This window comes from Pipistrellus kuhlii, unplaced genomic scaffold (assembly GCF_014108245.1).
Source record: "Pipistrellus kuhlii isolate mPipKuh1 unplaced genomic scaffold, mPipKuh1.p scaffold_m20_p_19, whole genome shotgun sequence".
NCBI classification, from domain to species: Eukaryota; Metazoa; Chordata; class Mammalia; order Chiroptera; family Vespertilionidae; genus Pipistrellus; species Pipistrellus kuhlii.
Window position 1 is genome coordinate 21,687,601 of NW_023425504.1, and position 72,089 is coordinate 21,759,689.

At 40.7% G+C, this 72,089-nt stretch overlaps 2 protein-coding genes across 2 annotated transcripts; one reads left to right on the forward strand and one right to left on the reverse strand.

Moving 5' to 3' along the window:
* The first annotated feature begins 22,627 nt into the window (after nt 1–22,627).
* On the forward strand, nt 22,628–54,972 carry AKAP17A (A-kinase anchoring protein 17A). Its single transcript, XM_036443224.2, is given in 12 exon segments — nt 22,628–22,779; nt 45,226–45,450; nt 45,495–45,612; nt 45,846–46,114; nt 46,116–46,180; nt 47,215–47,332; nt 48,874–49,031; nt 49,034–49,087; nt 50,514–50,551; nt 51,216–51,340; nt 51,342–52,575; nt 54,931–54,972. Coding segments are annotated over 12 exon segments (2,598 nt in total).
* A 3,663-nt stretch (nt 54,973–58,635) lies between these two features.
* Nucleotides 58,636–66,347, reverse strand: PGRMC1 (progesterone receptor membrane component 1). Its single transcript, XM_036443374.2, has 3 exons — nt 65,924–66,347; nt 62,465–62,620; nt 58,636–59,891 (listed from the first exon to the last, which is right to left on the reverse strand). Exons 1-3 carry the CDS (start codon nt 66,246–66,248, stop codon nt 59,788–59,790), a joined length of 585 nt encoding a protein of 194 aa, XP_036299267.1. The 5' UTR covers nt 66,249–66,347; the 3' UTR covers nt 58,636–59,787.
* Nucleotides 66,348–72,089: the final 5,742 nt, after the last annotated feature.

Sequence of the window (72,089 nt, forward strand, 5' to 3'; positions counted from 1 at the left end):
TATTCTTTATTTTTAGTTGATCCCTTTTCATATTCTTATAGGTCTCATTTATTTTATCGGCCCTTTCTAGGAAATTCTTGAAAAACCTTATAAGCATGGTTTTGAACTCTATATCCGGTTGCTTTTTGTCCTCCATTTCTTTCGTTTGTGATTTGTTTCCTTATCTCGGCATTTTAGCTGCTTCCCTGAGTTGGTAGAGTGGCTTTGTGTGTTGAGGTGTCCTATATGGTTCAGTGGGTTAGCCTCCCAGTTACCTGAGGTGGACACTCTTGGTGCACCCCTTTGTGGACTGTGTGTACAGCCTTATTGTACAATAGTTAAGTCTTGATTGTTGCTGGTATCACTGGGAAGAACTGACCTCCAGGCCAATTGGCTATAATGATCAGCTGTGTCTATGCCAGGAGACAGCAGCCTTATTCGACTAGACTTGGAAAATTGCAAAAGCCTCTGTGCTCAGCTTGGATGGGGCAGAGTTTCAGGGTGGAGCCTACAGCCTTGGATTTCCGTCGGCCCTGCCCGATGAGGTTCCTGAGTCTCAGTGTTCCTCAGTGTCCTTCAGTACTCACTGCAAGCACCTCTGAGAGAAAGGTGCCCTCGAGTTTCACCCACTGCTAGACAGTCTAGTCTCTCCCCCAGTGAGCCCGGAACTGGGGTTCAGTGCAGTTGGAAGTGGGTTAAGAGCAGTCTGGAGCTTTTGTCTCCTTCCCTCTAGGGCAATCCAGCGGCAAAGTCAATAGTCTGTCTACTGAGTGTATTAACGTGCGCACCTCTGGGACTCTGCCTTTCACTGCTCCCCTGAGTTTCCACCTGACAGCCCAGATTCCCTCTGGATGAGCCTGGGACCCCAGGGTCTGGCCTAGAACTGGGGCTCAGCACAGTTCTGAGTTTTTATCTCCTTCCCGCTAGGGAATGCCAGCCAGGCCCTCAGCCATCCCCTCCTCTCTGGCTCCATCCTCTCCCCAAGCGAGCACCATGTCAATGTACCTTAGGCTTTTACAGCTCCTCTGATATTCCTTCTGGTTTTCTCTTTCCTTCTCGTTGTAGAATTTCCAGTCAGTCAACTTTCCTGTAGTTCTGGATAATGTCCAATTTGTATTTTAGTTGTATTTTTTGAAATTGTTGTGTGAGGCTGCAGTTAGGGGTTTACCTATGCTGCCATCTTGGTTTCTACTCCTGTAGGTTTTTTTTTTTTTTTTTTTTTTTTTTGTATTTTATAAATTTTTTACAGCTAGGAAGAGAGAGGGATAGAGAGTTAGAAACATCAATGAGAGAGAAACATCGATCAGCTGCCTCCTGGTGCACAACTCCTACTGGGGATATGCCGGCAACCAAGGTACATGCCCTTGACCAGAATCAAACCTGGGACCTTTCAGTCCACAGGCCGACGCTCTATCCACTGAGCCAAACTGGTTTCGGCTTTTCATTGTAGTTTTAAAGTTGTTATGCAAGGCAGTAAGTTCAGGTGTTTACCTATGTTGAAATCTTGGTTTCTCATAAATTAGATTATCTTTTAAAACATAAAACTTTGCTTATCTTTCTTGGCTGTTGAGCTTTTTCAATATGGTCATTGGAAACTGAGAGAATATGACTCAGAATAGCTTCTTGGGTATTTTCAAACTTTCAGTTAAGGCTTGTCTTATCCTCTTGGTTTTCCTCATATCCTTGAATTTTGCTTTAATTTATTAAATGTATTTTTGTACTGAGATTTCTTTTTTATTTTTTAATTACTAATCTAGCTCTTAAGCATTTTACAGTTCTGGTGTAAAAATAATAAAACTAATAGGATGATATAGAAAAAAGGACACTTTAGTTAAAAAAAAAAATCCAGATATCAGTTGCATTTTTATACACCAAAAGTGAACTCTTAGAAAGGGAACCTATGAAAACAATCCCATGTCCAATTGCATCAGAAAATAAAAAAATACCTAGCTATAAATTTAAACAAGACTGTACTCAGAACATTATAAGATACTGAATTAAAAAATAGAAAAAGATACAAATAGCTGGCTAGCATGGCTCAGTGGTTGGGCTTGAATCTATGAACTGGGAGGTCACATTTGGATTTCAAATCAGGGAACACACCTGGGTTGCAGGCTCTGTCACCAGTGTGAGGCATGTAGGAGGAAGCTGATCCATGGTTCTGTCTCATCTTTGATGTTTCTGTCTCCCTTTCCCTTTCTCTCCGAAATCAATAAAAATACATTTAAAAAAGATACAAATAAATGGAAGTATATACCATGCTAATGGATAGGAAGAAATGACATAGTTAAAATGTCCATACTACCCAAAGCAATAGATAGATGCATTGCAATTCCTATCAAAATACCAATGGTGGCCTTAGCCAATTTGGCTCGGTGGATAGAGCACCAGCCTGCAGACCAAAAAGACCCAGGTTTTATTCCAGTCAAGAGCACATTCCTTGGTTGTGGGCTCCTCCCTGGCCCAGGCCCTGGTCAGGGCTTGTGCAGGAGGCAGCCAATCAATGTATTTCTCTCACATCAATGTTTCTCTCTCTTCCACTCTCTCTAAAAATCAATGAAAAATATCCTTTAGTGAGGTTAAGGAAACAAAACAAACAAACAAACAAACAAACAAACAAACCAAACCAGCCTTTGTGAAGGTTCAATACAAAAAAGAAACAAACAAACAAAAAAACCCAACCCCCCCAAAAAACAAACAAGCAAACAAAAAAACACAAGTGGCGTACTTCACAGAACTAGAACAAATGATCCAAAATTTGATGTAGAACCACAAAAGACCCCAAATATGGCAAGAAATCTTTTTTAAAAAAATATATTTTATTGATTTTTTACAGAGAGGAAGAGAGAGGGATATAGAGTTAGAAACATCGATGAGAGAGAATCATCGATCAGCTGCCTCTTGCACACCCCTTACTGGGGATGTGCCCGCAACCAAGGTACACTTTGTAAAGTATATGATTGTCTAATCACCATGCTGTACACCTGAAACTAATACAAAATAATAATGAATGTAAACTATTTGGACAAAATATTACTAAGACAAATGTCCACGATTTTACTGCCTATGTTTTCTTCCAAAAGTTTTATGGTTTCAAGTTTCCTATCCTATCCTATAAGTCTATAATCCATTTTGAGTTTATTCTTGTATATGATATAAGAAGATGGTTTAGTTTAATTTTTTTGGCTTTTATCTGTCTAATTTTCCCAACACCATTTATTAAATAGACTATTTTTACCACATTGTATGGTCTTGCCTCCTTTGTCAAATATTAATTGACCATATAGGCATGGGTTTATTTCTGGACTCTCTATTCTGTTCCATTGGTCTATATGCCTGTTTTATGACAACACAATGCTGTTTCAATTACTATGACCTTGTAATATAGTTGATATCAGATAACATGATACCTCCAACCTTATTTTTCTTTCTCAAGATTGTTTGCCCTTGCCGAAACCGGTTTGGCTCAGTGGATAGAGCATCATCCTGAGGACTGAAAGGTCCGGGGTTCGATTCTGGTCAGGGGCATGTGCCTTGGTTGCGGGCAAATCCCCAGTAGGGGGTGTGCAGGAGGCAGCTGATCGATGTTTCTAACTATCTCTCTCTCCCTTCCTCTCTGTAAAAAAAATCAATAAAATATATTTTAAAAAATAAAAATTTAAAAACTATATTGTGATATTTTTTCTCATTTTAAATTTTCACATTTGCACCTCATTTTGTATCCTTTTTCTTTTTAAAAAATATTTTTATTGATTTCAGAGAGTAAGAGAGGGAGAGATAGAAACATCAATGATAAGAGAAAACCATTGATCAGCTGCCTCCTGCACGCTCCCTACTAGGGACTAAGCCCAAAACCCAGGCATGTGCCCTGAACTGGAATTGAGCCACGACCTCCTGGTTCATAGGTTAATGTTCAATCATTGAAACACTCAGACCTGGCAGAGCCCTTTTTCTTAACAGAGAACACCCCAAGTTGTATAAGCTTAAGGCCACACAAAGTCCAGATCTACCCCTATTCAAATCCAGTCCCTCAGCAAATGCTATTGTCTCTACTTAAAAGTATGTACAGAGATTGAGCATTTCTCACCATCTTCACTGCCACCACCCTCGTCTCAGCCACCATAATTTTCCACCTGTATTATTACAATAGCCTCCTAATTTTTCTCCCTACTTCCTGCCTTGCCCTCTTTCAGTCTAATCTGAACACAGCAGTCAAAGTGATCATTTTAAACTGAAGTCACATCAGGTTCCTCCTCTGCTTAATACTAAAACTCTAATAATTTTCATCCTTATTCAGAGTAAAGTCCAAAGTCCTTTCTATGGCCTTCAGAGACCTACTTGATCTGTGCTCCTCTATACCTCTCTGATCTTCTTTCTTAAAAAAATGTATTTTTATTGATTACAGAGAGGAAGGGAGAGGGATAGAGAGAAACATCAATGATGACAGAGAGCCATTGATTGGATGCCTCGTGCACACCCTATTGAGGATGGAGCCCAAAACCTGGGCATGTGCCCTGACTGGGAATCGAACTGTGATCTCCTGGTTTATAGGTTGAGGCTCAACCACTGAGTAACACTAGCCTGGCTGACCTTCTTTCTTACTCGACTCCCCTAATTTATTACATTTCAGCAACACTGTTTTGTTGTTGTTGTTGTTGTTTGTTTGTTTGTTTGTTTTTTGTGTGTGTGTGTTTTGTGGTTCCTTGCACATGACAAACTTAATTCTGCATTGGGACTTTAGCCTGATTATTCCTCCTGCATGAAACACTATTCTTTTGGATATATACATGACTCACTCCCTTATTTCTTCCTGGTCAGCCTCTGCTCATATGTCACTATCAGTGAGGCCTTCCTTATATAAAATTATAACCTCCCCATAATCCCTCTTCTCTGCCTTATTTTTCTGCTTTATTTTTCTCTATATGGTTTATCATAATCTGACATAATACAGAGTTGGGGGAAGTAGGTTTATAGTTCTTCATGTGGAAATAATGCAAATAAATAATTCAATAATTAATAAATAATAATATAAAGAATAAACTCTGTTTTGCATACTCACAACTGTAAACCTACTTCTGCTTACTCCTATACATCCTTCCCTGTTCATTTGTTTTTCTTTCTCCCCCATTAGAAGTAATCTCTACAAGGAGGGGGATGTTGTTTTGCTCACAAATGTATTCTTAGCACCCATACATGTGCTTGGCATATAGCAGACATTCAATAACTATCTGTTGAATGAATATATTAATAATGAATTTTATATGCTAACTTAAGCAGTGATATTAGAGAGTAATATCTCCTTTCTTCTTTTTATTTTAAAAATTGTTTATTTTAAAAATTGTGCATAAACTATACATAGCATAAAATGTACCACTTAATCCATTTTTTAAATTATTTATTTATTTTTAAAATATATTTTATTGATTTTTTACAGAGAGGAAGGAAGAGGGATAGAGAGCTAGAAATGTCGATGAGAGAGAAACATTGACCAGCTGCCTCTTGCACACCCCCTACCGGGGATGAGCCTGCAACCAAGGTACATGCCCTTAACCGGGATCGGACCTGGAACCTTTCAGTCTGCAGGCCGACGCTCTATCCACTGAGCCAAACCAGTTTCGGCTTAATCCATTTTTAAATGTAGAATTTAAATTTTTTTTATTTTTATTTGAATTTATTGAGGTGACATTAGTTAATAAAATTGTATAGGTTTCACGAATACAATTCTATAATACATCATCTGTACATTGTATTGTGTGTTCACCAGCCCAAGTCAAGTCTCCTTTCATTACCATATATGCCCCCTTTTTAAGTGTCGAGTTGATTGGCATTAAGTACATTCACATTGCTATCTATCACTCCCATCTATCCAGAACATTTTTCATGTTGCAAACTGAAACTCTTATCATCTTTATATACTAGGTTAATGCCTAAATTTCTTACAATAAACTATTATTATATTATCGATATAATGTTAAAAGACCATTTCCATTTTGGGAGCAGACTAATCAGAAATTTACTAAGTGTACCGGTTAATAATGCAATTTTTTTCCCCACTAGATGGAGTTACTATGTTGATATATATGCAATTTGATATGTATGCTATTTTGTTGTATTGCTCCTTCAGATTACCATTTGTTCTGATTGATGGCACACCCACTTTCTGAGCAGCACTTCAAAACATATGAAGAAATGGAAAATTTGGTCTCTGAATGGTCTGCCTCAAAACAAGGAAAGTTCTATTGGGACAGTATATCCACAAATTACCTGAAAGATGGGGGAAATGTGTAGCTAGAGGTGGACATTATTTTTGATGTTTCTCTTGAAATGTTTTCTGTGATTACAAAATCCACATTATTACACTTAATAATGTGGATTAATTATCAGTTAATAATGTGGATTAGCTATTAACTGGTTAATAATGCAGATTAAGTATTAACCAGTTAATAATGTGGATTAAGCATTAACCAGTAAATAATTAAGATTTTGTAATCCAAAGAAAACACAATAATTTCAAGAGAAACATCAGAAATGCTTTATTCAAAGTAATGCTAAGATTTTGAAACAGCCTAAGTGCCCATCAGCAGATGAGTGGATTAAAAAATTGTGGGACATCTATACAATGGAATACAATGCTGCAATAAAAAAGGAGTTCTTACCATTTGCAACAGCATGGATGGAACTGAAGAGCATTATGCTAAGTGAAATAAGCCAGTCAGAGAAAGATAAATACCACATGACCTCACTCATTTATGGAATATAATGAACAACATAAACTGATGAACAAAAATAGATCCAGAGACAGAGAAACATTGATCAGACCATTAAACCTCAGGGAAGGTAGGGGATGGGAGGGGAAAGGGGGAGAGATCAACCAAAGGACTTGTATGCATGCATATGAGCTTAACAAATGGACACAGACACCGGGGGGGTGAGGGAATGAGTTGGGGTATGGGGAGTAATGGGGAAATAAGGACACATATGTAACACCTTAATTATATTTTTATTGATTTTTTACAGAGAGGAAGAGAGAAGGATAGAGAGTTAGAAACATTGATGAGAGGGAAACATTGATCAGCTGCCTCTTGCACACCCCCTACTGGGGATGTGCCCGCAACCAGGGTACATGTCCTTGACCGGAATCGAACCTGGGACCTTTTAGTCCGCAGGCCGATGCTCCATCCACTGAGCCAAACCTGTTTTGGCTGTAACACCTTAATTAATAAAGAAATTAAAAGAAACAAAGCGTGGTTCATATGGATTATTTGTTTTCGGTAGTGATCAGTATTAGCGGTTTCACCTGGTTTTAGAAGCTCATAATACAACACACCTTCCCGATCCCACCAAACGCAGAGCATTGTCTTCTTTCTGAAGCAATTTGGTCTTGCAGTCGATGTTGATGGTTGACCTGGATCAACCCATGGTTTTGTGCATTTGGAATTCTCAAAATAAATCCACTTTTCATCACCAGCCACAATTCAATGCAAAAAAGACTTTTGTTTGTGCCATTGAAGCAACATTTTACTGATGACTTTTCAGTTTTCCATTTGTCTTTCATTCAGTTGATGTGGCACCCATTTTCCTTCCTTTAAAATCTTTCCAGTTGCTTGTAAATGATCAGAAATTGTTTGCTGAGCAATGTTTAATCTTTCTGCAAGATGATTTTGAGTTTGACATGCATCTTCATCCAATAATGCTTGTAATTGTTGGTCTTCAAACTTTTTCAGTTGACCTGGATGTTCTTTGTCTTTCACATCAAAATCATCACTTTTAAAGCATTTAAACCAGCATTCACAAGTATCTTGAAATGGAGCATGTTCACCATAAGCTTTCCAAAGTATACGATACCTTTTAGCAGCACATTTCTTCAAAATAATAATTAAAACTTCCAGTAAATGCTTTTTTTGGGCACAAAATTTGACATTTTTAAGCATAAAAATATCTATGATGTTAACATCTTCAGAAAATTTGACATATGAAGTTTTGAATCTTGTTGTCAATACAACAAAAAAGCATACATATCAAATCATATACAATATATATCAACATATGTGTAACTCTATCAATTGAAAAAAAATCTGCATTATTAACCGGTACAACTAATATATTCATTTTATAAAGTGATAATTGAGAAATGATTGTGTTCCTCCTATTCTTGGAACAGAATAAGTGTGAAGCTGTCCAGCTTTAAAAATGATTCATTAATGTGTTCCTCTGGGAGCTTGAATATTCAACACCAGCTGCTTTTCTCGCCAATTTTTAAATTTGATGTTTTATTTAATCTGATATCAAATAAATAGTAAATATTTTACTATTTATGGTATTATTTTAATTTCATCTATTTTCTTTACTTAGAGTTCATTTAATCAGTAATACCTTTGCAGTTGTGCAATGTCATTATCACAGGAAAGGAGGGAAGAAAGTGGCATATATTGAGAGCCCGTAAGTGTTTGATGCATGGTAGATATGCAAAGTGGCCTCCACTTCCTCAGATTGCACTCACTTGTCAATGTACTCAGGCTGACTTTCACCATCTTCATTTCTTGGGGATGCTATTGACAAGATCGCTAATTACTTCCCTGTCACTAAATTCCAAAGACATTTTTTAGTTTTTGTTCACTTGACAGTGAGACAAATGACCACATGCTTCTCATTAAAGACCCTCTTCTTTTGGTTCATCATTAGAGCTATCAGATTCTACTTTCTATATATTTTTATTATCTTTCCACTTTATTGTATGTCCATTGCCACCACCCAAATTAGCTTGAGACACCATCACCTCTTGTCTGGACTATCCCAATAACCTCTTTTAAAAAACACATTTTACTGTATGATAATCTTCCCCAGCTTTATTGGAATATAATTAATAAACTTGTGAACTATTAACACTTTACAACATGATGATTTGATATACACATATTTTATGAAAGGATTCCCCCCCCCCCCAGGTTAATGTATCTATTATCTCACATATTAACCTTTTTTTGTAAGAACATTTAAATTCTATTCTTTTAGCAAGTTTTAGTTATAAAATATAATGTTATCAACTATAGTCTAATAGCTTCTTTTTAAAAATTTTAAAAAATATGTTTTTATTGATTTCAGCAAGCAAGGGAGAGGGATAGAGTGCAACATCAATGATGAGAGAGAATCATCAGTGGGTTTCCTCCTGAACACCCCCTCCTGGGATCGAGCCCACAACCCAGGCATGTGCCTTGACCGGGAATTGAACTAGGACCTTCTGATTCATGGGTTGAAGAGCAACAACTGAGCCAAACTTGCTGGACTAGTCCAATAGCTTATTAACTGGTTTCTTTCTTTAGTTTCTCCCATCTTCCTCTACCATACCCCCACAAGTTCATTTCCTATACAACTGCTAATGATCTCTTCCAACTATTATCACACCACTCTCATAGTTATAACTCCTCAATGGATTTTCCTTGCTCTGGAGTTCAGTAGCATTACCCTGTTCTACTGAGCTCTTCCTCCTCTGGTTCCTGTTTGCCTTGCCAGCCTCAATTTGGGCCACTCTCCTTTTTTTTTTTTTTCTTTGTCCTTAAGTCTTTGTGTTGCTTGAATAAGGCATAAACTCATTTATGGATCTTTCTATATTCTCTTTCCCCTACTAAGGCCACTTTTGATTCATTTATTCATTCATTCAATAAATACTAAGTGCCTACTAGGTGCCAGGCAATATTCTAAGTATTGAGAATACAGAGGTGAGTAAAATAAGATTTCTGTGCTTGTGAGCATTCTAGAAGGAGGGGAGAAGTGAAAAATAATTAATATAATTAATAAATAAACTGCCTAGTGTTTTAGAAAGTGATATGTACTATGGGAAAGAGAAAAAGTAGGGAGCAAGGTAAATGGGTTTGAGGGTGCAGAGGAGGATGGGTCAGTGAGTGGGTGAAGGTTTTGATGGGGAGGCCAAGGTAAGGCCCATTGAAACAATGATATTTAAGCAAAGACATGAAGGAGGTGAAATAAAAAGCCATGTGGATATCTGAAGGAAAAACTTTCTAGGTGGAGGCAGAAGCCAGTGTAAACCTGTGAAGGGGAATCTTGTGAAGTGTGTTTGAAGAACAGCAAGGAGGATAGTATGGCTGGTGTGGAATGGTAGGATATGGTGTCAAGAAGCTTGTTTTTTATTTCTTTCTTTGAATGAGATGTGAAGCTATTGGAAAGTTTTGAGAAGCATAGTTACATAATATAATTTATTTTATGAAAAGATTCCCCTGTCTGCTATGTTGGGAATAGACCATAGAAGGGAATATGATGGGAGGAGGTAGAGAGACTAGTAAAGAAATACTGTAGTAATCCAAATGAGAGTGGGTAGGGCCAGAATAGTAGCAGTTGAAGTGGGAGGAAGGGGCTGAATTATGGTTATATTATGACAGTATATCCATCTGGACTTGCTGGTTGAATATAGAGTGTGAGTAGGGCCATACTCTATATGTAGGGCCTGAAGCTTATATAATTTGTGGACCCTTGTTTTAAAAATAACACAAAATTGTCTGGCCAGTGTGGCTTAGTTGTTGAGCGTTGACTCATGAACCAAGAGCTCACTGGCTTAATTCTATGTCAGGGCATGCTGGCCTAGTATAGTGACCCTATTAAAATGTACTTCAGATTATGTCACTCCTCTTCTTATAACACTCCAGTGTCTCACCTCTTGTTCTGAAGATAAGGTAAAATCATGTCCCACAAGCCTCTCCACAGTCTGGCTATATCAGTTTACATGCCTCCCAGCAGTGAATGAGGGTTCCTTTTCTCCACATCCTCTCCAACACTTGCTATTACTTGTCTTGTTGATAATAGTCATTCTAACAGGTGTGAGGTAATATCTCATTGTAGTTTTGATTTGAATTTCCCTAATAGTGAAGTTGAACATCTTTTAATATATCTGTTGGCCATTTGAATGTATTTTGGGGAGAAATGTCTGTGGAAGCTAATGAATAGAATAAATTGATAAACAAAATAGAACCAGAGACATGGAAAGATGCAACATACTGAGGATACTCAGAAGGAGCGGGGGAGGGAAGAGATCTGCCAAAGAATTTATATGCATACTAGTAGCCCTGTGCATGAATCTTTGCACTAGTAGCTCTCTGTGGGACCTGGCCACTTTGCGCCTGTGCTCAGAGTCTCTCCTTGGCCCAGAGGCTCATCTGTGGCCAGCTGCTTGCTGTGGTGATGAGGCAAGCATTCCACCAGGCTGCTCACACTGTCCCCTCTCAGTGGCTGTGCTGAGCCCTAGTTCCGACTGCTCTGAACCCCAGTTCTAGGCCAATCCCTGGGGACCCAGGCTCAAGCAGAGGGAGACGGGGCTGGGAGGCTGAGTCCCAGGGGAGCAGCGAAAGGCAGAGCCCCCGGAGTCGCGCACATGGCGCGCAGAGGATAGTCTGTTGACTCTGATGCTAGACTCCCCTAGCGGGAAGGCGAAAAAAGCTCCAGACTGGGAGGAACATGATGAGGAGCAGGAGCCGCTGCCAGACACTGGCCAGCTGGGCGCCCAGCAAGGAGCTGGGAGACGGGGCCCCCAGGGGGAGTGGTGCCCCTGGGCCCTCGACCACTGGGCCATGGAGCCGAGGCTGGGGGCTGCTTCCTGGGTGGCGCCGACCCGGGCAACAGGCTGAAGCCACGCAGGAGGCTGTGGAGAACAAAGGGGTGCTGCAGGCCAGACTGCTGAGCTTCCAGGACGAGGAGGAAGAAACCGAAGAAGTTTTCAATGTGAAAAAAATCAAGTTATAGCAAAAGATAGTAAAATTACTTAAGAAAGAATACAAAGAAGATCTTGAAAAATCGAAGACTAAGACAGAACTCAACTCAGCAGCCAACATTGCAACATAAATGCTTTAAAAAAAAAAAAAAAAAGGACATAATATTGGAATGGTGGCAGCCAGGCCCAGAGTGGCCAGGCACAAGGCAGGGCAGCCGGGCCCAGAACAGCAGCAGCCAGGTCCCAGAGCAGCAGCAGCCAGAACCAGAGCAGTAGCAGCCAGAACCAGAGCAGCCAGACCTGAGGCAGTGGCAGCCAGGCCTGGGGCGGAGGTGGCCAAGCCCAAGGTGGCCAGGCCAGGAGCACCCAGGCCCGGAGCTGCCAGGCCCGGAGCATCCAGGCTGGGAGCGGCCAGGCCCGGAGCAGCAGCTGTCAGGCTGGGAGCATCCAGGCCCGGAGTGGCCAGGCCCGGAGCAGCTGGGCCCAGGGCAGCCGGGTTGGTAGCAGCCAGGCCCAGAGCAGCAGCAACAAAGCCCGGAGCAGCCAGGTCGGAAGCAGCCAGGCCCGGAGCGACTGGGCCCGGAGCAGCCGGGCCCAGAGCAGCCGGGTCGGGAGCAGCTAGGCCTGGAGCAGCAGCTGCTAGGCTGGAAGTGGCCAGCCCGACCTAGAGCAGCTGGTTGTGGAGTGGATTGACAGTTCTCAGGGAAAGGGGGAGTGGTGGATGCGGGAAGAGACTGAACATCAACTGTGCACCTATGGATGAGGACAATGGGGGTGGGGAGGGGGTTAGGGTGGGGTGGGTACCTGGTGGAGGGGGGAAGAAATGAGGAACCTTTGTAATAATATGAACAATAAAGATTGATAAAAAAAAAGATATATGCATCCCTATATTCATTACAGCATTATTCATGGTGACTAAGACATGGAAACAACTGGTGTCCTTTGATTGGATAAAGAGAACATGGTACATATATACAATGGAATACTACTCAACCATAAGAAAGCTACAACTTGGATGACTCTTGAGAATATCATGTTAAGAAGAATAAGTCCGAGAGAAAAAGTTATGAACCATATGATTTCACTCATATGTGATATATAAAAGTGAAAGTAACAATTGAACAAAGAAGAAAAACAAAACCTCATAGACTCAGACAACAGTGTGGTGATTACCAGAGAGAAAGGGGGTGGGGGAACTGTAAAGGGGAGATACATGGTAATGGAAGGAGATTTGACTTGGGGTGATGAACACACAATACAACATACAGATGATGTATTATAGAATTGTACACTTGAAACCTATATAATTCTATTAACCAATGTCACCCCTACAAATTTGATTTTAAAAATTTGTAACCTAAAATTTTATAATTAAAAAATATTGCCTGTATTCATCTAAAAAAAAAAAAACAAGTCTATTTTTCTTTTGACATATCGTCATGCACTATTTTCTAGCTTAGTTGAGATTATACTGCACATATATTGGGTCGGCAGCTAAGTAATTCCGGATTTTTTAAAGAAAATCAAAGAATTTTTTCATGGAACTAAATAACTTTATTCTGTAATGTATTGCCCATTTTGATCAATGACCTTTTGCCATCTTTCAGGCAGCATCATAATCCCACGTTCAAAAAACTTCTGGTTTTTATTAGCAAAAAACTGAATCGGGTACGATTTGACATCATCATCATTATTGAAATTTTTACCATTCAAGGAGTTTTGTAAAGATCGAAACAAAAAGTAATCAGATGGTGCAAAGTCAGGACTATATGGTGGATGTGGCAAAACATCCCAACCAAGCTCCATTAATTTTTGCCGAGTGACCAAAGATGTGTGTGGCCTTGCATTGTCATGATGGAATACAACACCTTTTCGATTTGTCAATTCGGGCCGCTTTTCTTCAACTGCATTGTTTAATTTTATTAGTTGTTCAATGTAGACATCAGAATTGATCGTTCGGTTGGGTGGTAAGAGTTCAAAGTAGACAATTCCTTTGTAATCCCACCAAACTGATAACAAAACCTTCTTTTGATGAATATCAGCTTTTGATGTTGTTTGAGTTGGTTCACCTGGCCTGCTCCACGATCTTTTCCGCTTGATATTGTTGTAAACAACCCATTTTTCATTGCCAGTTATCAGTCGTTTTAAAAATGGATCATTTTCATTACGTTTCTTTAGCAAATCACAGCTGCTAATGCGTTGCGTTAACTGTGATTCTTTCAGTTCGTGAGGAACCCATGTATCGAGTTTTTGAAAATAGCCAAGTTGTCTTAAATGATTTTCAATGCATGTATGTGATACATGAAGCTTCTCTGCAATCTCACGTGTTGTACTGTGACAGTCCGAATTGATTATTGCTTTGATTAGGGCGTCATCAACTTCAACTGGACGACCAGAGCGTTTTTCATCTTTGAGTGAAAAATCACCAGAACGAAATTTGGCAAACCAATTTTGACACTGCTGTTCTTTTAAGGCTTCGTCACCATAAACAGCACATAACTTTTTATGAGCTTGCGATGCGTTTTTCCCTTTGCGGAAATAAAAAAGCAAAATATGACGAAAATGTTCCTTTTGATTTTCCATTTTTCAACAAACGCCAAACGAAAACTACAAAACAGATCAAAAAACTTTTTTTACTGATTAACAGCTGAATAGCCAACTATCAAAAAACAAAATGTGTTTTACATTTGTACTACGTCTGCAAACCTAAAAATTCAACTGAAGCCATATATGTGTGAAACCCGCAATTACTTAGTTGCCGACCCAATAATTAAAAAAAAAAAAATGTTTTTATTGATTCCAGTGAGGAAGGGAGCGGTAGAAAGAGATAAAAACATCAGTGATGAGAGGATCCAAGATGGCTGCGCCCAGGTGAACACCTAGCCGCAGCCGCACACAACAATTTCAATAAAATACAACTAAAATATAAAACGGACATTGCCCAGAACTACAGGAAGGTTGACTGACTGGAAATTCTACAGCGAGAAGCAAGGAGAAAACCAGAAGGAGGCGCGGAGGAGCTGGAAAAGCCCAAGGTACGGAGACGCGGCGCGCGGAGAGGACGGAGCCAGAGAGGAGGGAGGCCGAGTGCCTGGCGGGCGTTCCCGAGCGGAAAGGAGAGAAAAGCTCCGACTGTGCTGGGCCCCCAACTGCTCTGAACCCGGTTCTGGGCCAGACCCCGGGGACTCAGGCTCTGCCATAGGGAGCCGGGCTGTAAGGCGGAACCCCGGGGAGAGGCGAAAGGAGGTCCCGGAGGCGCGCACACGGCGCGCAGAGAAGGGACGATCGGCTGTGCCGGGAGATTGCCCTGACGGGAAGGAGACTGGGGCTCCAGACTGCTCTGAACGCCACCTCCAACTCCACTTCCAACTGAACTGAACCCCAATACCGGGCTCATTAGGGGAGAGCATAGACTGTTTGGCAGCAGGCGAAAATCAAGGGCACCTTTCTCTCAGAGGAGCCGGCAGCGAGCACTGAAGGACCGGCATAGGGCGGGGCTGACGGAAGCCAAAGCTGCAGGCTCCACCCTGAAACCGCGTCCCATCAGTAACTGCGAAATGCGACAACAAAATAGATCACAAACGAAAGAAATGGAGGACAAAAAGCGTCTGGATATAGAGTTCAAATCTACGCTTATAAGGTTTTTCAAGAATTTCCTAGAAAAGATGGATAAGGCCTATGAGGATATGAAAAGAGATCAACTAGAATTAATAAGGAGTCAACAAGAAATGATAAGGGATCAACAAGAAATAAAGAATACATTGTCTGAAATAAAAAATATTTTACTGAGTCCTAAAAACAGAAGGGAAGATCGCAAGAATCAAGTCAAAGATTTGGAACATAAAGAGCCAGAAGACACTCCTCCACAGAAGCTAGAAGGCAAGAGAATCCAGAAAATTGAAGATAATGTAAGAAACCTCTGGGACAACTTCAAGCGAACCAACATCAGAATTATGGGGGTCCCAGAAGATGAGAGAGAGCAAGATATCAAAAACATACTGAAAGAAATAGTGACAGAAAACTTCCCCTACCTGGTGAAAGAATTAGACTTACAAGTCCAGGAAGCGCACAGAACTCCAAACAAAAGGAATCCAAAGAGGACCACACCGAGACACATCATTATTAAAATTCCAAGAGCAAAAGACAAAGAGAGAATATTAAAAGAAGCAAGAGCAAAGAAGGTAGTAACCTACAAAGGAGCACCTATACGATTGTCAGCTGACTTCTCAACAGAAACCATGCAGGCCAGAAGGGAATGGCAAGAAATATTCAAGGTGATGAATAGCAAGAACCTACAGCCAAAAATAATCTACCCAGCAAAGCTATCACTCAGAATCGAAGGCCAGATAAAGAGCTTCACTAATAAAAAAAAGCTAAAGGAGTTCATCACCACCAAACCAGAATTATATGAATTGCTGAAGGAGGTTCTTTCAGAAGAGAAAGTAAACAAAGATAAAAATTATGAACAACAAATACATAACTATCAACAAGTGAATCTAAAAACCAAGGAAATTAAAAAAATCTGATGAACAATATTAACTGTTGAATATAATAGAATCAGAGGTATGGAAGGGGAGTGAACTGATGATTCTTGGGGTAAAGGGGAGAGGGGGGCGTGGGAAGAGACTGAACATAAACTGTGCACCTATGGATGAGGACAATGGGGAGAGGGGAAAGGGCAGAGGGTGGGGTGGGAACCTGGTGGAGGAGAGCAATGGTGTGTGTGTGTGGGGGGAAAGGAACATTTGTAATAATATGAACAATAAAAACTTATTAAAAAAAAAACAAACAAACAAAAAAACATCAGTGATGAGGGAGAATTTATTGGCTGCCTCCTGCATGGCTACTGAACATCCAGCCCACAATCTGGGCATGTGCAGTGACCAGAAATTGAACCATGACCTGCTGGTTTAGAAGTCGACGCTCAAGGACTAAGCAACACTGGCCAGGCTGTACATATAATTTTTTATTCTACTTTTCTTCCTCTCCATATAATGCCATTTTCCTTTTAAAATATTTTTCTCAACTCCTTTTATTTTTTATTTATTTATTTTTTTAAAAAATATATATTTCATCGATTTTTTTTACAGAGAGGAAGAAAGAGGGATAGAGAGTTAGAAATGCCAATGATCATCGATCAGCTGCCTCTTGCACACCCCCTACTGGAGATGTGCCTGCAACCAAGATACATGGCCTAGACTGGAATCGAACCCAGGACCTTTCAGTCCGCAGGCTGACACTTTATCCACTGAGCCAAACCAGTTTCAGTTCAATTCCTTTTAGAAATAGCCCCATATTTATTTTAGAAAAGAAGCAGAGTAATAAAATCCTTGGAAAAGAAAAGCATGGAAAAGAAAAAGATTGGAAGAGAAAAGTATGGTTCTGCAATTACTAAGAAATGGCTTCCACTTAATTTTTCATGACTTTGAAAATCTAGCATCTACTTTTTTCTTCTTTCTGTATATGTATTATATTTTTCCCTATTTATATTTGGACAGTTTTGTTGGGGGTCAGTATGCCTAAGTGACTGTGTCTGAGGAACATTATGCCATTTTGGAAAAATTTTTAATAATTCAATTTTAGGAAAACCCAAAGTAAATTATTGTTCTTTTAAGCTACCAAAACTGATACAATAATGGCAAATAGAGTATTAAAATGTTAGATCCAAAGTATAGAGATTATCTAGTCCAATTCTCCTTAATTGTACAGATGGAGAAACTGATTTCCAAAGAGTAAAAACAAATCACTATAGGTCACACTGGTTCTAATTCAGTCTGGACTAATTGTAGGTTTCCTGATTCCTAGGCCACCACTTTATAAAACTTCTGAAACCCTTTGAATTAATTAATTCTTGTAAGAACTAAGTGAAGCATGTTAGCTTTATTTATTCTAACTTAGAACCATTTACTGAAAAAAAGTTATTAGATGTCTGTAAGCCAAAATGGTTCTATTGCAATTAAACATACTTTTAATCATTCCAAGGAGAACAGACTATTAAGTGGGCCTGTCATCTTGGGAATTAGCTTTTAGTTTCTTGGCAACCAGTTTAAAGATCACCACTTCTCACCTGGCATCTTAAATTCCTTTTACACTAGGCATTAAAAAAAAATTAAGCAAATACAGGCATGATATTAGCTGCCTTTCAGTGTTTCTCCAGCAAATGAATTAATGGGAATCAGGAATGTGTCATTGCTGGAATTTCATAAAGTATTAAAATGCATCCATTTTCTTTTTTTTTTTTTTTTTTCCCCCCCCCAAATGACTTCCTTAGGCTTCAATTTCTTATCTATCATTTGCTGTATGGAGTAAGCAGGAACGTGCAATATATTTCCTGATGTAATTCATTGTGGTAATTATTGTCTGAACATGATAAAGTAATTTGTCAAAGCAGACTTGAATTAAGGTGTGTATAAAAGATTTTTTAGAGAGAATCCAAGATGGCTGCCCAGGTAAACACCGAGCTGCAGCTGCACACAACAATTTCAATAAAATACAACTAAAATATAAAATGGACATTACCCAGAACTTCAGGAAAGTTGACTGACTGGAAATTCTACAATGAGAAGCAAGGAAAAAACCAGAAAGAAGCGCGGAGGAGCTGTAAAAGCCTAAGGTACGGAGATACGCGGCTTGCGGAGAGGACGGAGCCGGAGAGGAGGGCGGCTGAGAGCCTGGCTGGCATTCCCTAGCAGAAAGGAGATAAAAGCTCTGACTGTGCTGGGCCCCAGTTCCGAATGCTCTGAACCCCAGTTCTAGGCCAGACCCCGGGGACCCAGGCTCATCCATAGGGAGCTGGGCTGTAAGGCAGAACCCCGGGGGAGTGGCAAAAGGAGGTCCCGGAGGCGTGCACATTTCACACAGAGAAGGGACGGTTGGCTGTGCCGAGGGATTGCCCTGGCGGGAAGGAGACAGGGGCTCCAGACTGCTCTGAACGCCACCTCCAACTCCACTTCCAACTGAACTGAACCCCAGTTCCGGGCTCATTGGGGGAGAGCCTACACTGTTTGGTAGCAGGCGAAAATCGAGGGCACCTTTCTCTCAGAGGTGCTTGCAACGAGTACTGAAGGACCCTGAGATCCAGGAGCCGCATAGGTTGGGGCTGAGGGAAGCCAAGCCTGTAGGCTCCACCCTGAAACTCCGCTCCATCTGTAGCTGCGAAATGAGACAACAACATAGATCACAAATGAAAGAAATGGAGGACAAAAAGCGACTAGATATACAATAGAGTTCAAATCTATGCTTATAAGGTTTTTCAAGAATTTCCTAGAAAAGATCGATAAGACCTATGAGGATATGAAAAGAGATCAACTAGAATTGATAAGGAATCAACAAGAAATGATAAGGGATCAACAAGAAATAAAGAATACATTGTCTGAAATAAAAAAATATTATACAGAGTCCTAAAAACAGAATGGAAGATCGCAAGAATCAAGTCAAAGATTTGGAACATAAAGAGCCAGAAGACACCCCTTCGCAGAAGCTAGAAGGCAAGAGAATCCAGAAAATTGCAGATAATGTAAGAAACCTCTGGGACAACTTCAAGTGAACCAACATCAGAATTATGGGGGTCCCAGAAGATGAGAGAGAGCAAGATATCGAAAACATACTGAAAGAAATAGTGACAGAAAACTTCCCCCACCTGGTGAAAGAATTAGACTTACAAGTCCAGGAAGCGCACAGAACTCCAAACAAAAGGAATCCAAAGAGGACCACACCAAGACAAATCATAATTAAAATTCCAAGAGCAAAAGACAAAGACAGAATATTAAAAGCAGCAAGAGCAAAGAAGGTAGTAATCTATAAAGGAGCACCTATACGATTGTCAGCTGACTTCTCAACAGAAACCATGCAGGCCAGATGGGAATGGCAAGAAATATTCAAGGTGATGAATAGTAAGAACCTACAGCCAAAGATAATCTATCCAGCAAAGCTATCACTCAGAATCGAAGGTCAGATAAAGAGCTTCACTAATAAAAAAAAGCTAAAGAAGTTCATCAACACCAAACCAGAATTATATATGAATTGCTGAAGGGGGTTCTTTCAGAAGAGGAAGTAAATAAAGATAAAAATTATGAACAACAAATATGTAACTGTCAAAAAGTTAATCTAAAAACCAAGGAAATTAAAAAAAAATCTGATGAACAATATTAACTGTTGAATATAATAGAATCAGAGGTATGGAAGGGGAGTGAACTGACGATTATTGGGGAAAAGGGGAGAGGGGGATGTGGGAAGAGACTGAACATAAACTGTGCACCTATGGATGAGGACAATGGGGAGTGGGGAAAGGGCAGAGGGTGGGGTGGGAACCTGGTGGAGGAGAACAATGGTGGGGGGGGGGAAGAAACATTTGTAATAATATGAACAATAAAAATTTATTTTATAAAATCCATAAAAATGTATTTTTTAAAAAAGATTTTTAAATAATTAAAGCAAATGAGTTGGAAATTTTAGTTCAAACACCTAGGAAATTGGTAAGTTGGGAGTTCAGGGTTTCTTTCTTTCCTTTCTTGGATTTTCCTCCTTCAAGTATTCACTGTTATCATGTTGTCTGCTTTGACATTCCAAGAGAGCTTGCTCTTTCCAAAAAGTACCTATAGTGCCCAAATTATTTCCTGCCACCATGGAAATGCCCAGGTCCCCAGTGCCTTGATCTCAGTCAGTGAGCAGAGGAATTATAGACAGAGAATCATCTGATTTTATTGCTGGAGAACTGAGGCTCGAGAGGCATGGTCACTTGCCCAAGGTTAATGACAGAGCTGGAATTTGAGTATTCTGAGGACTGGCTTAGCCTATTATAAGTCTTAGCTTCCTTCCCTGGAAAATGGAAATCAATATATGTACTCAGGTTACTGTGAGGATCAAATATGACAAAATTAGTGAAAACACTTTTAAAACTGGAATTTGGTACAGGTACCTTAAAATTTCCCCCATTAAACTAAGCTGCTTTCCTTATGCCAAGTGTTAATAACTAGTAAATGTTAGCATGAGTCTATCCAAGTGATATTTCGAAAATTATTTTTTCAATTACAGTTGACATAGAAAATTATATTACACTGACTGGTCAGATTATTATGATCTCTGAATGCATAATAAAATCTGGCCACTCAGTATATATCCTATATGATATAATAAAAAGCTAAGATGCAAATTGTCCCCTTGACCAGGAGTTCGACCAGCAGGCAGGCTGGCCAACTGCCCATGTCCCCTCCCCCTGGACAGGCTGGCTGAACCCTACCCATGCATGAATTCATGCACTGGGCTTATATATATATATATATATATATATCTTAGAGTGGCCACTCAGTATAGTTTCAGATGTACAACATAGTGATTTGATATTTATATAATTTACAAAGTGATCACCCTGTTAAATCCAGTAACCATCTGGTTCCATACATAGTTATTACAATACTAGAGGCCTGGTGCATGTTGTGCAATTGGGGGAAGGGGGGAGGTGTCCCTCAGCCCAGCCTGCACCCTATCCAATCTGGGATCTATCAAGGGATGTCCTACTGCCTGTTTAGGCCCAATCCCAGTCAGACATCCCTCTCACAATCCAGGACTGCTGGCACCCAACTGCCGGCCTGCCTGCCTGCCTGATTGCCCCTAACTGCTTCCGCCTGTCAGCCTGATCACCCCCTAATCACTCCCCTGCCAGCCTGATGATGTCTAACTGCTCTCCTGCCAGCCCAATTGCTCCTAACTGCCCTCCCCTGCAAGCCTGGTTGCCTCAAACTGCCCTCCCCTGCTGGCCATCTTGTGTGCCCATCTTGTGTCCACATGGAGGTGGCCATCTTTGACCACCTGGGGGCAGCCATCGTGTGTTGGAGTGACGGTCAATTTGCATATTAGGCTTTTATTATATAGGATTATTGACTATATTCCTTGTACTGTATTTTACATCCCCGTGACTATTTATATAACTGGCAATTTGTACTTCTTTTTTTTAAATATATATTTTATTGATTTTTCACAGAGATGAAGAGAGAGGGATAGAAAGTTAGAAACATCGATGAGAGAGAATCATCAATCAGCTGCCTCTTGCACACCCCACACTGGGGATGTGCCCGCAACCAAGGTACATGCCCCTGCCCGGAATCGAACCCGGGACCTTTCAGTCCGCAGGCTGACACTCTATCCACTGAGCCAAACGGGTCCCGGCAATTTGTACTTCTTAATCCCGCCATCTTTTTCACTCACCCTCCAACCCCCCTACATCTGGCAACAATCAACTGTTCTCTGTATCTAAAAGTTTGTTTCTGTTTTGCTTGTTTGTTTATTTTATTTTTCTAGATTCCACATATAAGTGAAATCATATAGTATTTGTCTTTTTTGGTCTGACTTATCTCATTAGCATAGTATCCTCTAGGTCCATCCATATTGTCACAAATGGCAAGATTTCAGTTTTTTCTATGGCTGAGTAAAATTCCATTTTACATATGTATCACTTTTTTTTTTTTTAAGGTGTATCTGAATTTATTGATAAAGTAACTGCAGAGTCTTCAGATAAATGTAAAGATCCAGCTTTGAGTTCTGAATTCACAGTAGATTCCACATGATAAAGGCTCAGTTCTGAGTCACATACAACAAATCTATCAATCTGGTGTGGTGCCCACAATATATCAGGTTTGGTACCCCTCATGTTTATTGATGTGTTCAAAGTGTCCAGTCAGGTCCATTCACTGAATATCAGAATTGGACCACATTGACACCCTGATCTCAGATCTCCAGTCTCCAAAACTGTGAAAAAGTTATTTCTGCTGTTTAAGCCATTCAGTCTATGGTATTTTGTTATGGCAGCCCAAGCAGACTGCATTCTAGTGCTGAAATTATGTTCAGTCTTCTAGTTTAACAAGTCAAGTGCTCACTTCCCATAGGTGGCGTCTGAGCGAAGGAAAGCCATGTTGCTTCTGTGTTCCTCAGCAGAAGATGGACAGCAGCATTGTCCAACAGAAATACAGTGTGAATCATAGTTTTCGACTTAGGAGGCCTCGTGGGCGCCGCCCCGCCCCCTCAAGCCTGGTGGCCACGCTCTCGCGAGAGTCACCTGACCCGGACAAGATGGCGGCGCGGCCCGTGACGTAGGCCCACCGGCTGGGACCCACGACCCCACAGCCGCGCCTCCGGGAAGCACCGCCACGCCTCGGGCTCGGTACTGTACATCTTCTTTATCTAATTGTGTATTAAAAGGCACTTGGGTTGATTCCATATCTTGGCCATTGTAAGTAACTCTGGAATGAACATATATCTTTTTAAATTAGTGTTTTGGATTTCTTCAGATAAATACCTGGAAGTGAATTGTGGGTTCATATAGATGTTCTTTTTTATTGTTATTTTTTTTGTGAAGAACCTCAATACTGTTGTCCTTAGCTGCTGTGTCAATTTACAATCCCACGAACAGTGCGGGAGGGTTTCCTTTTCTCTACATCCTCATCAACACTTGTTTGTTGATTTCTTGATGATAGCCATTCTGTCAGGTGTGAAGTGATACCTTGGTGGTTTTTAAATTTTTAAAAATTCGTTTGGGTGACGTTTATGAAATTATATAGGTTTAAGTGTACAATTTTATGCTAGTAGTACATTATCCATATATTGCATTGTGTGTTTACCATGCAAAACTCTTTTTCCCTCACCGTTTATCCCCCTTTACTCTCTTCTCCCTCCACTAACCCCCTTCTCCCTCTTGTAATCACCATGCTGCCTCTGTGTTTATGAGGTGGTTTTTTTTTTTTTTAATTCCTTCAACCCCTCTCCCCTCTGACAGCTACCAGTCTGTTTGTTTTCTGCATCTATGGGCCTGTTTATATATATTTTTGTTTATTTTATTTGTTAGATTCCACATATAAGTGAAATCATATGGTATTGTCTTTCTATAACCGGTTTATTTCATTTAGCGTAATACTCGTCAGGTCCACGGACACTATCACAAAATGTAAAATATATATATATATATATATATATATATATATATATACATATATATATATATATATATATATATATATATATATAGCCGAGTAGTATTTTATTGTGTAAATGTACCACAGCTTTTTATTCACTCATCTACTGATGGACACTTCGCTGCTTCCAAATATTGGCTATTGTTAATAACGCTGCAACGAACATAGGGATGTCTATATTCATTTATTCAGAGAAAATGGGTCTGTGGAGGTCACTAGATTAGGTATGCTGCAGCCTCCCAGTCATTGTAACTTTTTGCGTGGGGTGGAGATGAGGGAGCTGGAGCAAAGCCTGGCCTTCACCGGGAACAACCGCTCCGCTCCATGAGATAAAGTTTGGCTCTGGCCCGCGCTAGACAGGGGCGGGGCTACTCGAACGGGGTCTCAAGAGGCCGCGATTGGCTTGGGGGGATAAGAGGGGGCGGGGCTAGTTTACCGTTGCCATTGGTCCCGAGGTCTCATTGAGGCTCGAGGGGGCGCCAGGGCGAGCGCAGGTCCGCTGCTCCGCCTAGGGCATCGGAGGCTTGGGTATCAGAGTGCAAGCTTGTGTAGCTCACTTGGTTGCTGCGGGACGCTTGTGCCATTCAACAGCTGGCCTCACGGGCCAGTCTCAGTGAGTGACTGAGAGCGTTGCCGAAGCGACCTCGGTGGCTGGAAAGAGGCGGCGGCGGCAGATCCGCTAGCTCAGCGGTGACCCGAGCGGAGACGCAGTTGCTTCTGAGGCTCCGGGTAAATGTCCCCAGTTCTGGTCCTAGAGAGGGCGGCCACATCCAGGTCTAGCCGGCCGCTCTGGCTAACCGGTGGGATTTAGGGAGGAGATGCTCAGGATATCAGGGCCCCCCTCAACTCCCCCACACCCGGCTTCTGAAGAGTCAGGTTTTCCACGGATGCACTGGGTTCTTCAGTTGGTCCTTTCCCTTCACCCTAGACCTCGCCTCCCTCCTCCGGCTCGGGCGCCACACTAGGGGGCGCTCCTGCCGCTGCTTCACCTGAGGTAACTCCGGCACCCACACCCCCTGAGTGCGCTGGCAACGGTGTACCCCTTCGTGGGAACTAATGGCGCCCTCTCGTATTTGATCCACACGCCAGGGACCCAGACACTCTCCTTGCTACCGGGTCCTTGGCTTCAGGATCCTAAGAGTCTCAGCTTGAGGTTTCCCCAGTAGATGCAAAATGAACTTTTCCAATCTGACTGGGAAAGCAGGTTTCAACCACGGGCTGGTCCTAAATCGGGTCGCGGGGAAGAAGCCGGTTGGAGAGGCGCACACTGCAGCGGAAACCGCCATCGCTGAACGCAGAGTTCTCATGGAGTCCTTGGGACCCATGTCTTCTTTACCTTTGGTCTACTGCTTTTTCAATTTTATTTCAAGCCAACCGCTCCCAGAGAACTTTGTGTGTTGCTAACTCTGAGGAGTGACTTGTATTGAAAGACTGGGTTCGAGCGTGAGGACTGGCTTGGGCCTTGTCATTATCTCAACAGTCGAGGCCCATTTTGAATTGCTTTCCTGCCTACCTCTGATCTAACTTAAAAACTTCATGCTGTTGAAAGTGTGTAAACTTGTGCAGCACAATTGGTAGGACGCAGTCTCCATGCTAAGAAAACCACTCTTTGAGACAATATAGTTGGGACCCCTCAAGTTCTATATTTTTGTTTCTTTTATTTATTTATTTTTAAATATTTTATTGCCAAAACCGGTTTGGCTCAGTGGATAGAGCGTGGCCTGCGGACTGAAGGGTCCCAGGTTCGATTCTGGTCAAGGGCATGTACCTTGGTTGCGGGCACATCCCCAGTAGGGGGCGTGCATGGGAGGCAGCTGATCGATGTCTCTCATCGATGTTTCTAGCTCTCTATCCCTCTCCCTTCCTCTCTGTAAAAAAATTAAGTTAATTAAAAAATTTAAGTTAACAAGATCTAAAATTAAGTTCATTTGTAATGATGATTTCAAACACAAACTTTTCAGGATAAAGATCAATCAAGTCCAAATGAAAGAAGTGGTATATATATATATATATATATATATATATATATATATATATATATATATTTTACATTCTCCTCATCCTAATGCACTGGAATTATATGTGTTCATGATAAAAATTGATAAAGATTTTTTTTATTCTTTAAATATATTTTATGATTTTTTACAGAGGGGAAGGGAGAGGGAGGAACATGGATCACTGCCTCCTGCACGCCCCCTACTGTGCCCGCAACAAGGTACATGCCCTTGACCGGAATCGAACCTGGGACCCTTCAGTCCGTAGCTCTATCCACTGAGCCAAACCGGTTAGGGCTATTTTTTGTTTCTTTTAAAAGAATAGGGCATTTCAGTAGTCACAGTCTGTCTGTGCCATGTTTATTTGTTTGGGAAGGAATCACTCCTTACATGGAGTAACTTGCAGGAAGGTATTTTTACTCTGACTTGTGTTAAGCACAGAGAAAAGTGGCAAGGAGAAAAGACCAGCTGGCACAGCTATGCATCTCAGAATGGGTGGGGCTGATTTGAGGTGGAGTAACATTGTGGGAGGGGGACAGGGTCAGCAGAGACCATCTTAGCTCTGGTGAGTCATGCACTTCCCATGTGGTTCCAGCCAAAGATCATACCTGCATTCGGCCCATTTATCTGGCTTTCCCATCATACACTCATGTGACAAGAGTGGCCTTTGGCTAGTTTCATGTGTCATTTCCAGAATTAGAAGGAAAGGTGAGGCATGGAAGTTTGGGAATGTGGAGATAATGGTTGTAGGTAGTGGTGTGTGTGTGTGTGTGTGTGTGTGTGTGTGTGTGTGTGAGAGAGAGAGAGAGAGAGAGAGAGAGAGAGAGAGAGAGAGAGAGAGAGAGAGATTTCTCTCTGCCCTGCAATTGGCCACATGCTTATCTTCCCAGCATGCATTCTTGCCTTTACTAGGAAGAGGGACTTTTGCTGAGTTGTTTCAGAGGCAGGATGACAGTATGTGTGCAACTCTCTAATTTAGTATTCACTTGGATATATATATATATATATATATATATATATATATATATATATATATATATATATAATGTTATGTTATGTTATACCCAACATGCTTCTAGAAGTATTCTAATTCCTGATTAGCTTCTCGTCTTACTGTGTAATTAGGGAATTGTACATCCTCACCATCATTGGCCACACCAAGGAGTAGCCAGAGCCTCAGCACATGCAAGGCCACATGCGGGTGGCTTGGCTGGCATGTCAGTGCCATGTGAACTTCCCCTCTCTCTTCCTGGGTGCAGCCTGGGACAGAGGAAGTCCCGCTCTGGCCTTCCAGTGTGTACACTGCAGAGACTTCCATTTGGAACCCTCGTGGCTAGCATGGCCCTTCTAGCCCTCCCACCCTGCCAATAGGCATCAAGACTGGGTTTCCATGCCGCCTCATGCCCACTCACTATTGCATGGGTCCTGTCTGCCAATCAACTCCAGGGGGCAACACCGTGTCCCAGGGGAGAGGGATTGAGCCAAGAGATGAGAGTGCATGTCTCCCCTTCTTTCCCAGCTCCTTGCCTGGGATAAAGTAACCCCTTCCCTTCCTCACCTCCACCCTGGAGTGCTGGCCTCTGGGCAAAGAGGATGGAATGTTTCGGGGGAGAAGGTTGCCTTTCTCTCATTCTGCTGTCTTTAAAATCCCAATAAATGGGACCCTCACAAAAGAAAAGGTACATATAACTACATATCCTAGCTCTTCATTCTACATTCTCTCTCTCTCCCCCCCCCCCTTATTGTTTATTGCATTTCATCCACTTTTAACATTATATCTCTTTCTCTCTGGTAGTGTTCCCTGGTCAGGATTTCAAGACACAGTGGTCTACGGTGAAGAATTCATATGAATAGTGGCTTCTCCAGTCTTTTCTCCCTTGATTCCATTTTTGCCTTAAGGTACCAGGTAATATCCTATTCTATAGGAACTGTATTCAAATAAATGTGCCTTGGGATTTTAAAAAGGTTGGGAAATACTGCTGCTCTCAGAATCTACTTAGGAGCCTTGGCCAGAGTGGCTCAGTTGGTTGGGCACCATCCCACTCACTGAAAGGTTGCCAATTCTATTCCTGGTCAGGGCACATGCCTGGGTTTCGGGCTCGATTCCCAGTAGAGGGAGCGCAAGAGACAGCAGATCCGTTGATGTTTCTCTCCCTCTCTCTTCCTCTCTATCTAAAAATCAATTTAAAAATCTTTAAAAGTTAATGAATTTGACAAAAAAGAAAAAAGGAAAAGAAACTACTAAAAAAGGTGAGGCATGGAAGTTTGGGAATGTGGAGATAATGGTTGTGGGTAGTGGTGTGTGTGTGTGTGTGTGTGTGTGTGTGTGTGTGTGTGTGAGAGAGAGAGAGAGAGAGAGAGAGAGAGAGAGAGAGAGAGAGAGAGAGATTTCTCTCTGCCCTGCAATTGGCCACATGCTTATCTTCCCAGCATGCATTCTTGCCTTTACTAGGAAGAGGGACTTTTGCTGAGTTGTTTCAGAGGCAGGATGACAGTATGTGTGCAACTCTCTAATTTAGTATTCACTTGGATATATATATATATATATATATATATATATATATATATATATATATGTTATGTTATACCCAACATGCTCCTAGAAGTATTCTAATTCCTGATTAGAATTCCTTAGTAGTGCCAAGCACAGTTCCATGTAAAGGCTGCTTTTGTCCTGTAGGTGGTGACTCATGGGCAGGAAGTTGGCTGGTACTTTTTCAGACTGTGAAGCTTAAATAGGGAAGTTACACTGATGACTTAATAATATGCATTTCTCACAAATAATATTCTGACTATTCAATGAGTGAGGCCAAAGTATGGGATATATTTAGCCACATTTCTTTAAATACCTGACAGCTTTTGTGTTTTTAATGTGAAAAAGAGAAAGCGATGAGTCTACTTCAGTATCATTATAGTAAACTAATCCAAAGTATAATTCAGTATTCCTGATTTGAAGTGTCTGGAGAGATATATTTTACAACAAAAATGTTCCTGGTGTAAAGAAAAGGCAAAAGATCAAAGACTGGTCATCTGGGCCTGTGATTGTCCTATGCATAATTTAAAAATTGTTCCCTTGACCAGCTGGCGTGGCTCAGTGGATGAGCATCGATCCATGAACCAGGAAATCACGGTTTGATTCCAGGTCAGGGCACATGCCAAGGTTGCAGGCTAGATCCTCAGAGTGGGGGCGTGCAAGAGCCAACTGATCAGTGATTCTCTCTCATCATTGATCTCTCTCTCTTCCTTCCCTCCTTCCCCCCTTCCCTCTCTCTCTCTCTCTCTCTCTCTCTCTCTCTCTCTCTCTCTCTCTCTCTCTCTCCCCTTTCCTCTCTGAAATAAATAAAAAAATATCTTTAAAAAATTACTCCCTCCCTTGCTATCATGGAGTGACTCCCATACTAACTGAGTTATGTAAATGTATTTGCAAAGGCTTACCACAAACCTTTCTTTTTCCCCCATTTTTATTAAGGTATTATATGTGTGCATATCTTACCATTGCCCCCCACAAACATTTCTTTAGGTTAATTTATCTTTATTAGCCTTGGAAACACTTTGCTTTCACAAACATTATCACATAAAGGAAATATTAATATGATCTTTTAAAACAGGGAAGTGGAAAGAAGAAATAAAGAGATAAATTAGCATGAAGCTGGTTTTCTTCATTTCAAGATCAAAATATCCCATACTGAACTCTTCTTTAGAGCAGGTTTTCTTTGAGCAGTGGTAGAAGAGACTTGCTTTCAGTAGGATGCTCATATTTCATGGTCATACAATTTATTATTGCTGAATAGCTGCAGATCTCTAAGAGTCCCTTCCTTTCTGTCCCCAAAACCCTCAGTACCTCAGTAGGACCATCTTAATTTGAGAATTTAGTGGATCCTATTGTGACTATATCCTATTATTGCAACACTGAGGCCACTCATTTTAATGAGGTGATTAAAATTTTTTCAAGGTCAGAGCATATGATCAGCCTCAGTTTAAAAATTGTAGTTCAGATTAATGATGCATCAAAACACATGAATGTTCAACCATGAACTTTTACCGAAGAGTCAGGCAATAGTTTATTTGATCAACACTTACTAGGTTTCTCTACTAGCCAGGAATTTGGCAATTGGCTAGGTTGATTTGACCCAAATACATCTAGGCTTCCTGCTGACAATAAAAATATGTTGATATGATTTTGTGTATCTTAAATGCTTTCAAAATGACTAACTTTAACAAAAGCCTGGAAAAAAAAAGAACTATTTTGAGAGATGATATTGAGTTGTGCAGAGGGTCCTATTTTTTAATTTTTAAAATTTTTTTTAAAAGTGCCTCATTCCAATGTCTTTGCTAGCGCTCTGACAACAAATATTTATGAAAGTGAGAAAAAGTGAGAGAGGATGAATGATGGATACTTTGCTTACAATTCAAGTACTTTTAAAGTTTTAAAGTTATATTTCTAACATAAAAACCCAGAGAATGTAGCAGGAATTTCTCTAGTATCTTCTGAACTAAAAGGAGGTATTGGAGTGACTTTGGACGCAAACCCTAAAGAATGTACTGAATTTAACTGCAGGTTAAAACAACCATTTTAGGCTTGTGAGAACATCTCAGTACTGTTTCCTTTTCTCTCCTCTTATTCTAGTTTTTGTAGTCAGCTTTACTACAAGATATAGAGGCAAGGAAAAGGAAATAGATGACTAGAGAAAGCAGCCATGTTCTCTGACAATATGTTATAATTGTTTTGGCATGGGAAGCATGTTGAGTGAAATGCTTTGGCAAAGATATTGCTGGAATGCACACTGTAAATATTATGCAATAACTAAGATTTTTAAGGTTAGAAGAGCTCTCATTTGTCTCTGAAAAGGCATTAAAGAATAAGTGATTTCAGTAGTGTTGCTTTTTAAAATTTATCTTTTATTGTTGGCAATAAAGTAGTTGCCCTCCATTTCCCCCCTTTTGCTTCCCTCCACCCAGTCCCCCCTCCACCTCGGGCCTTCACCACACTATTGTCTGTGTCCATGGGCTATTCATATTTGCATATAAGTTCTTTGGTTAATCTCTTCCTGTCCCTCCCACCTCACTTCCCTCTGAGAAATGTCAGTCTGATCCATGCACCCATGCCTCTGGAACTATTTGGTTAGTTTATTTTATTCATTAGATTCCACATATAAGTGAGATCATGTAATAGTGTCTTTCTATGATTGGCTTATTTCACTCAGCATAATATTCTCCAGGTCCATCCATGCTGTCTTAAAGGCTTGTCTCAGTTTCGGTTCTTACAAGGATATTTCTTGGATCACATGATCTCACACATCTAGAGGAAATAATGAACAACATAAACTGATGAACAAAAACAGACCCAGAGAAAGAGAAGCAGCGATCAGACTCTCAAACCTCAGAGGGAAAGTAGGGGAAGGTGGGGGTGAGGGGGAGAGATCAACCAAAGGACTTGTGTGCGTCAGTGGCCATGGACAACAGGGGAGTGGGGGCATATGTGGGGAGGGGTTTGGGATGGGAATGGGGGATGAGGACAATTATGTGATACCATAATCAATAAAATAAAAAAAGAGTAAGAGATCCTCTTTTTTTTTTTTTTTTTTTTTTTTTTTTTTTTTTTTTACAGTTCTATAGTATTTCATTGTGTATATGTACCACAGCTTTTTTATCCACTCATCTACTGATGTGCCTTTGGCTGTTTCCAGATCTTAGCTATAACGCTGCTATGAGCATACGTGTACATATATTCTTTTTAATAGGTGTTTCAGGTATCTTAGGATATATTTTCAGAAGTGGGATCTCTGGGTCAAATGGCAATTTCATATTTAATTTTTTGAGGAAACCCCATACTGTTTTTTCATAATGCAGCTACACCAGTCTGCATTCCCACCAGTAGTGTACTAGGGTTCCCTTTTTTCCACATCCTCACCAGCACTTGTCATTTGTTGATTTATTGATGGCAGCCATTCTGGAAGGTATGAGGTGATAACTCATTGTGATTTTAATTTGCACTGATGATTAGTGACATTGAGAATTTTATCCTATTTCTTGTACATCTCTATGTCCTCCTTGAAGTAGTGTTGTTTTTAATCAGGCAAGAAGAAAGATGTGTGTATGCGGTGGTGGAAGAGGATTGAGGAGGTCATGATGGAACATAATAAGACATGGGAATAGTTAAAATATTTTATTAAAATTTAACTTTTTGCTCTAACCAGTTTGGCTCAGTGGATAGAGCATTGGCCTGCATATTGAAAGGTCCCAAGTTAAATTCTGGTCAAGGGCACATGTCTGGGTTGTGGGCTCAATCTCCAGTAGGGGGCATATATGAGGCAGCCAATCAATGGTTCTCTCTCATCATTGATGTTTCAATCCCTCTCTTCCTCTCCTTTCCTCTCTGAAATCAATAAAAAATATTTTTAATTTAACTTTTTGATGATATATGGGGGCTATAACTATGGCATTTGGCATTCTTTGCCACCAGGACTCTTACAACTTTGTTGAATAAAGTAATCAATGCATATGACAGTGAAAATGATGGGAAAATTTTAAATGAATTCTACATTTGGTATAAAATGAAGCATAGACATTATAAAAGGGAATTTAGAGGGAAATCAAGTTGTTCTAAAGAACCAGTTTTAATTCATAGCTTAATAACTTGATCATGGTTACTTCACCTCTTTTGATGTGTGTGTGTGTGTGTGTGTGTGTGTGTGTGTGTGTGTTTATATAGCTACTAAATAATATCTAATTTAAAATAGATTATTTAAAAATAGAGACATTGAAACATGCAACAGACTGATGTATTTCATAAAGGGGCCAAAATGTAAAGAGATTAAACAAAGGACTTTTGTGCATGTTGCATAGCCCATGGGCAAACATTAGTGCAAGGGAAGGCCAGGGGAGGGGCAGGAGCAGGGTGGAGAGGGTCAAATGGGACCAAAAAAAGGAGACATTTGTAATACTTTCAATAATACAGTTATAAAATAAATGTTTATTTAAAAATGTTATTGATTGATTTGAGAGAAACATTGATTTGTTGTTCCACTTATTTTAAAAAAATATATTTTATTGATTTTTTTTGCCCCCCTCCCTCCCTCCCACACATCCCCTCCCTCCCCAGAGTTTTGTGTCCATTGGTTGTACTTATATGCATCTATAAAAGTCCTTCGGTTGATCTATTATCTCCCCCAGATCTTCCTCCCCTCCCCGCTGTAATTTGACAGTCTACTTGTTGATATACTGTCTCTATATCTATCTTTTGGTTCATCAGTTTATAATGCTCTTTATTATCCACAAATGAGTGAGGTCATGTGGTGTTTCTCTTTCATTGATTGGCTTATTTCACTCAGCATGATGTTCTCCAATTCCATCCAGGTTGCTGCAAATGATGAGAATTCCTTCTTTTTTTATGGCAGCATAGTATTCCATTGTGTAGATGTACCATACTTTTTGGATCCATCATCTGCTGACGGACACTTAGGCTGTTTCCAAATTCTGGCTATTGTAGATTGTGCTGCTATGAACATAGGGGTGCATATATCCTTTCTGATTGGTGTTTCTAGTTTCTTGGGATATATTCCTAGAAGTGGGATTACTGGGTCAAATGGGAGTTCCATTTTCAGTTGTTTGAGGAAACTCCACACTGTTCTCCACAGTGGTTGCACCAGTCTGCATTCCCACCAGCAGTGCACGAGGGTTCCTTTTTCTCCACAACCTCACCAACACTTGTCGTTTGTTGATTTGTTGATGTTGGCCATTCTGACAGGTGTGAGATGGTACCGCATTGTTGTTTTGATTTGCATCTCTCGGACAATTAGTGACTTTGAGCATGTTTTCATGTGCCTTTTGGCCTTCCTTCTGTCTTCTTTTGAAAATGTTCTATTTAGGTCCACTGCCCATTTTTTAATTGGATTATTTATCTTCCTTTTATTTAGTTGTATAAGCTGTTTGTAGATGTTGGAGATTAAACCTTTATCAGTGGTATCATTTGCAAATATGTTCTCCCACACTGTGGGCTTTCTTGTTGTTTTGTTGATGGTTTCTTTTGCTGTAAAAAAGCTTTTTATTTTGATGTAGTCCCATTTGTTTATTTTCTCTTTACCTTCCATTGCCCTAGGGGTAGTATCAGTGAAGAAGTTCTTTTGGCATACGTCTGAGATTTTGCTGCCTGTGGATGCTTCTAGTATTTTTATGGTTTCCCATCTGATGTTTAAGTCCTGTATCCATTTTGAGTTTATTTTTGTGAATGGTATAAGTTGGTGATCTAGTTTCATTCTTTTGCATGTGTCTGTCCAATTTTCCCAACACCATTTATTGAAGAAACTGTCTTGACTCCATTGTATATTCGTGCCTCCTTTGTCAAATATTAATTGAGCATAGTGATTTGGGTTGATATCTGGGTTCTCGATTCGATTCCATTGATCTATATGTCTGTTCTTGTGCCAGTACCAGGCTGTTTTGAGAACAGTGGCTTTGTAATATAGTTTGAAGTCTGGTATTGAGATCCCTCCTACTTTACTCTTCTTTCTCAGGATTGCTGTGGCTATTCGGGGTCTTTTATTGTTCCAAATGAACTTTTGGAGAGTTCTTTCTAGGTTGGTGAAATTTTTCGTTGGTATTTTAATGGGGAGTGCATTGAACCTATAGATTGCTTTAGGAAGTATGGACATTTTGATGATGTTGATCCTACCAATCCATGAACATGGTATGTTCTTCCATCTCCTTACATCTTCCTCTATCTCTTTTTTCATTGTTGTGTAGTTTTCCTCATATAGGTCCTTTACTTCCTTACTTAAATTTATTCCTAGGTATCTTAATTTTTTTGGTGCAATGGTAAATGGAATTGCTTTTTTAGTCTCTGTTTCTGCAGTTTCTCTGTTGGTGTATAGAAAAGCCATGGATTTCTTGGCATTAATTTTGTATCCTGCTACATTGCCAAATTCATTTATTAAGTCAATTAGTTTTTTAATGGAGTCTTTTGGTTTTTTTATGTACAATATCATGTCATCTGCAAATAAGGATAACTTTACTTCTTCTTTTCCAATTTGGATGCCTTTTATTTCCTCCTCTTGTCTAATTGCAATGGCTAGTACTTCCAGTACTATGTCAAACAGGAGTGGCGAGAGTGGGCATCCCTGTCTTGTTCCTGTTCTTAGAGGGAATGGTTTTAGTTTTTGCCCATTGAGTATAATGTTGGCTGTGGGTTTATCATATATAGCTTTTATTATGTTGAGGTATGATCCTTGTACTCCCACCTTGTAAAGAGTTTTTATCACAAAAGGGTGTTGGATTTTATCGAATGCTTTTTCTACATCAATTGATATGACTATATGATTTTTATCTTTCAATTTGTTTATGTGATGTATCACGTTTATTGATTTGCGGATATTGTACCATCCTTGCATTCCTGGAATAAATCCTACTTGGTCGTGGTGTATGATCTTTGTGATGTTCTTCTGGAGTCGATTTGCTAGAATTTTGTTGAGGATTTTGGCATCTATGTTCATGAGGGATATTGGCCTGTAATTCTCTTTCATTGAGTTGTCTTTATCTGGTTTTGGTATTAGGGTGATGCTGGCTTCATAGAAGGAATTTGGAAGTGTTCCTTCCTCTTGGATTTTTTGGAATAGTCTGAGGAGGATAGTTTTTAGTTCTTCCTTGAATGTTTGGTAAAACTCTCCTGTGAAGCCATCTGGCCCTGGGCTTTTGTTTGCTGGAAGCTTTTTGATGACTGTTTCAATTTCTTCCCAAGTCACTGGTTTATTGAGATTTTTAGATTCTTCTTGATTGAGTTTTGGAAGATTATATTTTTCTAGGAATATGTCCATTTCCTCCAGGTTGTTCAGTTTGTTGGAGTAGAGTTGTTCATAGTATTTTGTAACAATCCGTTGTATTTCGGTGGGGTCTGTTGTTCCACTTATTTATCATTCATCGATTGAGTCTTATATGTGCCCTGACCAGAGATCAGACCCACAAACTTGGTATATTGGAAGGAGGCTCCCACTAATTGATCTGCCAGGGTAGGGTGTTTATTTTGTTTAAAAACAGGGATTGTGTAGGGGGAAGAGCACAGACTTTTTTACACTATTTTTAAGAGCAATCTAGAACCCTATGCAGCTTTAAGTAGATTTGGGATTGGCACACTAAAGCTTGGAGTTGAAAAAGTATCCTGATTTAGAAGAAAGCATATGTTAAAGTTCAGTGTTGGATATCAGTGTTTTCCATAAGCATCTGTCTGTTTTTACTATAAGATAAATCAATTATGACTTTAACATTTTGCAGCCCATTCAGTGGTTGCTGCGGGTGGTGGAAGGGGCACAAGGGGTGATGGGCATTTTCACTATCTCAACTCTGGTGATAGTTTTACAGGTGAGTATACATATGCCAAAATTCATCAAAATGTACACTTTTGATACATGGGCACCTTATGTTATATATCAATTATGTCTTAAGCAAGTTTATTATTATTTTTTAAAATATATTTTATTGATTTTTTACAGAGAGGAAGGGAGAGGAATAGAGAGTCAGAAACATCGATGAGAGAGAGTCATCCATCAGCTGCCTCTTGCACGTCCCCCACCAGGGATGTGCCCGCAACCAAGGTACATGCCCTTGACCGGAATCGAACCCGGGACCCTTCAGTCCGCAATCCGACGCTCTATCCACTGAGCCAAACTGGTTTCGGTTGTCTTAAGCAATTTTATTTATTTATTTATTTATTTATTTATTTTTTTCATTTTTATTTTTATTTTATAATTATTTTATCTTTTTTATTTTCATTTATTTTCTCTTTTTACATTATTTTTCCCTCATCCTAATTTTTATTTGTTATTTTAATCCCATTTTTAATCAATTTTTTATAAATTTATTATTATTAATATTAGTAGTATTTTCTTCACTTTTGCTTTTTTCTTACCCACTTATCCCCTTGCTACTTCCTCTATACTGAACTGAGGTCCTTCCCATATTCATCCAATTCTTAACCTTAGTTTCTGTATATAGGATTCTGCCGCCACCTTCTTTACTGGGTATTTGCTGTTTGTTCTGGTCTACCTGTTTTGGTTTACCTTTTTGTTCTCTGGTATTTTCTCCGCACATTTTTTCCCCCTTTTTCTTCCTTTTCTTTTCTTTCATTCCATTTTTTCTCTCTTCAAAATCATTTCTGCTCTCTTTTCTCTTCCCTAATTCTCTTTTCTCTGGTGGTCACTATATTGAGGTTACCGATGTCGTGAGTACATTCATGTTTTGTTCCCTTTGTGCAATGTCTTGTTGAGGTGAACTTTATCCTGTATAACCAATGTACTAGAGAGTGAGCCACATAACCAGATACTCAGGACACTCCATCCATGAACTGGACCCAACTACAGAGGAAGGAAGAAGATGGCAGTGAGGGAGAGAGCATGAGTGAGGGAGCAAAGAACGAGTGTGTGGTCATTTGGGTTGTGTGTGTGTGTGTGTGTGTGTGTGTGTGTGTGTATGCGTCACAGTTAGATGCTGCAGGACCTTTGGGGGCAGGCTGACCAGGCTTGCCTAACTAGGCAGCCTCTGCTACTATTGCAAACAGTCCCAGAGAGGTTGGCTCTTCTTCAGAGGCCTTGCCTTTTTGAAGGGGAGAGCTGCTGTGACTGGGAGCCCCAGCCTCACCTCAACCCAGGGTGCTCTCAGATAAAACCTGGGACTCTACAGCCACTTCTGCCAGGAACATGCTACATCAGCTCTGGTCCCACAGACACCAAGACTCCAACCACCCCGGGTGCAGGCTCCTGTGAGTTTCGAAGCATTCTCCCCTCTGAATGGCCCAATAATTTAGCCCAGGGCACTGTGCCCACACGAGCAGCAGCCTGCTCTTATCTGAAGAGCAGCATTCCCACGAGCAGCCTGCCCCAGGCCAAAGAGCAGCATATCCATGCAGCCCACGCTGGCCCAAGGAGCAGCAAGCCCACCTGCCAGAGGAGCCATCAATGCAGTGAACAGCACCCACCAGAGGTACTGCTGACAACTGAGGAGCAGCAGCTGCCATGACACCCTGAGGAGCAACTGCTGCCTGATGAACCACTGCCACCCAAAAAGCAGCCCCTGCACAACTCGAAATCTAGATCCTTTAGTGTAGGGGTGTCGAACTCAATCAGAGAAGGGGCCAAAATCTAAAATCCAGCCTAAATCGTGGGCCGAATGGTTTACTGAACAGTCATAAACTGTCATTGTGATGGAAATGCAGCGGAGTGCAGTGATGACAGCGCGGTGCGGGCCACATTGCAAGGCCTGGCGGGACGGATTTGGCCCGTGGGCCTTGTGTTTGACACATGTGTTAAGCAATTTTAAAAAATACCTTCTACAGCCTATGGTGCATCTAATATTGAATTGGCCAAGTGCTCTTTCATTATTGAAAATCCTATTAGAATCTCCAAGGCTTCAGCCTTGACTCACACAATCTTTGGTTATGGGTTCAGATGCCTCTCAGCATTTACAGTGATGGCAGAGAGAGGGGAATCTCTGAAGGGGGAGGGAGTTGCTACGGTTTTACTCAATTTTGGTCCTTTTCTAGGCAAATTTATACTAGTAGTTGTGAATTGCTTCCTTTTAATAGTATATTGTGTGAGTTAACTGTTTTCAATGGAAAATGTAATACAAATTAACACTTCTATTGTAAACATTCAAAAATTGAAGTAACAAGAAGTGTTCAAGGTAAAATGGGAAAGTCCATTCCTGTCCTATACTCATATTCCTTTTCCCAGGGAAAATATTGTTGACAATTTGATGTACATCTTTCCAGACTTTATATGTAGAAGTATGTGTGTGTGCATACATGTCCATGCATGTGTGTGGGGAGGAGTTCAAAATATAATTTTCCTCCCACCTTCTAAGTTCTAGCTGAGCTAATAATCAAAATAACATGAGAGATTAACAGGAGAAAATGTCCAAATTTTATAACAGATTTACATGTGGGGCTGTCATAAGTTATGGGACCAGAAGACACCTTGGGCAGTTGAGGTTTATATGCTATTTTGAATAAGGAAGAAGGGGCCAAAGGTCTGGAACTTCAAAGTTAAAACAGGCAGTTATAGGTAGACAAAGAACAAATATGTGGTAAACAAATTCTTGCTGGGCCACCCAGAAACAATGGGACACAGAGAGAGTCTAACAAAAGGGCTTTGCTAGATTTCTTACTGCCACACTTAGTTTATGTTACGATACTAAGATGATGCTCTCTTCCTTTAAGCAGTATTTTCTACCTGAAATCATTTAGGCAGATAAAGGGAGAAGGTCCAAGGTTTTTTCCTGAATCTTTTGTTTCTTAACAATCAGCTTAAAATCAATATCCCAAAGGCACATTTTGCGGTGACAAAACTTTCTTATATTAAATATATTGCTTATATTTAATATATTACTTTTACAAAAGCCAGATCGTATTACACATTACTATTATGCAACTTGCCTTTTATTTTTCCCTCTAAAATGTATTATTGGTACCCTTCCTTATCAATAAGCACAGATCTACCTTTTCTTCTTTCCCTCCTTCCTTTTCTTCCTTCTTTTCTTTTTCATTCTTTTCTACCCTTCCAATTACCCTTCCTCCTTCCTCTCCTCCTCCCTCTCCCAGTCCATCGTCTTCATTTTTTTGGTTAGGTTTGGGCTGAGGTCGTTTTTTATTTCTCTAACATACATTTTTATTTTTTACTAGAGGCCCAGTGCACTAAATTCATGCATGGGGGGGTTGGTGTCCCTCAGCCCAGCCTGCACCCTCTCCAATCTGGGATCCCTCAGAGGATGTCCAACTGCCTGTTTAGGCCCGATCCCAGTTGGACATCCCTCTCACAATCCAGGACTGTTGGCTTCCAACTGCTTGCCTGCCTGCCTTTCTGATTGCCCTTAACCGCTTCTGCCTGCCAGCCTGATCACACCCTAACCACTCCCCTGCCAGCCTGATTGATGCCTAACTGCCCCCCTGCCAGCCTGTTTGTCCCTAAGTGCCCTCCCCTTCATGCCAGGTCCCCCCTAACTGTTCTCCCCTGCAGGCCTGGGTCTCCCCCAACTGCCCTTCCCTGCAGGCCTAGTCACTGCAACTTCCTTCCTCTGCTGGCCTGGTCACCCCTAAATGCCCTTCCCTGCAGGCTTGATCACCCCAAACTGCCCTCCTTTGCAGGCCTGATCACCTTCAACTGCCCTCCTTTGCAGTCCTGGTCCCTCTTAACTTCCCTCCCTTCTGGCTATCTTGTGGTGCCCATCTTGTGTCCACATGGGGGCAGGATCTTTGACCACATGGGGGCAGCCATCTTATGTGTTGGAGTGATGGTCAATCTGCATATTACTCTTTTATTAGATAGTATAGAGTCCTGGTGCACGGGTGGGGCCAGCTGGTTTGCCCCGAGGGTATCCTGGATCAAGGTGGGGGCTCCCTTGGGGTGTGGGGCAGCCTGGCCCCTAGAGGTCTGTGGTGGTTTGCAGGCTGGCCACACCCTGAGACCCAAGTGGAGGTCCTAGTATCAGGAACTTATTTATATTCTACAATTGAAACTTTATAGCCTGGAGCAGAGGCCAAGGCAGGCCAGGGCTGCAAACACTTGGCTTCCTCCCTTGCTGGGGCAACCCTAGCCTCCTGCTCTCTGAAGCTCAGTGGCTGCTGCCTTTTCTGTTGGAATTTATTTTCTATAATTGAAACTTTGTACCATTGAGTGGAGACTTAGGCCTGTCAGGGTGTGTGGAAAGCTTGACTTCCTCCATTGCCAGGGAAACCCAAGCCTCCTTCCTGCTTGCTCCATGGCCGCAGCCATCTTGGTTGGGTTTAATTTGCATACTTGCTCCTGATTGGCTGGTGGGATTGATGGTTAATTTGCGTATTACTCTTTTATTAGATAGGATTCTATATGGGACTGAGGTTTTAAGGGAAAAGCTTCACAATGGGAATTATTATTACTGTGTACCTATATGCCAGGCACTGTCTAGTTAATTTTTAGTGATTTGGAAGAAATTGCTGTGTAGTATTGAAGCCATGACATATGTAAAAAGCCTACTTCTTGGTACATACTAGGTCCTCAATAATTTTTAAAAATAAGATTAAAAAATCAGTTCTTTATTCTGGGAGAGTATTTTAAGATGAAATATTAATACACTTTTAAGATCTAAAGCCAGTGAACAACTAGGGAAATACAAGAAGAACAAATTTTTTATTAACTATGGTTGCTGCTGTTGGGAATAAGGAATCTGAATTGAGAATTCTAAGAGAGGCCAGTTTTTTAAAAAATAATTGGGTCTTCTTGGGAAAGTCGGAAAATAACTTCAATGTTTCCTAATGGAGGTATACTAGTAGAGTCCTCTTATTGGAGAAATAACTGTGAAAAGATAAACTACAGAGCAGAGGGCATGGACTGGCAGGCCAATGAAGCCTGAAGAAATATTTATTCACACTTTGAAGTACTTTTAAATTGATGGCCAACAGGCTAGCCCAGATTTGTTCTCATGGCATAGTAGGGTTCCAGGGGAGAAAAGGCTACTTGACACATAGATTTAGGTCTAACTCTCTGTCACTTCTGCTACATTCTATTGAGGGGAAAACACGAACAAATACTGAAAACCGAAATAAAACAAAAACTAGCTCACATTCAAGGGCTGGGAAAATAGGCTATTTTTTTAATAGGTATAACTCAAAGTTACATTACAAAGGCTGTAGCTACAGGGATGGCTGGAAAATCAGAGTCATTTTTGCAACTCTATACCACAATATTCAAATAAATAGTGTCCTTCAAGTTGTCATTTTTCAAAGCTGTATACTTATTCCAATAGTGTACCACTTATTAAAAAATACTAGAGGCCCTGTGCATGAAATTCACCCCAACCTGCACCCTTTCCAATTAGGGAGCCCTAAGGGGATGTCCTACTGACAGCTTAGGGCTGCTCCCGTGGTGGTTCTCTGCTTTCGGTGGACCTGCCTGCTCATCACCGCTGCAAGCCCTGCTATCTGCTCTCTGTGGGGACCTGCTTGCCCCTTGCTGCCATGGCCAGGGGCAAGCAAGCCCTGCTGTTTGCTCTCTGGCTAGACACTGTGGCCAGGGGCAAGCAGGTTCCTACTGTTTGATCTCAGCAAGGGGTAAGCAGGGCCTTGCTATCTGCTCTCTATGGGGTCCTGCTTGTCCCTCACTGCCGTGGCCAGGAGTAGGCAAGGCCCTGCTGTCTGCTTGCTGGGAGTCCTGTTGTCTGCTCTCTGCAAGGGCCTGCTTGTCTTTCACTGTCCTGGCCAGGAGTAAACAGGGCCCTGTTGTCTGTTCTCTGTGGGGGCCTACTTGCCCCTCACTGCAGCGAAAGCTAAAAGGCTGATTCCTGTGGGGCTGAGGGAACTGAGTGCCACCATCTTTGTGATGGAGAGAGGCCAATTTGCATATCCCCTCTTTATTAGATAGGATAATTAGAGTTGTTGTTGTTGTGTTTTTTTTTTTATCAGAATCTCCTTCTAAGGAGAGGTTTATAAGCCAATGAAATGCATTCTTTTTTAAAAAATATATATATTTTATTGATTTTTTTACAGAGAGAAAGGGAGAGAGATAGAGAGCTAGAAACGTTGATGAGAGAGAAACATCGACCAGCTGCCTCTTGCACACCCCCTACCGGGGATGTGCCCGCAACCAAGGTACATGCCCTTGACCAAAATCGAACCCGGGACCTTTCAGTCCGCAGACTGACACTCTACCACTGAGCCAAACCGGTTTCGGCGAAATTCATTCTTTTTTTTTTTTTTTTAAATATATTTTTTATTGATTTTTTACAGAGAGGAATGGTAAGGGATGAAACATTGATGAGAGAGTCAGAAACATCAATGAGAGAGAAACATCGATCAGCTGCCTCCTGCAGACTTCCCACTGAGGCTGTGCCTGCAACCAAGGTACATGCCCTTGGCCACAATTGAACCTGAGACCATTCAGTCCGCAGGTCGATGCTCTATCCACTGAGTCAAATGAGCTAGGGCTGAAATTCATTCTTTTACTGACCCATTTTATTCAACATTCTTGATTCTAGATAATTTTTGATGATTTCTAAATATCAAATCCATGATAAAAGAATTTTGAACCCTGGCCAGTATTGTGCAGTGGTTAGAGCATCTGCCTGAGCACCGAAGGGTCTTGGATTTGATTCCCACTCAAGGGCACTGTGCCTCGGTTGCATGGCTCTGGTCTGGGAGGGAATCAATCGATGTGTCTCTCTCACATCAATGTTTCTGTCTCCCTCTCCCTCCTCCCTCCCTCTCTCTTCCTTCCCTCTCTCCCTCCCTCCCTTCTGCTCTCTAAAAATCAATTAAAAATATCCTTGGGTGTGGATTAATAACAACAAAGAAGAAGGAGAAGGAGAAGGAGAAGGAGAATAATAATAATAATTTTGGAACTGACCTTCATCAAGGTTATTTTTAACGAATGTAACCAGACTTTGAAAACAATTCAAGAGAAGCATTCTAAAATGTTTAAAACAAAGGCAGTATCACTGGAGTAAATGGAGAACATGACAAACCTGATTCCTTTAAAGTGATTATTTTGTGTGTACCTGTACTATAATAATTTTTAAAACATTGATTTAAATTAGGTCATAGAAATAGATATCTATCCACTATAGCTAAATTTGGGGTTCGGCATATCTTAATTGAATGTCAAATAATTTTTTATCCTAAAGAAGCTTAGTGTTGATTCTCATGCTGTAAATTGAACCAAACTTACTGGACTTTTTTTTTTCTTCCAATTGCTATTTAGATAATGTTTTTGGAAAATAATATGTTTATGCTCATATGATCTCAGTTAGGTGTTGCTATCATAAGGATTTCTAGAACCTAATATCTTAGATATTGCTTTTGGTGAACTTTTAAACAAACTTTGTGCAAACTTTGTCTCCTAAATGGAGTAAACTCATATTGTCCTTCAAGGACAGTTGTTAAAGAAATGTGTACCTTTGATGTTAACCAACATTTAGTAGTAAATTTTGTATTAGAATTTCCATCATCTGGCTATATACATTTGAGTCTAACTGTCCCCAAAGTTTACATTAATGAGATGACCAGGTCATATAGATTATGGATATATCTACTTTTAGGGGGGGAAAAAGCTTTTTAAATTGGGAAGTGCTGCTTCAAGTTAGAAAATAGAAGCAGAAATCCCCAATTCCCAGTATTAGTAATATTCACCTTGAGACAGCTTAAAATAATTTGTTAATGTGAAATGACCACAAGCAGTCATGTTTTGGGGGTTTTCTAGTCCCAAAGTAGAGGACAAATTCACTTTGTCACTTATTAGAAGATGTTGTCTCTTCTTCACTTGAACTTAGAGTTCAATTTAGTCAATAGAGTGGAAGATAAGAATTGATATGGGCATATAAGACTTAGAAACCAACCTTAGAATGATTAACTAGCTGCTTGTTCACGAAGGTGCTACATGTATTTTACTTTTGTCCTCTTTCTGTGCCAACTCCAGCAGGTTTTTATGGGACTTATAAAAACTAGTGACCTAGTGCATGAAATTCGTGCACATTAAAAGGGAATTAATTAGAGGAAATATTTTAATATTGCTATTTGCCCTTTCTCTCTAATAGAAGTGTCAGAGATGAAAGAAAATTAGTAAAATGTATATTAAAATCTTCCTCCTGTCAGAGTCTGGGGCACACCATGAGACCCAGAGTCAAGTCCTTGCCTACCCACATGTGCCTCAAAATCGCATGAGACCCAGACCCAGCTGCCCCCCATCCTGCATTGGGCTAGGTCCAAACCCAGTGGCACACCCTTGTCAAGCCCCACTGGGCAGGGGGGCACAGCCTCAGGTCCCCTGGCCCGGTACCAGGTTGGGGGGCATGGCCTGATGTCCCCCAGCCCAAGCCGGGGCAGGGGGTGAGCCCTGAGGCCCCCCGTCAAGCCCTGCTGGGCAGAGAGTGTGGCCTGAGGTCTCCTGGTCTGGCACCAGGGTGGGGGGCGCAGCCTGAGGTACCCGGTCAAGCCCCATGGGGCGGGGGGAGTGCAACCTCAGGTCCCTGCTGATTGCTTATTAAGGCTCGTTATAGGAACTCGGCCTCTGCTGTAGGTATAGCCATCTTGTGTCATGGAAACCCCACCTCTGCTGTTGGCGCTGCCATCTTTGTGGCAGAGTAATGGTCAATTTGCATATTCCCTCTTTATTATATAGGATTGGAGATTTGGAATCTTAGTGTCTTAATGTATGGGCAACTCATTTAATTTTCCCATCTGTAAAACAGGCATTGAAAATACCTATTCACAGGTTGCTTTATGAATCAAATGAGATAAAGTAGTATAAACAATAGCCATAGCTTATGTTTATTGAGAACCTCTTGTGTGCCAGGCACTATTCCAAGTATTTCACATGTACTCTCCTATTTCATCATTCCTGAAGTCTTATTATTTTGATTTCACAGTTAAGGAAGCTGAGACAGTATATGGAAACTCTTTGAAACCTCTAAAGCATATTAAACAAATGAAAGCTATTGTCTTAAATATCCGTATAGTATACTTTCCCCTCTGTTTGACCTAAGTCCAGCAAATGCTAGCACTATTCAAAGTCCAAATTTGTGTTTTGCTCTGTTTGTTTGAAGATGTTCCCTTTCACCATCCAAGGTTGCCTGAGGATACAATGACAGTCACGGTGGTGTATGATAACTCTGAGGCAACAGAGCTCTGTGCAGATCAGCACCTCTACCTCATGCCCACAGCAAAATTATCAATGTATGACTCCCAGAGAGTACAGAACCTATGAGGTCTTTCCTTGAACTGGGAAGTTCTTGACTAGCTGAAGAGTCCGATTTTCCCTGATCAAAACAGCTCTTCTTGACCAGCTGAAGAGCCCAATTTACCCTGAACAGTTCACCATAGTTTGACTCCATGAGTACGAAGGATTTCATCTGATTCCAGGGGGAGCCTTAAACACAAAATTTGGTTCAGATCCTGAAGGCAAAATTACATAAGAAGATCATCAAGCTAAATGGATTGAAAACAGATTTAAAAGTAGTGGCTATAGTCGAAACCAGTTTGGCTCAGTGGATAGAGCGTCGACCTGATGACTGAAGGGTCCCAGGTTTGATTCTGGTCAAGGGCATGTACCTTGGTTGCGGGCACATCCCCAGTAGGGGGTGTGCAGGAGGCAGCTGATCAATGGTTCTCTCTCATCGATTTTTCTAACTCTCTATCCCTCTCTCCTCCTCTCTGTAAAAAAGTCAATAAAATATATTTTTAAAAAGGTAGTGGCTACAGATGCCCAGGGACAGTAGGAGCACTTCCTGAAGGAACAGGAGGCTCCATCAAATGACAGGGCTGATGAGCTGGGCCACAATAAGATCCTGGATTCCACACATTTCAAAGGCTTGCCTGGCAAGGGGTTTGTACCTAAAGGTTCCACTGGGGGGAAGCCATGTGAAAAGATCCTATAGGTGGTCACTGAAAATTTTGAGAAGATCAAGAATGTGGATATTTCTAGGTTTGATCCCTACAGAGAGGTAATGACTGGTGGAAACCCTTTGAGGAATGAAGCTGATGCTCAAAGGGAACAGTGGAAAAGCTCTGGCATGTAACATTAAGATAAGAAGTAGTCAGTTTATTTTATTTCCCACTCTTCAGGTGGTCCTGAGTAAAAGCTAGAAAGAAGCATCTAGAATAAATTTCCTTAGACTCCACTGGGCTCTGATCAATAGCTCATGTAAGCATTTGTGTTGTCATTTATAAATGGATGTTTAGGAAGAAAAATAATCCTGATTTGAACATTATTTTGTTATCAGGCATGCTTCCAGCTGGGGTTTTAAAGTGATTGTTGTTATAATCTGGGGTTCTGCCATAATTTCTTGAAGGCATTAAAAGTGTGTTTCATGGCTCTCATCAAAGCATCTAATGTGCTTATTCTACTTGCCAATCTGCTGAGAGAGAGTTGAAATCACAAGGAGAACAATTTACTCTCTTTATTATTGAGATCACAATTTATATTTTCAAGATGCCTGACAGGTAAATTGCTAAAACATAATCCCAACAAATTTGGGCAAATTAAATTCAGTTTATCTGTCTAGTCATGTCACCTTATTGATATCTGACTGCTTAGTCATCTCTTGAAATCTTAATCCAGCAGAGGAAAAGATGCTGCTAACCCCTTCTTTTTCTCTAAATTAATCTTTAGCATACATTTAAACTTTTAGCTTAAGTAGCTTCCTATGTATTATATGAATGTGTGTGTTATCTGTGAAGATACTTACATTAAAATGTACTTATTTTAAAATTATGAACTATTCAGTCAGACAAAAGATGCAGCAAATACTATAATGATACCCATATACCAGTGCCCAACTGCCCAGTTTGTGCCTATCCAAGTCTGTGCCTGATGGTGGTATTGTGATATCACCTGTGACAATGAAATGCGCTCCTCAAGGTTCTGCCAAAGAAAATCCTGAAGCCCACAGGGCTTTTAGGAAGGCTCAGCCAAAGTAGTAGAAGAGTATGAGTACTAGGATACAGAGATATTTTTAATTAATTTGGTTTTGAATTTCCCATTCCCAAATTAGTTTTATTTCTGTGGCCTGAGACATACTGGCCATTTTATGATGAAACTTTGAAATATTTGGGGGCAGGTTATGTATGATACAACCAAACACTTCCGTGCAGGAGCTGTAAGGAGGTGAGACCAAGAAAAAGAATTGGAGGAAGAAAGCAAGGAAAAGAAGAGAGACCAGGAAGAGTCTATAAGGTAAGGAGACCAACTTTAACAACGAAGGTGTTTTGATTTATGGATTTATCTCTTTGGATGAATGGCTAACTTTATTGAAAGATTACACTGAGGTGGGAGGGGCAGGAATTGGCTCAGATTGGAGAACTGCACATTTCTTTCAGCCTTGCTGTTACAAAGTCAAAGTGACAAAAACAATTGAAAACAAGAGACTTTAAAAGACAACATCCTTGTTAGGAGAACAAGTAATGAGAAATAATGGGACTAGCCTGATTAAACTAAAATGATTTTTTAAAAAGAACCAGGAACTTTTATAGTGAAAATTCTAGCCTACCAAAACTTTAAAAACATACCAATTTACCTAAAATTTACCAACTTTTACCTATTCTGCCAATCTAAAATGCTTTTTAATTAAAAACAAACAAACCTCTTTTCAGGTCTAGAAGAGGTTTTCTTCAACGGGATGGTCAATATTCAAACTAACCCATAGGCAAGAAGGTATGGATTGATTTATTTGGGACTGTATTTCTTGTTGGCCTAAGTTCTTTCTGTGAACCTTTATTTCTTTGAACTTATCATTGTTTCCCTATTTAGGAGATTGAAAATAGAAAGTAGTATTGTATTGTCAAAGATTTTCCAAGCTACAAATGGGCCAGAATTTCTGGACTCTGAAAATCAGTTTTACCTCTTGGCCTCTCCCCTTGCATGTTTATTCTTCCATTTTTTCCCCTGTAAATCACAGCCATTCAAAAAGGGAGATATATTTTCTTGTGTCTCTCAGTTTTTTAGCTGTTGAAGTGATATGAATTACTTGAGGTCATGTCTGTGAAACTTGGCTAGAAGTTGTGGCTAGTCAATGTAACTATTCCCCCCAAATTTCTAGACCAGACATGCAGTGTAGATAATCATCCAGCTTTTGGGCTAAGTTCTCACTCAGATACTTGTCCTTTTTTCTGTTTCTTTCCCCATGTTCCCATAGGGCCTAACCAAAACAGTTTACATTTTCAGAAAACAGCAGTTAAAAAAAAAGTCCCAAATCTACTAAGCCAGTATGTTTTTTTATGATAGTAAACTGTGTTGTAATATATATGAAGGACAGTTCTCACCCTAAAGGTTTTCTGAGTACCTTGACTTACCTTTATTTGCTTATGTAAAACAAGCTCATGGAAGGTTTTGATCTCAAGAAAAAGGAAATCATTATTGTGAAAGCTGATCCAGTAATCCCTGACTGTGGTTTGAGAAAGTGGAGGCTAGAGGCCCCTCCTTCAAATTCTATAGTATATATTTTTTTGTATTCTCAGTGTAAGGTCTCCTGTACTGCTTTTAATCAATCAACTCAATTATGTGTCTTTCTCCTTTGATGAATGCACCACAGTGTCTTTTATCTTCAGTTGTCTCTGCCTGGCCCTGGGATTAGCAGTGAGAGATTCCTGCAAACCTAAATGATTTGTTATTTGTCCATATTGCTCTCTTCTCTCCTCACCTACAGTGGGGAAGGAGTGGGAAGAGAGCAGATGCCAAATAAATACCTTCTGAATGGTTGCCCTTTAATCATTGTCCAGAAAAAGAAAAGAAGAGAGGAAGAGGGGAAGAAGGCCAGGGTCAGGAGGTGACCCCTGAAGGTACAGACACCAGCAAAGGAAGTGGTACAGAGTCAAAGCTGAGTCGCCTGGAGAGCCCAATTCTTCGGAGGGGTGGGAGGAGATGAAGTTCCTACTGTCTCAAGGCAGGTGGAGGCCATTTGATTGTTACTGGTGCTCTTGAGGAAAATTGCAGTAAGGCTCTTTCCCATTCATTCATTGTTCAGATTTGGTAGGAGACACAATTCTTCCAGTTAAGCTATCACTTATTTAAAATTGATTCTATGGAAGGCACATTGTAGTTTTTCAATAGGCTGATCTCTAGTAATAACAATCATGGGTTTCCAAAAGGTGTACCCAAATTTTCTTCAGGAATCGTGCCTTGCTCTTGCCATCTGTAACACACACGTTGTGTTGCTGAACTACAAGACAGTTTTACCCAGGGCAATATAGCCAGTGTATCTACTTTTCTAGGTTCCTAATGGATGTAACAGAAATTGCCAAGGGGAAGAAATGGATGGTGTGGGTTTGTAGTCTTCCGTTAACTTTACATGTCCATTTATCTGCAACAGTTTGAATGAGAAGGAAGAGCCTTGAGCAGTTAGCTTTGTATAACAAGCTCATGTCAATTAGTCTTAAAAGTATTTGCTAAGGAATTTCTCATATCACAGCAATTGTTTTATTTGGAAAGTTCCAATTTTGGAACTTCTTTTCCTTCCAATTACAGAAAGGCTCCCAAACTGTTCATTTAAAAATCCCTATTCAGCCGGGACCGGTTTGGCTCAATGGATAGAGCGTCGGCTTGGGGACTGAGGGGTCCTGGGTTCGATTCCGGTCAAGGGCATGTACCTTGGTTGCGGGCATATCTCCAGTAGGGGGTGTGCAAGAAGCAGCTGATAGATGACTCTCTCTCATCGATGTTTCTAACTCTCTATCTCTCTCCCTTCGTCTCTACAAAATCAATAAAATATATTTAAAAAATAATAAAAAAAATAAAAATCTCTATTCAGTGTTTGTTTTTAAAATATATCTTTATTGATTTCAGAGAGAAAGAGAAAGGGAGAGAAAGATAGGAACATCAACGATAAGAGAGAATCATTAATCAGCTGCCCCACACTGGGGATCAAGCCCGCAACCCAGGCATGTGCCCTGACCAGGAATCAAACTGTGATCTCCTGGTTCATAGGTCGATGCTCAACCACTGAGCCATGCTTGCTGGGCCACATTCAGTGTTTTTAAATACTGTACAAAGGGTAAATGGCATTAGTTTATTTATTTATTTATTTATTTATTTAATATATATATTTTATTGATTTTATACAGAGAGGAAGGGAGAGAGATAGAGAGTTAGAAACATCGATGAGAGAGAGTCATTGATCAGTTGTGAGTTGATTTAATGTATATTTGAAATATCAGTCTTCTCATTAATGTGAACAATCAGTGAAATCAGGATGAGAAAAATATTGCATTTCCACTTATAATAAGGGTAGCTGGATCTTGAAAAATTTACCTAATGACCACTGAAGAATTTTTCTTTAAATATGAACAATGCCTAATTCTTGGCCCCATTGATACCTTATACTGATTATGCAATTCCCATATTCTAATCCTAGTTAATGGGTAAACACTGTGTCATGATTTGTACCAGTTGTCAGTAGCAGCACTGTACAAACTCTCCCAGCAGAATGGGATTGTGGGCAGCACCTTTTACTTGCCCTGCAGTTGTGCAGAGCAGATAGCACCAAAGATAGAACTATTGTCATTGGCCACATTTTCTACTTGCTGTGTTGCTTCTGACCGAGGGCGGGCAGAGACACCCTCACCTGCAATCCATAGGAAAAAACTGGAATGAAAAACAGAAAGATAGGTTACCTTTCAAGTCAGTTGACTGTCTTGTAGACACGTTTCACCCACCAGTTTTTTGTGTGTTTTTTTTGTTCTAGGATTTTCTGGGAGGGCTATAGAGCATTTCTTATTCTTCTTCATATCCCCAGTTTGTGAACAAATAACAAAAAAGGGTCATGTGCTTTGAAAGTATGTAAATTGTGGTGCCTTGTAACATAAAGATGGGCACAAATCTAGTAAAAGCAGCTCATATTAGACTGAGACATTTAATTTTATACCTCCTGTTTCCTAGTACAACAGTGTATTTAATTTGGATTGATCCTAGATGGTATTAGAAACCTGTTACAAAAAATGTCAGAAATCCAAATTTTCTTTGAACATTTTAGTCTGTTTAGTTTTTTATGTCAGACTTTTAACCTTTTTTTTTTTTTTTTTGAAGGAATCCACACAGTTTAACCCATAAGAAGTAAATGTTGCAGCACTCTGAAACTAATCACGGTCTGGGGAATACATTGGAAACTCTAAAGAAAGAAAAGATAAATACCTAATATCTTCAAAATCAGGAGAAAGTGCCAAGATACAGGCTGCCAGTTTAGATAATAAATGAAAAAAAAAATGGAGGGAAGAAATAGGGCTCAGTTATATGAATCTTCCTTCCATTGTAGAAAAAATAGAAAAAATTCAGTCAGAAAAAGGGGAACTGGACAATTATTCACCAATGAATGCGATGACATTTTTGACTTCAGCGAGACTTCCTTGGAAATTGCATTAAATCAAGGTCAACGTCTTGAGAAGAAAGACCACCTCAGTTCTAATAACTATCCTTCCATATTACCTAAGCAATACCGTGGCAAGAAAAACCGTGAAACATGTGACCTTCTTGACTTTCTATTAAACCATTATTATCATATTCCAAAATATTCTTCTATCTGCCTAGAACCAAGTCACCCAACAAGCACACATCGGTGGCAGAGATCTGTCTATGCTACAGGAAATGGATTTCAAATCAAATTGAGAAAGTACAAATGTGACTCAACCAGGTGGAGTCAAATGCAAAACCTGCATACTTGGAATCCTGTGCAACAGCCACAAAATAGAGCAAAATTATATTATGCCAAAGGATGTTCTAAGGAGTTTAAATATCATCTCAAGTACACAGCCAGTGAAGCTAGTGATCAGTTGATCCCAACTGATAGAAAGGGCCATCTGTTGAAAGAGACCCATGCTTACCAGGTCGAAGAATCTGGAAGTCAAAGCCATTTTTCCTCACCCAAAAGGTCAGCAGAGTTGAAGTTGGCAGATTTCCTCGAGGAAATTAGTAGTGATTCTGAATGCTTCAATCAAAACCTCATCATAAACAAAGAGGAGGAAGAGAAATATGTGGCCATATATGAAAATGCACCTGAAAGAGGATCTAACAATCAAGAAATCAGTTTAAGTCAGCTGAGCTTGTATTCAAAGTATAAACATTTTGGGGAGGAGAAATACTTTGAATACCAATTTAGGAAACCAGTCAAAAGGTTCAAGTATGAACCAATAAGTTCATGGCTTGAGGGTGAAAACAATTTCATGAGGGTTGAGAACAGCAACAGCAAACTGAAGAAAAGGCTAGGTCCCAAATACATGCTTGATCAGGGCAACTACCACAAGTCCAGTTTTGGTTACGTACTAGGCAATACTAGAAAAAAGAGGAGGCGGTCCCGTAAGAAAAAACGTCACCAGAGAGCGAACTACAGATCCTTTCATGTTCCAACATCATCAGAATTTACTAATACTTTCTCTTCAAGGCGTTTTCGCCAAAGAAGACAGACTACATGGAAGACAAGATATAACCAGAATGTAAGAAGACTCACAAGACATGAGAATTCTACATATTTCAGGCCAACTTCTGATAATTATATTAGCTGTAACAATCAGCACACTAGCTATTTACAAAACAACTACAATAAGTCTTAATACTTTTAAATGCTTTGAAGGTCTCTTAGATCAGGAACACCCTTATTCACAATAAACAATTTGCAAAAAAAAACCAACCACATTTAAAACTAAGTTTAGCTGTGTAGTTAGCAACAACAAGGGCAAGAGAGAAACATTTAAAAGCTTGAGCAAGGTCAAATGAAAAACCTTGTTTCTCTTGCCAAACTATAAAACATAGGTCAAAATCACTGCAGGTGTGTTGGCAAGCTTTTGAAATACAAAACATTCAGTTTCTGAAAGTTGGTAAAACAATGTGCTTGCAAAACTTCCTGATCTAAGAGCAGACATTTCTTCAGTTCAACTATTATTTTAATTTGGTGCCATTGAAAGAGCAAATTAACATCGAGAAGTATTGAGATAGACTCTTTAACCCTTTAGCTATCATAAGGTCATCATTTAATATCAATTATCTTCAAAGAGGACAACAGTAGATAAGGATCTTTTCACATGTTCTTTGATTTCATCAGTACACCATGTACAACAAACTTTCCTAACTTTTATCTAGAAACAACTATGTATAAAAGAAATGAGACAACAACTAGAACATAGACTTCTTCATATCATTAGAGGTTTTCATGAGCACCCATCAGAAGGAAATTAATCTTAATATGTTCATAGTAGTCAAAGAGTTTTCCTTTTAGAAACAAAGTATTGGAGGAGAAATCTAAAAGGGGCTCAGATTTGTCCTTTAGGTTTAAAGGGACAGTGGACTATTAGCAGAGTTGTTTTTTGAAGAACCTTATGATATTGAGAAGAGAAGACATGACAGTATTTCATTTCAGGTTACAGAATCCTTTCAGGGTTGGATGATATCAACTTATAAAAAGCCACTGGATAGCCCCCAAATGACTTTTAAAAAACAGTGACAAGTGACTCCTCAATCTTCAATAATGCCGAGGAGTTAGGAAGAGTCAATGGCAATGCCTATAGTTTTCTACCTGGGAAAGTAGAAATACGTGTACCAGATTGGTAAACTCTTAAGCAATTTATCTTTTATCGACTGTTTTTGGAGTTCTTGAACATGCTTTTTTTACATTGAGATATTTTACAGATTCGTAAAGACTTACATCTTAATGTGCATGTTCTGTTGAAAGCTTACCTGATTTATTCTGCCTTATGTTGGATATAGAACCTCAGGGCCAGTAGGTGACCTTTTATCTCCAACAAACTATACTTGACTCAGCACCTGAAGACATCGATAGGATCAGACTGCCAGTAGCAGAAAAATGGTGATTTTAATCTGCTGAAGTATTAGAAGGCAACATTTTCATACCATTTGCAATAGTCCTAACTTGATAGAACAGTACCAGCTGGTGCCAAGGTAGGATGCCAATCAATTGGTTGCCCAGAGCCATCAGGCACAATGTGTGTTCATAACCAGCCTCTTGAGCAACCTGATATCTGAAGGGGCTGGAAAATCTCATTTATCTAAAGTGAGAGCCACGTGTTGTTTCATTGATATCTTCTAATCACATTCAATAGAAGTATGGTAGTACATGCAAAAGTTCAGAAGTGAATGTAGCAAAGCAGGTTGTTTACTATTAAGATAACCAACAAATTATTTGTTTTGTCTCTTTTCTTCAATTTCACTTTTAAGCCAGTTATTCTACCATCAAAACTAGGTTTGGCTTGTCAGATCTGAAAAATTGCTCATGGGGAGAATGCCTTTTCTCTTCTGAAGACTGGCATTGACTATTAATGTTCAAAGTACTGTTGTCCAAGCAGCCTTTTAAATCTATTAATGGCTTGTATTTTGCCAGACAACTTTCTGCAACCAGATATTATTCTCTTTCAATGAGACCCTGCCTGCTTATTTTCTCATCTTCCATGCCATTGAAACAAGGTTATGGGTTTATAATGGGAAGCAGATTATGTTCCTGAAAAAAAGCAAAGAAAACACACACCAATTTGTTATTTGATCATTTTTCTTTGTAGAGATTTTAGTCATGAAAATAATTTGCTACTCATAAAGACATAAAACAATAAAAAAAGTTTAAAACAGCATGTGCATTTTTTTTTTTTTGTATAACAGAGCTGGTGCTAAGTTAGATCTGTGTAATAATTTCTGTCTTGTTTTGTTTTGTTTGCTAACTAAATACCATCCTAGGGCCTAGAAGAAAATAAAAATGCTGGTTTTATGTTTACTTTGGAACAACCTTGGGTTTTTATGTCTTGTTATAACATTCTAGATTTGACTAAACCTCTTTTTTTGTGTAGGACTTAAATGTGGAAGATAATTTGTACTTTTCAACTGAATGATTTAGCAGGGAATGGAACAGAACTGAAAATACTATTATTACTTTATACTAATTAACATTGTTATTCTTTATTGTGATATTCTTTAACTGGGACAAAAGTGTTTTCTCATATCTTTTTTCTATGTCCTACGAAGGGCCTGAACTTTAAAACTGTTCTATTTTTCTTTGTATGTACTTCTGATAGTGTTTTAAGAAAACTCAAAATTTGTCAATGTATTTTTGTTAGTTTGTTTGAATTGCTCAGGTAGAGGGCCATGCAAACTGGTAATTTTGAAAATATGAACCAAAATAAATGTATTTGTATTTATTACAATACAGTTTAAATGTTAACCTTTAAATAAATGCTGATAATTCTATGTTAGTTTCTACCTATAGAATGCTGCCTTGCATTAATATCGCTAACCATCTGTAATGTTAAAGAAATAATACACATTCAATTTTCAGATAGATTAAAAATAAAATTGTTATAGTGAATAGAATCTTGGTTCATTTATCATATTATTGGCTGCAATGTTGGACATCTACAATAACATTTTCTTCTTTTCAAATGTTTTTATTGATTTTAGAAAGAGAGGAAGGGAAAGGGAGAGAGAAAAACATTGATTGGCTGCCTCCTGCATGTCCCCTACTGGGGATCAAGTTTGAAACTGAGGAATGTGCTCTGACCAGGAATTGAACAAGTGACCTCGGGGTGCATGGGACAATACCCAACAAATAGAGCCTCACTGGCCAGGACACTATAATAACATTTTCTATGAAAATATACATCTCTAGTTTCAATATTGTTTTTATGCAACTTTTTCCTTTATGATGCTAGTTAATGGAAATTGACTTTCAGAGATCATGAAATCAGTTTTATTTTCATTTTTGGATAAATTGAAATTGGGATATTGGAACTTATGATTCTTCTCTCTTCAACAAAAGTTTTACCAGTGATGGGGAAAGGTAGCAAAAGGACTTCATGAAATCTCATCTCATCCCTTCAGCTATTGGTGGAAGTATTAAAGTTATACAATGTTGAAAAACAAGTGTGGGTGTGGGCTGGGTGTCTAGTTTGGTGCGAAGTCTAGACAGTTATGTGGTATCCCAAAACAGGTGTGGGTGTAAGCTGGGCCCTTAGTAATCAGTCCTTGACCATTCATGAATTAACTGTTCTTTCACATGAAATGTAAAACAAACTGCCTCTAAGTATCCTATATAATAAAAGCATACTATGCAAATTGTCCCCTCCAGCGACCAGGAGTTTGACCGTTTGCTATGATGTGCACTGACCACCAGTAGATGTCAGCAAAATGGTGTTGGCAGTGGGTGGCAGTGGAGGCACTGCCAGCCCGATGGGCCCCAATGAGAGTGGGACCCCGATAGGATGGTGGAGCAGATGGGATAGTGGAGCAGGTGAGCGGGCAGCGCCAGGCCAAGGTGGGTGCAAGCAGGGCCCGATGGTAACCAGCGGTAGTGGCATGGGGTGGGGCTGCTGCCTGGCTCCCAGGCACTGAGGGACCCCGGCAGGGGGGCCCTGGCCCAGATGGATTGCCCTGCAGGTAGGATGGTTGTGCAGGTGAGGGGGTGGCACCATGCCAAGGTGGGGTGCCAGGTGGGGCTGCAGGGCTGCAAGGATGGAGGTGCGAGATGAGGCCCAATTCCCACAGGCCACCCCAAGGGACCCCACCTATGCATGAATTTGTGCACCAGGCCTCTAGTTATTTATATAAGGAAGGCAGAGTGTCCAATCTGGGCACTTGAGAGCTAAAAGGGTTCTTTTTGGGTTCCAAGAGCTCTTTCTGAAACAGCAAGGACTGTATGGATGGTTTTTCTGGATCTCAAATTTGCCCTCTGAGGTAAGGTTAATGTGACACTATGTAGAGAAGTCATAAATTTGTGTAGATACTGAAAACACTTAGAAGATGAGGCTTCAGACCCAGAGATGATGATTGTGAGAACAGTGTTTCTGTAGGAGTTGGACCAAGGCAGGTGAAGAGCAAATATGTTCACCTGACACTTTACCCGCTGGCCCACAGTGGTTCTCTCGAATTGCCTTTTACATAAAATGGCTTATGAATATGTGAACTGGATGTGTAATGTCATTGTTTTTTTTAAATATATTTTATTGATTTTATAGAGAGAGGAAAGGAGAGAGATAGAGTTAGAAACATCGATGAGAGTCATTGATCAGCTGCCTCTTGCACACCCCCTACTGGGGATATGCCCGCAACCAAGGTACGTGCCCTTGACCGGAATCGAACCCGGGACCTTTCAGTCCCCAAGCCGATGCTCTATCCATTGAGCCAAACCGGTTTCGGCTGTGTAATGTCTTTAGATTCAAGTCCTAACTTACAATAATATCCTTTTACATGTAGTCAATACAATGTTGATTTAGTTGTGAATGAAGGGAAATAAGGCTATTTGGGATTGAAGCTTTAACCTGGCATTAGACAAACCCATTTAAATTTGTAAAATGAGTAGCCTAATCTTAACATCTAAATGAGATTTCAGGCTGCAAAGGTGGCCCAAGTTTGTCTCCCACTCACTCCTCCAAAGCATACAGTGGTAAAATAGGTTGCTTGGCACAAAATGGGCAATTTATTTGTTGTATGAATCTAGTTGGGGAAAAGGGCACATTTAAATAAAAAACCAGGTAATAATATGGTTTAATAACAAAAACATGCAAAGCTGTGAATCTTCTTTCATTCAGGGAGTACATCTCTTATAAGAAAACTGCTAACATTAAAAGGCCAAAACACTAATATGCAGAATTAGTTGTGTACGTTAATACAATTGATTTTACACTGAGTGACCAGATTATTATGATCTCTGAACACATAATAATCTGGCCACTCAGTGCATGTGTGTGTGTGTGTGCGTGTGTATGTATTAGAGGCTTGGTGCAAGAATGGGGTCTGACCAGCCTGGCCAGGGGGAGGAGACATGGGCAGTTGGCCAGCCTGCCTGCTGGTCAAATTCCTGGTCGAGGAGACAATTTGAATATTAGCTTTTTATTATATAGGCTATACACTGAGTGGTCAGATTACTATTCGTTCAGAGATCATAATAATCTGGCCACTCAGTGTATATGCAAATCTAATATCCCCTTTTTGACATGAAGTGAATGAACTTTGCTACTCTAAGGATTTTTGATACTTAACTGATCAGATGGTACATTAAAACGAAACTGCCTGGTTGGATAGCTCAGTGGGTTAGAGCATCATCCCAATACCTCAAACTTGCTGGTTTGATCCCTAGTCTGGGCACACACAAGGAGTGACTGATGAATTCATAAATAAGTAGAACAAAAAAATCGATTTAAAAAAACCTCAAAAGTCTGTCTTGGCATTTGATAGCAATCCCTTCAATAAAATTATCCCTTTATATCCTTGCTATACATAGACCTAAGGTAGAGGTCTGCCTTTGAGTTTAGAAAGTTCTTAAAGGCAGAATGTGACAAGTCACAAGAAATCAATTCAATCTACTATTTCTTAACAGCTGATATTTGGTATGTGGTGGGAAGTTTCTATATTTTGCCCCTTTGTTTCTTCTGAAATACAAAACAAAACAAAAATCACTCAAAAGTGAAACTCTTAATATTTAAGCTACAGTAAAGTGATTAATCTCTTTCATTACATTTGTGTTTTGTTTTTTTTAAAATAAAACAACCCACCACACTATATTGGGTAAAACTATTTTATTACCTGACTAAAGCACTTCATTTTTTTTTTTTTTTTTTTTAGGTAAAACCATTAAACATGGTTCACAAGAAAATACAAGGAAAATACTATTCAACTACAATTACAAGAGTTTAAAACTTTACTAGTTGTTCACATAACACTTACAAATCCATACAACTGTACAGACTACTTAGCTAAGTTTACTGTTAACCATAAGACCAAGATCAAAGACCTAGACACTTGACTACTACTCTTGCAGTGGCTCTAGTTTTGTGACAAAACAGTTAACTGTTACCACTTTATGAATATACTTCACTTCAAAAACCACTTGGCTAGAGATGTGCACTGTTTTCTCATCAGGCGCTTAGTAGAGCAAACGTCTGACCTACATGCCCCTCATGTCAAATCATGTAAAATAACCATTGGTCCACTGTGAACATGGAGATTAGAAAGATAGCCCTATAATGTTCTTCATGTATTTATATTTTTAGGCAAGCCAGATTGATTTCCCCCAAAGCTGCTTTCTGAACGTTCAGATCATGTTTTAACCCTCACTGTAGAGAACAGTTAGTGAGGGTGTCCAAGTGTCTGAAGGACAACAATGCTGTCTAGAAACTATGTATTTCTTCCAACTAAGCCCAGCTTTGAGATTTCATTTTCTTACTGGACAACTCTCTTTAACAAATATCAAAGCCTTTGGGACACTGCAAATTTGCCTTAGAGATGGAATCCATGCAGTTAAGCCAATTAAGGAATTTGCTGTCTTTAGAGAACATCATGACTAAAAGTTGATCCTTTGTTCTTAGTGCTTGAAGAACTCTGCACATTTTGCATTTCTACGTGTTTGGGGGCAATACCCAACTCTTACCTATCTTTTAGGAATAACAAATTTAAATTCAGCCTGTACTAACTACAGATAGAAGAAAAACAGTACTAACATCTGTATTACAGCACTGCAGTTCACTCTCTGCAATTATGACACATAAACATGCACTCTAAGAAGTTAATTTTTTCAGTGTCACTAGTGATGTTAAAAAATTTTACAGCAAGTTCAAAACTTTTCTAAATATTGAAATCACCACATTTTAAAGACAGACTGGAATGTTACAAATGATTCTGCAAAATACAAAAATAGATATACATCCAGGAATGCTTTAATCGTTTTTCCGAGCATTCTCATCTTTTGGTTCTTCATCATCTGAGTACACAGTGGGCTCCTCCCCCTCCTTCAGCAGTTTGCCCACGTGATGATACTTGACTGGATAGAAAAAACACAAATCGTCAAATCACTACCACATTTCATGGTAAAGCATTGATTAGAGGCCTACAATCTACTTAGCAATGTGTTGGGCTTCTCAGAGTTTTGTTTAGAAGACAAATATAAAACAGATAGCAACTTCTGACAGAGTGTGCAATGAATATGCAAATGAATGTACGAATGTTTAGAAGGCTCATTATGAATAAGTTAGAATACGCTTTAGAAAATGTGCAGAAGGATTTGGGTAGGGATTTCCAGAAAATGAGAACACCACATACAAAAGCATGCAGGTGAGACTGAACATATCTGGGAAGCAATAAAGAGACCAAGTTGGCAGGAGTAGAGTAGGAGCAAGGTTGTCTAAGCAGTGTGGGGGAATATTATAAAGAATGTGGAAAGCCAGCCTGACGAGTTTGGACTTATCCTATATGTGGCAAAGGGCACTGCAGGTTTATGACAAAAGTCTGACAAGGTAAAATAGTGCCTTGGCAACAGTGGTATCACTGTCATGTTGAGGGGAGATGACAGTAAAGGAGAGACCAGAAACAGGGTGACCAAGAGGCCGGCAAGCATGCGCAGGATCAAGAGTCAGGAGTAGGGGGATGTTGGTGTGGCAGGAGAAAGGGAAGAACATGTGGCAATTTAAAGGATAACTGCAAACATGAATTAATGAATTGAAAATTGGAGATTCCATGGACCGAAATGGGGACTTGGGAGGGGAACATGATGGATTTATTAAAAGGACTGGATAAATTAGTATTGGTAAGTAGGTCCTTTGAAAGCTCTGATAAAGTTCAATCAAATTGTGGAGATAGAAAGCATATTGTAGGGAATAAGGAGGTACATAGAGGAAATGAAGCAGTGCTTAGGAACAACCACTGGTTGACAGTGGAGGGAATGAATGATAATATCTAGTGGATGGAGATGAGAGCAGGAGATGAAAATTTTCCCCAGCATGAAGAAAAAGCTATACAATGTTAAAGCAAGTAGTAAAGGAGGCATAGCGCTGGGGATTTTGGAGAAAACAGATTTAAGAGGATAAACTGGAATGTAAAAGACTTGGGAAGAGATAGAGTCGGCACACCACCACCATAATGGCTGGTTCCTTGTGGCCAAGCTAACACAGGGTTAATCATCTCAATGTCAGAGGGTAAGAGGACAGAGCCTCCTCTTTATGAATATGGGTAGGAATTAAAGGAGTACCAACCTGTCTAACCAGGTAATCCGAGCTGCTTTTGTGTGAAATAATCACCAGGATCAACTGGAACTTCCCTATCTGAACATATAAAGGTTCCTAGGGTGCTTGGGACTGTGCAAGACAAATAAAAGCTGCGGATGCTTGAGAAACATGCCTTAAGGGGAATCCACAGCAACCCCGAGTATAGCTGGTTTCACAACAGCAATTGGGACTAAGCTTAGTTCAAGGGGGGATGGGAACCACACTTTTTATCCTACTGATGAAGGCAAGCCCTACAAAATAGAGCTTTGTAAGTTATAAATTACAGCTCATTGGTTTCATATAGAAGAATCTATTGTTACAAAGGCATCTTGAGGATGCAAAAAATGAAGGACTATGTTAGATAGCTGAATTATGTTTTCTAATGCCTCTAGCCTTGAAAGCTATGCTTAATCTGACTGGGATCCAAACTCTAAAGGTAGAACCTTATCTGACTAATTATTAACTAAGAACTCTCTCTCTGAAGTCAGCATTAGTTTCAAAGAAAATGTTAGATTTAGGGAAAGAAAGCAATGTACAATAATCAGTAATATTTAGCTGAATATAGGGAACAGCAAATAGGAAATCACATTTTAAATGAAAAAAAAATTTTCCTTAAAGGAATGATCATGGTCTTTATATACTCTTTCAAAGCTGGGAAAGATTATTATCAAATTCTTAGCAATGAAATGTTGCTAAAGGTAGCTTTAAACACTTAGGTTTGACAAAAACCAATTTCTCAGTGCTTAAGATTTGAACTTAGCCTCCAAACTTACTTCTTCCCCAAAGACCTCAGCCCATAGCAGAAGCCAGGAAACAAGTGTCTCCTTTTTATTCTTTTTAAAAATGCAGACACCATTGTTGCTGGGCACATTATAAGCATCTTTTATTTGTAGATGAAGCCTATATTTAGGCTGTTAGATTCAAAGAGAAGCTGTTTTATAGAATACAAGTCTCCTATTCTTCAGCAGAAATGTGGGTTGCTTTTAAACAGCAAGTTCTATGAGAGAGGGCTTATGAAAACTCCTTTTTCTGTAGCCATGATGGCCGCTCTCCTTTCCCCTCCTATCAGTCACCAAATCGTAGTGTGGAATCTGTGCAAACCTTTCAAAAACTAAAAAAACCAGAAACCCGAGATTCCATAGAGAACAAGCTAAAAATTGGTATGCAGTCATGGCAAATGACTCAGCACTACTGAATTTACTTCAAGCCATGAACCTGATCTGCCCAAGATTCAGGAGCCTATCAAAATGCTCCCAAGTTTCAGGTTATTTAGTAATAACTATTGGACTGCTGTGAATCCCATTACTGGTCGAAATTTGATCCAGCCACAACTTAAAAAAAAAAAAATGCTTACAAGTGAACTGAGAGTCCCAGTCACTCAGGGTCTCCTGCTGGGCAGGAGTGAGATCAGAAAGGTCATCATACTCATCCTTCAGAGCTTCCTTATCCAGGCAAAATGTGGCGAGGCCCCTGGATGCATCTCTTCCGGCAAAGACCCCATATGGTCCCTCTTTAAAAACAGAACAAAAGATAGAATCTTTATTAGACAGTCAATTTCTCTGTGGTTCATACACAGAAAATGGTTTCCTTACCCATCAACATAGAAAGCACCTTTTGGGAATATCCAATTTCATTTGGAAATGGTAAGTGATGTTGATACTTTGATCATTATGTAGTGGATATTACAAGGCCTGTTGTTATTAAACTTATTTAAATAAAACAATTAAAATATTATACATTATCATCCATTTCCTGTGAATTTCAAATAGCTAATAAAAAAGCCATAAATGATGACCTCCGAGGGGGGGGGGGGCCTGGTAGGGACTAATATAAGATGATACACGGGTCATAATTCAGCTTTAGGATATTGAAAACGGATCCTGGTTCTATTCTAGGCACCAGAGCTACACCAGTGAAAGTTATGGTTTCTTAAGATAATGAACACTAAGGTTTTAGTAAATGAGAACATATCCTTATAAATATCGACAGAGATCTTTGGTTACAAGAATGTATTAAACATTAACATGTGGCATCTGCAGGATAAATTCTTTTATGAGATTATCAGGGGTTCAAAAATCTATCCACATGTTACATAATCTTCACTGTCAATAAAGATGCAATAGAACAGAGATAATTCTCCGTCACTCTGTTTTTGGTGGGTTTGAAGGAAGATTAAAAATCCTAAAATTTTCATGGAAAATAGAGACGGAATCAATACCTCAAAATAATTCCATCTAAGAGAGTAGTGAATCATTGTGTAGGTACTTAAAGTGGATATTTAGACTTGTTTAAATATTGTACAAATAAATGAAAAGAATCCAGTGTACTTTAAACAATATGTTTTCACAAAGTTGATTGAGTAGCAAACCTGACATTAAAGTTTGTAGAAATATGGGTTAAGTTTCAATATGGCCTGGTCAGCTGAAACCTCAATCCACCAGGATTTTTTTTTTTTTTTTACAAATTAGGTGAAATTTATGGTTAACTTTGAAATGCAAATAAGATTCATATTTTAAGTCATGATTATATGCTACTATTTCCACCAGAGAAGGTAAAAAAAAAAACCTTCATAGTTTTCTAATGGGAATAGTAGCACCTAGTGCTTAAAAAGAGGCCAATTGTACTGGTTTGGACCTCACCATTTCAGAAATTCACAGAAAATTTAACCACAGTCTGAGAGAAGCATTAAAGAACTCTGAAGAATGTGTATTAACTAGAATGTAAGCTCCACGAGCAGAAGTTTGTGGGAGTGTTTATGTGTTATGTGTGTGTGTGTGCGCGCGCGCGTGCGTGTTCACTGCCATAGTCCCAGCACCTACAAAAGTGCCATGCATAGACGAGGCGCTAGAATGAATAATTCCTAGGAAACCTTTATAATATGAAGTATCCTTTCCACACAATGTCACATATTCATGGACTTACAGGATGACAGTGCAGGGTAGAGATGTGGAGATCTCACAGGGGCCATCATTTTAAGGAGGGACAACGAAGGCCCAGAGAGAACAATGCTTGACACTGGGTCACACAGCTGACCCAACCAGGACTCAAACCCCGGTTGCTCGACTCCTAGTTTTGTGCTTTCTGTGCAGGCCTACATTCCTCTCAATGATTTTGCAAACTAAAATCGTATGATGATGCCCCACATGCTTGTGTTTTGACTGCTTTATGGTGCAGCTCATTAATAACAGTTATGTACATGATTATGTTTATTGATAATGCCTCTAGGTGTGCCATCGTAAGTGACAAATAATATAGGTGTGGTCTTCAAATTATTTTGATAGTTACATGTCTGCAGAAAGTAGATCTAAAAATTATCCACAAGGGAAAACTGTTAAATGGGAGAGTTCCTTAAGAATTTTAACACATCTGATTTTGATTAGTTGAACTGGGAGAGTAAAACAAAGTGGGACTGGAGATGGCCAGATTGCTGCCTTCTATACTCTTCTCTCTCCTGGGCAGCAAGAAAGAGCGTGTGCTCAGTGTGTATATCAGAGCTCCCTGGTTTGAGAGGAGGCCATATTGGAGGAGCTAAAATCTCTTCTTCCTCCACTGCAAATATGTATTCTATAAAACCAGGCTGAATCTCCAATTGGCCTGGAGAAGTAGCCTGTTAAATGCAGATTCCTGGGGGATCTTTCATTGTTATGGTGATTAGGTCAGAAATCCATATTTTTCCTCAGGCTCATCAGGTGATTCTGATCCAACTGGGCTTGTAAAGCCTCACTTCTAAGGCCCCTTCAAGCCTGCCACTTACAACAGCTCTGCCGTCTTCCACCCTCATTTCTCTTCTGGTTGGCTTTTCCTGGATCCCCACACCCAGTAGCCTTCATAGCACTACCCCCTTTGTTTCCCAGGATCCTCCCACTTCTCCCTCACTCCATTTTTAAATTTTTTTTTTTGGCTTCTAGTCCTTTCTTTCCGGCTATAGATTACGATATTACCTTCTCATCTTACTACGTTCCCATTGTCCACCACATTTGGCCTTTATTCCTCCCTCACCCAGCTTCCTTTTCCCTAACGAACCTCCCTTGTTCATTTCCAGCCTTTTCCTGTCCGCTAAGCACAGCGTGCGCACACATACCAAACACATGCACAAACATACCTGACATATGCATATTCCAAGCGTCCACACGCGCCCACACACACACACACACACACACTCCCGACAAGCCACATACACTGATTACGCACACACACTGCACACTCACATCACACCTCCACGCACGAAGCTTCTACCTGCTGCTAATCCCATCTCCCTTTCAGTCTCCCATACCCTCACATTCCACCATGGCTACTCCTGGCATCAATGGCCTTCACATTCTGTACAAGGCCGGGCCTCCCTCCTCCCACTGCCCCACCCCCCCTGCTACCCTAAGACAACACCGTCCCCTTCTTCCAGGAATCCCCAAATCCAATACCTTCAAAACTCCCTTAACACTATGTTCTGTTCTGTGCCCCCCACACTCTTTCCAGACCCCCCCCCCCCAATTTCGCCGCCCCCCCACCCTGCCAGGTTAAGCGCGTCAGACTTTCCACACACCCCTACCCGGGCGTTGTCAGGGGCGGGGAATCTGGCCCCCACAGGCCCGCAGCCCTGGAGTACCTCTCAACCCCCCCATCCCCCCAGCCAGGGGAAGCCGCTCAGCCACCCCGCCCCCTCACGCCCGCCTCTCCGCCTGCCCGCCCTCACGGACTCGGTCGCCATTCCTCCCCGGGGGCGCCCCGCTTTCCCCTCGCCCCTCCCGGTCCCGGGTTCATCCCCGCGCCAGGCCCCCTTCTTTTGTTTCCAGGCCCAGGGGGCCGACCACCTTACCGGGCCCATAGAACTTGCGGCCTTTGGTCACGTCGAACACCTTGCCGTTGATGGCCATGAGGATGCGCGGGTCCTGGACGCCGTCGAAGCGGCGCAGCTCGGCGGGGGTAAAGTCGCGCCGCTTAAGGCGGGGCAGCGGGGGCGGCTCGTCGTCGTCGCTGTCGCCGCCGGCCGCCGGCTGGTCCCCGCGCACGATCTTGTACAGCAGGAAGATGCAGAGGCCGAGCAGCAGCAGGTTGAGGGGCGACGTGAAAATCTCGTTCAGCAGCCCGCTCTCCAGCTCGCCCGGGTTGGCGCCGGTCGCCACCACTTCCTCGGCAGCCATGATCGCAGGAGCGAATGTCGGGCAGGACTCGGGAAAGCTCCGGAACTTGAGGCTTTCTCCTCCCTCTCTCCGAGAGCTAGTGGCGCGCGGGGCGAGGCGAACTAGGACTAGGCAGGGAGGGGGCGGGGCCGGTAGGGGCGGGGGCGGGGCCAGGAGGGCGGGGCGGGGCCGAAGGGGCGGAGCGTCCCAGCCTTGTCTGTCTCAGAGCTGCGCGCGACTGGGCCGAGTCTGGCTCCGCCTAGCTCAGGCCCCCCATCTTCCTGTGGATCGTGGATCCCCTCCCCCAGTAGTATCCAGCCTCCTCCACTGCTGAGATAGCTGAGCCCACTCCTCACTTCCGCCATCCTCACACCATCCTCTGGCTCACAAGGATGTAGCGTGCATCCTCCCGAGCTCCCTGATAGCTCCTGCCACATCGACCCCCTCGGAGAGATTGGACTCTGTCTGAGGGCGCCCCCTACCCACCCATTCCACCTGATGCACGCCAAACACCGACTCCATTTCCTAGCTTTGGGCTTCTTCCCTGCCTTCTATTCCGAAGCCTGATTTTCCCCCTAGCCATCCTCCTGGACCACGAGGCTTTCTTATATGAGACAGGAACCTCACTCCTTGAGCTCCCTTTTCCACCTTCAAGACCCAGCCTATCCATTTTCACTTTGGGAACCCCCGTTTGCTCTCTTTGACGGCCTTTTCCCAATCCCCCCCCCCCCCCCCCCCCCCGCCATGCTGTGGGACAGATACTCCCAGGAGAGCTGAAGTCAGGGCACAGCCCCCCTCCCTCTGCTGACAACCCTCCCAATATCTGGGAAAACGTATCGATCGCCAGATTTACTCTGAAAACCTAAACCCTTTTACAATCACTAATTGGCTCAGTCCCAAGGCATCATAAATAAACAACATTCTGTCGCTCCTCTTTTGTGTGGTTGGAAGGCGGGGGGGGGGGGGGGGGGGGAGGCGCTTAGAATAATGAGGAAAGTTTCTTTGTCTGGCAGCGTTCTTCTATCCAGCTATCCTTGGCAGTAACAATAACCCTGTATTGAAGCCCAGACGAATGCTGGCGTTTGGAATGATCTTAGGTTTGGTTTTCTTTTTATTTTATTTCATTTTATTTTATTTTATTGTTTGACTACTGCAAATATTAATAGTAGTGGTTCCTTCTTTTTCTAGATATTTCATCTAGCCTTTGATGTGCTAACCGGCTATACCGAAGCAGGCATTATGGAAGCTGCCTATACCCTTTGTCTTTTCTGACCTTCTTTATTGTGGCAGTGGGAGGGGAATGGAAAGGATACAGGGGGGCAAATAATTAAAACCAAGCCATGCAGCCCAGAGCTGTACTTTTCCATCAGGAATTGTGTTCGATTGCTCATTTACTCCCCCTCCCAACACACAAGAACCTGGAGGCAATTGGCTTCTTACCTCAGAATTCCCAAAGTTTCTGGCACAAACTGTTTCTATCCATACCCCCAACCCCCCATCTTTTTAAAATATATATATTTTGCCAAAACCGGTTTGGCTCAATGGATAGAGCGTCGGCTTGGGGACTGAAGGGTTCCGGGTTCGATTCCGGTCAAGGGCATGTACCTTGGTTGCGGGCACATCCCCAGTGGGGGGTGTGCAGGAGGCAGCTGATCGATGACTCTCTCTCATCGATGTTTCTAACTCTCTATCCCTCTCTCTTCCTCTCTGTAAAAAAATCAATAATATATAATATATATGTATATATGTGTGTGTGTGTATATATATAATCAACAATAATATATATAATATATATAATCAATAATATATATTATTGATTTTTTACAGAGAGGAAGGGAGAGAGATAGAGACAGAAACATCGGTGAGAGATAAACATCGATCAGCTGCCTCCTGCACAACCCCTACTGGAGATGTGCCTGCAATCAAGGTACATGACTGGAATCGAACCCAGGACCTTTCAATCCACAGGCTGATGCTCTATCCACTGAGCCAAACCGGTTTCAGCAGGGTCAGCATATTTTGAGGCAAAGAGAGCGATGGAAAGAAGGGGAACTAACTGCTGAACCGGTTGGTTTGGGAGTTTGGAGGAAGAAGGTTGTAAGTGTGTTTGTCCAAGTATTTGATGTTCCTAAGTGGGTTTAGTCTAAGTTGGAGAGAGAGAAAAGGGCTTATGGAGTGCAAAATTACCATAGGACCCCCCCCTCCCCCCAAGCATTTTGTGAATGTTAAATTGTTAGTGGATTTCCTGTGTGTGTGTGTGTGTGTGTGTGTGTGTGTGTGTGTGTGTGTTTCTTTGAATAAAGATCTGGCAGTTTACTTGAAGAAACTGCAGAAGCTGTTCAAGTAATGGCTCATGAATTTGTCTTTTTACATACTTTTTTTTTTTCTTTAAAAGCTATTTACTTGTTTTAGACTATATATAGGGTATAGGGAACAAGGGAACCCAGATCTGGAATCCTATCACCCGCAGATAACCACTGTTGATGTTTAGTGTATGGAACCAATAAGCCATGTTCTTTTTAAAATATATATATTTTATTGTATTTTTTTTACAGAGAAGAAGGGAGAGGGATAGAGAGAAACTTTGATGGATGAGAGAGAAACATCGATCAGCTGCCTCCTGCACAACCCTACTGGGGATGTACCTGCAACTAAGGTATATGCCCTTGACTAGAATAGAACCTGGGACCCTTCAGTCCTCAGGCTGACGCTCTGTCCACTGAGTCAAACCGGTTAGGGCATAAGCCATGTTCTTGTTGCATGCATAACTAAGGAAGGCAACACAGTGTCTTGATGAATAGTACTAGATTTTGGAGCATGACTTGCTTGAGTTGGAATCCTGATTGTACCACCACTAGCTGTGTGACCTTGGGCATGTTCTGTCCCTCTCTGGCTTACTGCGCTGGCTACTTTAGTTACTGGGTTGAATGACACCAGGGAGAGTGGACATCCTTGTCTCATAACCATTCAGTATTCAGTTTGTTACCATTGAGAATAGTGCTAGTTGTTGATGATCTTTATCAAGTTACTAGTAGCCCTGCGCACAGATTCGTGCACCAGTAGCTCTTTGTAGGGCCTGGCCACTCCACCCTCGCTGCCCAGAGGCACTCTGCGTCCGGGGTGGAATGTTTGCCTTGTTACCATGGTGAAGAAGAAAGCATTCCGCCTGGCAGCTCACACTGCCCACTCTCAGCGCCGCCCCCCCCTGGACTGGGTGACTGGGGTGGGGCAGAGAGGACTGGACACCGCCATCTTGTGGCTGTGGGTGCTGTCAGCTTTGTAATGGAGTGATGGTTAATTTGCATATTACCCTTTTATTAGTATTATTACCCTTTTATTATTTAAGATAGAAGTTCCCTTCTATTTCTTTCTTTTCTTTTTTAAATATATTTTATTGATTTTTTTACAGAGAGGAAGAGAGAGGGATAGAGAGTTAGAAACATTGATGAGAGAGAAACATTGATCAACTGCCTCCTGCACACCCCCTACTGGGGATGTGCCCGCAACCAAGGTACATGCCCTTGACCGGAATCAAACCTGGGACCTTTCAGTCCACAGGCCGAAGCTCTATCCACTGAGCCAAACCGGTTTTACCCGGCCCCCCTCCCCCATCTTCTTAAATCATTAAAAAGTTCATGTGAACTTAAGGATCTCTAAATCGGCCCCAATCATCCTCCCCACCCCCCATCTCCAGATCTAAATTTAGGATTATCTTGAAATGACCCTCAGATCTTCTGTCAAAACTTTGCAACTTAATTAGCCCAGCCAGCATGGCTCAGTGGTTGAGCATTGACCCATTTAACCAGGAGGTGACATTTGGATTCCCTGTCAGGGCACATGCCTGGGTTGTGGGCTTGATTCACAGGTTGGGGGCATGCAGGAGACAGCTGATCAATGATTCTCTCTCATCATTGATGTTCCATGTCTCTCTCCCTTCCTCTCTAAAAGCAATAAAAATATATTTTAAAAAGCTCTTCAATTTAATCAAAGGGAAACAGGTTCAAACTCAAGGCTGCACTTAGGATCTTTTAAAAAATATATACCTGTATGGTCAAGACATTTTTACAAACCAACAAACTTGTGAGAAATATTTTTGTTTGCAATCAATATGACAAAATGTAGATCTCTTTTAAGAGCTCATTTTAATTGATAAAAAAAATCTAGGAGATTTTAGTCAATAAATGGGACAAAAATAGAAATAAGTAGTTCCCGGAGAGGGGATAACAATGGTGAATAAGCATATGAGAAATGTTTAGTCTTGCTAGCAATGAAAAATAGAGATACCACTGTCACCTACAACTTTCCCATAGGTGAGATAAAAGAAAAACAAGGATGATATACAATGCTGTCAAGAGAGTGGTGATACTCTTGTCACACTATTGGGACGAGTGAAAATTAGTATAACATTTTTTTATCCATGAAAATATTTTCTATCCATTAGTAAGCTATTCTTTGATCCAGTGATTCCACCTCAAGGAATCCACTCCAAGGAAATATTCAGAAATGCAACAAAGATTTCATTACTAAGATGCTCACCAGAGAGTCATTTTTAATATGGAAAAGCTGGAAAGAACCTGAATGTTCAACTTTAAGAAATAGATAATTAATTGGCTTGAATTGTGACAAAACCATAAGATGGTATATGATACAGCCATCCAAATATTATGACATGTGAGAATTATTTTTTAATCTTAAAAGAGCAAAGCAGGATACAAAACTATGTACAGTATAAACTCAGCTATGTTAAAAAAAATTCATAGAAGGAAGCCTGAAAGGAAACATGCTAAAATGTTAACTGTTGTGATTGTTAATTTCTTCTTTATACTTTTCTACAATGAGCATATGTCACCTTTAACTTCAGGGGGGAATAGTTTATTATTTCTTTTCTGAAAACTATAGAATGGTAATACCTGTTCATTATAACAAACTTAAACAATACATATGTGTATAAAGCATGAAACTCATCTCCTCCTCACACTCCCCAAACAATCTTTAAATCTGGCCCACCCATTAGCAATTTAGTTTATATTCCTGCATCTCTCTCTCTCTCTCTCTCTCTCTCTCTCTCTCTCTCTCTCTCTCTCTCTCTCTCTCACACACACACACACACACACACACACAGACACACACACATTTTTGTTTCACCAAATTGGGAAATTCTCAAAATAATAAACAATTATCAGTTTTTATTCTAACAAAGAGAGACACAAAGAAAAAAAAAGTAGAACAAGCAATTAGCTCCCACCTATATAACCCCTTTTGGAATTTTTAAAAGTCCTACTCATTTATTCCTAAGGTAGTAAAATTCAGACTCTAGAAAGGTACAAAATACAAATTAAAACCTCTGCCCATCCTTGATTATCTCTTCTCAAATGCAACCACTATTAAAAGTGGGAGATATGTCAGACAGAAAAAGACAAATACTATGTGGTATTTTTTATATGTAGAATCTAATAACATCAACAATAACAACTCAAAAGGCCACAGAGTGGCCTGGCATGCTTCAGTAACTGAGCATCTACCCATGAACCAGGAGTTCACAGTTCGATTCTTTGTCAGGGCACTTGCCCAGGCTGCAGGGTTGATCCCCAATGTGAGGCATGCAGGAGGCAGTCAATCAGTGATTATCATCATTGATGTTTCTATTTGTTTTTCCCTCTCCCTTACTCTTTCTGAAATCAATAAAACATTTTTTAAAAGAATAGGAAAGAAGACCACAGAGTGGAATGGTGGTTACCAAGGGATAAAGAGTGGGAGAACTGGAAAGATGTTGTTTAAGGGTACAAACTAATAGATAAATATGTCCTGGAGCTGTAAGATATGGTACCATATTGCAATATAAATTTACCAAAGCAATAGGTT

Bases quoted from the DNA above. Each gene is read 5' to 3' on its own strand.
- PGRMC1 (XM_036443374.2), bottom strand. From the start codon at position 66,248: ATGGCTGCCGAGGAAGTGGTGGCGACCGGCGCCAACCCGGGCGAGCTG. The intron at 62,621-65,923 runs GTAAGGTGGTCG...CTGTTTTTAAAG, and splicing joins CCGCAAGTTCTATGGGCCCG to AGGGACCATATGGGGTCTTT. The intron at 59,892-62,464 runs GTAAGCATTTTT...TTTTCTATCCAG, and splicing joins CTGGGACTCTCAGTTCACTT to TCAAGTATCATCACGTGGGC.